We start from the raw sequence: 72,089 nt of genomic DNA, 5'->3' as shown, positions 1-72,089 counted from the left end.
GAATGCTTGATAGAGATCTTGTAGGTGTTTGTCTCTGTCTGAGGGATTGGAGCAAATGCAGTTGTATCTTAGGGCTTGGCTGTAGACAATGGATCATGTTATGTGTGCTGGATGGAAGCTGGAGGCAGGTAAGTAAGTACGTACAGTGGTCTGTAGGTTTCCGGTATAGGGTGGTGTTTATGTGACCATCACTTATTTGCACTGTAGTGTCCAGGAAATGGATCTCCTGTGTAGACTGGTCCAGGCTGAGGTTGATAGTGGGGTGGAAATTGTTGAAATCCAGGTGGAATTCTTCAGGGGCCTCCTTCCCTTGGGTCCATATGATGAAGATGTCATCAGCGTAGCATAAGTAGAGGAGGGGCATTAGGGGACGAGAGTTGAGGAAGCGTTATTCTAAGTCAGCCATAAAAATGTTGGCATACTGTGGGGCCATGCGGGTACCCATAGCAGTGCCACTGACTTGAAGGTATAAGTTGTCCCCACATCTGAAATGGTTGTGGGTGAGGACAAAGTCACAAAGCTGAATCACCAGATGTGCCATGGCATCATCAGGGATACTGTTCCTGACAGCTTGTAGTCTATCCTCATGTGGAATATTGGTGTAAAGAGCTTCTACAACCATGGTGGCCAGGATGGTGTTCTCAGGAAGATCACCAATGCATTGTAGTTTCCTCAGGAAGTCGGTGGTGTCTTGAAGATAGCTAGGAGTGCTGGTAGCATAAGGTCTGAGGAGAGAGTCCAAATAGCCAGATAATCCTGCTGTAAGAGTGCCAATGCCTGAGATGATGGGGCATCCAGGAGTTCCAGGTTTATGGATCTTGGGTAGCAGATAGAATAACCCTGGTCGGGGCTGTAGGGGTGTGTCTGTGCAGATTTGTTCCCGTGCTGTAGCAGATAGTTTCTTGAGTGGATGGTGTGGTTTCTTTTGGTACTCCTCAGTGGGATCGGAGCCTGTAGAATGTGGTGTTGGAGAGTTGTCTGGCAGCCTCCTGTTCATAATCCGACCTGTTCATGATGACTAAAGCACCTCCTTTGTCAGCCCCTTTGATTATAATGTCAGAGTTGTTTCTGAAGCTGTGAATGGCGTTGCGTTCTGTACAGCTGAGGTTCTGGGGCAAGTGATGCTGTTTGTTCACAATTTCAGCCTGTGCACGTCGGTGAAAACACTCTGTGTAGAAGTCCAGTCTGTCATTTCGACTGTCAAGAGGAGTCCACTCAGAATTCTTCTTCTTGTAGTGTTGGTAGGAAGGTTCCTGTAGGTCAGTGCACTGTTCAATAGTGTGTTGAAAACATTTCTTGATTCAAAGATGGCAAAAATAGGCTTCCAGATCACCACAGAACTGTATCATGTGCGTGGGGGTTGTGGAGCAGAAAGAGAGTCCCTGAGATAGGACAGACTCTTCTGCCAGGCTAAGTGTGTGATCAGATAGATTAACAATATTGTTAGGTGTGTTGAGGGTACCACTGTTGTAGCCCCCTGTGGCATGTAGGAGTTTAGATAGGTTACTGTCCTTTTTCCCCTGTAGAGAAGTATCCAACAGCTATTATAGCCATGTATTTCCTACCTCATGGCACTGCAGTAAAATTTTCTGCAGACTGGGATGACCAGCACTGTAGATACATTATTAAATATGAATGTATTTGTTACCATAGAATCATAGAATATCAGGGTTGGAAGGGACCTCAGGAGGTCATCTAGTCCAACCATGTTTCTGATGCTTCTTCCTAGCTGACATGATACCTCTGTGATGTAATTAAATATGACCCAATGTTCATGTCCATAAAAATGCACTCTTCACTTTAACTTATTATTTTTGATAGGCTTTCCATAAAGTGTGTAATAAGCTTTCAAGGTTATTTTATACCCTGTACCGTAGAGAATGATGATATCTCCATACCTTATTAATCATAATCACAAGACAATGCAAGCCCTCCAACAGGAAGGCACAAGAAAGGTGGCCCGACTGCTATGCATGAAGACACATGTGACCTGGGGAACAGCTTCAGGGCATGAGCATCATGAGTGGAGGTAATATGGAGGGAACTAATTATGAAAAAGTTCCACAGAATTTGACAGACATGTCTATATGTTTTTGAACCCTATAGCTATCTATAACTAGGATGAAATTCTGGCTCCTTGCTGGAATCTTTATTGCCCTGTGACTACTGCTAGTTTAAGACTAGTTCAAGTTGTGACTGGCCTAATCATACTAGACTAGTGGTAAATTAATCTCTTTTCCCCTATTTTTCAGATGCCAGCAAATTAAACAAAGTTGCTCCACTGAACACAAGAATTCACTAGGCGTCTTTTCCTTTAAACGTACCAGTTGTTCCCTGCTGGCTTTTCATTTATTTAAACCCACATGAGGGGTTGCGAGAACCTGGAGGAATTCTATGTGACCAGTGAAGCAACCAAGACCTGAAAGCTTAGGGCCTGATTCTGATCTCATTTACACTAGTGCTAATAAAGAGTCATTGTCTTGCAGTTAGAGGAGTTCCTAGCTTTAGGTGAAGTCAGAAGCAGGTTCTTTCAACTGCAAGAGCTACTTGGAAGACACCAACTCTAAGCAACAGAAGAGACAAGGTGGGTGAAGTAATATTTTTTTTTGGACCAACTTCGAATATCCGATATCTTTTATTGGACCAAGCTCACAAGTTGGTCTCTTTCACCAACATAAGTTGATCCAATAAAAGATATTACCTTTTTAATTAGTCATTACCACTAATATCCTGAGACTGACAGAGCTACAACAATACTGCATACAGCAACAGAAGAGACAGTTTATTCCCATTTATAAAGGGACAAAGCAGAGCAGAGACCACTTCGGGGAGTTGATGAACATCTTGGAAGGCTTGGAAAGGAAAGCAAAGGGAAAAAGATGTGCCAGCCTATTTCCTATTTTAAAAAGATTTGTTGTTTTTGCACTGATTCTACCTCCATGAAATTTTCCTGGCACATCAAGTTACAAACATTAAGTAAAGATAACATGATCAAGTATGACAGATGCTAAATGACTACATTTGCTACTGATTTTGCTGTTTGAAAGTTCTGTAATAATCCTAAAGCATAATGCTTATCAATTTTGTAAGCAAACACAGTACAAACTCCACGAATAGCAGTCAGATCTGATCACTACATTGTGTGCAAGACATTTTGACTATTCTTCCTTTTGTCCTGTGAGTTGCAGTTTGAACATTGTGGTATATAAAAAGAATTCTGGGGCTGGTGGTTCCTCTGTGGACATGTGGTCATGTTCCCTTTACCTAACCATCAATGGCAACCCAATCCTACCTTCCTGTTTGAACTACTGAGCAGTACTTTGATGTCATGACCTTCCAACAAGCTGCCACAACAATCTATGTTATCCCAGCTTCACAGACTTTGTTTCTGCTTGTTATTTCAGTGAAGTGTTTTCTCTCAAGCACAGTGCCAAAGGCTAGTAGGTTGTAATCAACCAAGCTCTGTGTGAGACTCTGAGAAGCATCGCATGTCACGGAAAAAGAGGAAAAGCATGAAAGAGAAAAAACAGACCTAGACACTATACTCTGTATTTTGGAGTCACAGATGAAAGCCAAGTTGGAGAAGCTCATTCCTGTCTCTGAAGCTGCTTTGGGCGATGTTATCTGGTGTACTGCTGTTGTCCTGGGGGAAAAAAAACAAACCCTCGTGCTCTGTTGTTGATTAAAGTACAGTCGCCAGCCATTTAGAGCATTCTGTGCAGAAATGAGCAATTTGCTTCATTTTCCATGCCTGTAGTAGCCATGCAATTGTATGTTGTAATTTTCAAAGAAAATATCCATGGATTTCATTCTCTGTGCTCCTGAGATGGAACTCAATAGCAAGTGCCCACATTCCATTTTTATAGCAATTTCAGCTCTGTGCTCATTTTTAATCAGGTCCATGAGTCTGGAAAGCACTTTAAAAAGGACATGCTTTAGTCCCCTTGAATTCAATATTCCATTCTTATGTATTAAAAGATGTTAACTTCATGGGGCCCCATTGGGATTTTTACTATTGATTTCAAAGGGAGTATGATTAGGATTTATTATAGGCAGAACTATTGGAAGCAACAGATTATTAAGGTTGCCTGACACTTATTATAGGACTGTGTTGTCAGTTGCTTGTAACTGCCAAACGTTAACCATATGGGCTGACATTTTAAATGGAGGTTGTCTGCCTCAGACTGAATTATTTTGGAAAATTTCTGCCAAAATTGTTACTCTGTTTCTGAGAAAAAGGCTAGGAAATACACATTGTTTTACCCATTGGAAAAAAAAAAAAAACTTCTGACAACCTTTTTTTAAAGATAGCTTTAGCGCCCCCATTCTTTGGAGCAGGGACTTGAAATTTGGCAGGATGGTGGGTAGAAGAGACTAGGGCCAGTGACTAGTGGATGGGGATGGAGAGGAACACTGAGACTGGGAATTGGATTGGGCTAGACTGGGGCAGGGAACCAGATCTGATGAGGAACAGAGTTTCAAGGGAGAACTGGGAATGGCTGGGCAAAGAGACTGGGACAAGGAGCAGGGACAGGGTGGACACTGATATTGGATAAGGAGCCAAGGGAGGGAGAGTGGGAGTGGGAGCCAGTGGGGACCCCAGAAAGGAACGGGGACTGACTGAGCAAGGAGACTAGGACTGAGAGTGGTGAGAGGAAATTCTAAAGGGAAAATTGGGACAGGGACTCCAGAGTGGGAGACTAGGACTGGCTGGGCAAGGGGAATGGAACAGGGACGAGAAGCCAGAGGACTGAAAACTGGGAGAATATATGCAAGGAGAAATGGATTGGGATGTGGAGCCTGGGGTAGGGAAGGGTCAGGACAGGGATAGGTTGGAGGAAATGGGAAAGAAGGGTCATATGTGGAGGGGAACAGAAGAGTGAACATATTCTCCTCCAGAACCTATAATGAAACCCAAAGTTCCTGAGTCTCACCATTCCTTTGCTGTCAGCAAGTATCCAGTAAACCAACTGGCAAAATGTTTCATCCCCCTCTAACACTGGTCCATGTGGAGAATGACAATCAGTTACTCCATTATCCCAAGTGGCAGAGATCAGGGTGGTGGAGCTAAAGGTTCCAACCCTTGTGATGTATCATGTTGGTGTCAATATGAGGCCGCATGATGGCATTTCCATTTTTTCAGTTTGCTTTTTTCAAAACCTAGGAAGTTACACCTTGAAAAAATACAGAGAAAGATTATTAAGGTTTCCACGTCAATCACTCAAAAGTTAGGAAAGACCAGAATTCAGGTTCCCTGTGCAATCTTAATCCATTCCCTCTTGTGCATATGTATTATGATACAATCTTTAATTACATGATCACATATCTTTTTTTGCACAGGATCTCTTGGTCATTAAGTTCAATGGATGGACCTGCTCTTGAGATGAAACAGGGTTAAGTAGTAAATGCCCTCTGCTTCATTTGTTGCTGAAGATGGAAGGTACGTAGTGAATGAGGTGGGAATTGCAGGAATTAAAAAAGGCTCATGCTTAAGGCAGTTGATTGCTGCCCTGGGGAACTAGATTTTCTCTCTGTCTCTGCCAAAGAGTTCCAGTGACGCTGGGCAAGTCACTTAAACCAATTTAGTCACAGGTAGTCACTGTGTATTAGCCTCATTTGCTGATTGCCTGATTTGCTACGCTGTGCTCTGATCTGCACAAGTGCTAAGCACTCAGGTGCGACTGAAGTCAATCAGGCTGTGCCTAATTCTGGTATTTTCTAACTTTCAAATGCTGGACATTAATAAAAAGAAAAGGAGTACTTGTGGCACCTTAGACACTAACCAATTTATTTGAGCATAAGCTTTCGTGAGCTACAGCTCACTTCATCACATGCATTCAGTGGAAAATACAGTGAGGAGATTTATATACACACAGAACATGAAAAAAAGGGTGTTACCATACACACTGTAACAAGAGTGATCACTTAAGGTGAGCTATTACCAGCGGGGGGGGGGGGGGGGGGACTTTTGTAGTGATAATTAGGTGGGCCATTTCCAGCAGTTAACAAGAACGTCTGAGGAATAGCGTTTGTGGCGCGGGGGGGGGAGGGGGGGAGAATAGTTTTACTTTGTGTATGACTCAACCACTCCCAGTCTCTATTCAAGCCTAAGTTAATTGTATCCAGTTTGTAAATTAATTCCAATTCAGCAGTCTCTCGTTGGAGTCTGTTTCTGAAGTCTTTTTGTTGTAATATTTCGACTTTTAGGTCTGTAATCGAGTGACCAGAGAGATTGAAGTGTTCTCCAACTGGTTTACATGGCTGCTACTCTGAAACCTGACCTTAATAATGTTCTTTTAATGTAGTTTTTTGTGAGTAATGTATTACATACATATGGAGCCTGATTCTGCAGACCCCATGCAGGCAAACTCTTGCACCAAAGCAAAGCACTTTAGCATTCATTTAGCTCTAAGCATGTGAGTGGTCCCATGGGTATATGGTCAATGCATCTTGGAGTGAGCCTCCTAGCCCAGGTCCATAGATTTGTTTTAGCAGGGCTTGTGCTAGCACACTAAGAATAGCTGTGTAAATGTTGCATCTTGGGCTGGAGCTTGGGCTTTAAAATCTGTGGGCTGGGGATGGGCTTGCAACCCTGAGACACAACATCTACCCAGCTATTTTAAGTCTGTGTATCCAGGCTTGGAGGCTTGCTCCCAGATGCAGTGAAGTCATACCCTCTGACTTCACTTATCACTTCATAGTCCATGGGACTGCTCACATGCTACCCTTTCTGTGGGAATTCTTATGTACTTAAAGTTAATCCCCTGTTTTGCTAGATTCTGTTTCATAACCCCAATGGAGTCAACAGCCCATTGTATGACTAACATAAGTATGGAAAATTTAGCAAACCATTCATATGCACAGACTTGTACGGACAGAGTCCATAATTTGGATACATAAAATATGACATTTTCCCCTTTGTACTGAAAATTAATGTTTTTACTAAGAGTACTTTTAAGTCATTTTAAATAAGTTCTTGGAATTTAGTTATACATCTAAAATAAGAGCTTTTGCATCATATTTTAATTACATTTCTGTGCTTAAGCTTTTTTCTTTCATTACTTTAAAGTGATTTCCACTTTTAAGATGCCTCCAAATATCCAGTTCCCTGAGCTGATGTATTGAAAGGGACAAATCTTGTTTGCTTTACTCACATGAGTATCCCATTGCAATCAATAGGACTCCTTGTTCAAGGACACTAATATTTGGCTCAAAAATTTAATAAATGTCATGTAACTGCAATAGACCACTTCATATTTAAAGAGGAAAACCATGCTAATTGTGTTTACTGTTTTTTCTTAAAATGGGATCCAAAAGTTACCATTTAAAATATGCCTGTTTCAAAAGAAATTACATATGATACAATTTTACCTTTACAGGAAAAGCATAATTCATCTGTATTTGATATTTTAAGTCTCTTTACACATGTATCCATCTCTCATATTTTTGTATAAACCTGAAAAACCCAGAAGGGAATTATTGTTATGATGCTCTCTATATACTTGCCCCTGTGGGAGACTGCACTACAGGGGGGAAAAGACTTAGAAAGATAAACATTCATTCATCTAAAATGGGAGACAATTCAGTCTAGGGGATAGGGCACTGGACTGGGACTCAGGAAATCTGGGCTAAGTTTCTGGCTTTACCACTAGCATTCTGGTGACCCTGAGCATGTCACTTCCCTCCCTGTACCTCAGTTTTCCCCAGCTGTAAAATGGGATATATGGACCTCCTTTGTAAAGTGCATTGAAAACTAAAGAGGAAAAGTGCTATAAGAGCTGGATATTATTAAATCAGACATAACACAAGTTTAGTTTATCGTTTTTAATTAAAATGACATTTCTTCTTTCCATACCCCTCCCTTTTTTGGGGGTGGGGCACATTGTAAAAAAAATGCATGTAAATATGTGTATCCCCCCCACCCTTCCAACGGGGCCAGGATTTCACTCAAATGCACACAGACAGCTCTCTTCACCGCCATTTGTACAACATGAATCTTCAATTCAGATTATGCAATATGGGGACCAATATTCTGAAAATATATCCCCTACTTGAGCCTCTGCTTAATAGAGCCAAGTCATAGTAATGAACAACAACAGTGGTAACACAGGCAGGTTTGTCTCTTGCTTTCTCTATGAAACTGTTTAAAGATGTGATCCTGCCCAGTGATAACAAGAGCTGCAAGCTCTTATTATGTTTGGTAGCAATAGCAATCTCCATTTCATTCACTTCCTTGGCATGACTCCCCAGAATCTGCCCCAGATCATGCACCACAAGTCAAAAAAATTCAAAGTTAACACTGACACAGCATGCCCAACTCACACACGGCATGTCCTGTTCAGTGTAAAGGGTGCAATAGTTAAAGGCAAGAAAACCACACATTAAAAAGAGGGACCATGTATAACTTTCACAAATTAGGAAGCACTCAGACATTGTTCCTGATAACTGTCAGTGGGGGGCATGGATCAGCATTCATGTTGCACTCTCCATCCATACCCGGTCTGGGCCAGGGAACTGAATGATCCAATGACCTGACCAAATTCTGTGATGAATCCTGGTCAAGTGCCACCTGAGGCACATTGTACATACACTAAGAAGATGACTGTCAGTAGGTAATAAAAAGGATCAGGTAATACATCCGTCTGCCACAAAGAATTAACGATCTACTGCGGAACTGTGTCACAGGAGGTCCTTCCCATGGCAGGCCATGCCAAGACACATGTGCCCTGCTCTCAAGGACTCCACAACATTCTCTCTTGATTCAATACCCACTTTGAGACCAGTTCCTTATAAAAAATATAATCCAAACAGCCCATATCTCACACCCAGTGTAAGATGTCTAGGCCCTCAACACCCCACATACCACACTCCGGTGTCTTCCATCACTCCAAGCTCTTCAGTCCTCTCCTGTCCTTTTACCAAGCCAGTCACCCCAGCCCTTCCAGCTGGAGTGCAACACTTCTCTTCCCAGCGGGAACCCCCACATTCCTCTGTGCTGGAATTCATCCTCACCAAGGGACTATCCCTCACTCCCCCTGGCCCTTTCACTCTTCCCCTGAGTTCAGCTTTCCAGCATGAAGAGGTCAGCATATAAGCCCCTCTGCTGTTCCCCTGCCTTCAGCCTCTTCTGGCTCTTGACTGCATCTCTCTGGCTTAAAAATCAGCTCAGTTGGCAACTCCCTTGGCTGCTCCCTGACCTTCAGCCAGGCAGGGAGCACTCACCTGCCCTTTTCCTGACTGACGTGGGCACCTTTGACTCATCAGATGTCTCCATCCTAGGGCCCAGGTGCCCACTTTTAAGCCCACTTGGGATCAGCTGACAAATCACAGTTGCACTACCTCTTCCCTCTTAAAGGGCCAGTACCACACTGTGACACTGCTTCCCTCTTAAGTTCTTTCCTACCCCTAGAGCAAGCCTTCCACTATACAGCCTTACTCTGGGTCTCCCACCCAAAGGAGTTCCCCCATAAATATCAACCCAGACTTTTCCTAGACCAAAACCAAGATGTTCCCTTGCAGAAATATTTAACACAGCGCATCATAGAGGGTTCCCCAAGTTCCCCCCCACAGTCCTTGAAACTAATTCTGAAGGGGACAAGTCTTTGAGTCCACCTTTGCTAGGGTAACAAAGTTCAACAAACAACTCAAATGTCCTTACAAAAAGGTCTTTGGCCACAACTTTGGGCCTTTATTCCCCACACCTTTCTCTCAGGGTCCTCCATCATCTTTTACCCCTTCTCTGGCTTCATGCCATCTCACAAGTGACTGGTAGGGGAATCCAGGCCCTCCCGCTACACCAGGTTCCAGCCCAAGGACCCTATAACTAGCAGCCACGGTCTGTTCCACAAGACTCCTTGCTGCTGCTTCCCTGGACTTATTTCTACCCAGCATGGATCAGGCTTTCACCCCTCTCTCAGGGCTGGGACTCTCAGATCTCACCCCTGGAATCCCCCAACAAAATTCCAAACCAACAAAGTTAAACAAACTCACTTCCACCCTCCTTAGGCTTGGTCTTTCGTCCCTCTCTAGTTTCCCTTGCTCTATTCCCTGTTCAAATGCCTCCCAGAGCTCTCTCCTGAAGGTCTAGTTCCTGCTCTTTTTTTCAGGGCACAGCACCAGAACCTGCTCCACCCTAGCAGCTGCTCTGTATCTCTCCTGGTTACTTGACAGACTTCTCTACTCAGGATCCCACGGCTTATTCTTCCCCTGGGCTTTTTCCTTGATCCTCCTGGTCTCCCTAATCCCAGAGAATGACTGCAGAGTTCCTCACTCTCTGTGTATACTTTCTTTCTTTCCCTACCATTTTATGGTGCAATAGCCTCCGTGTGTGAGGTTACGATGGCCACCTACTGCAGTTTTCACATAAGCAAAAATCTCTATCCTCTCACCAAGTTCTGTATTTTTAAAAAGCAAAGTAATGCTTTTTTAATGCTATCCTCCTTTGCCAGTACTCTCACCCATCCTTTCAGACCTATAGTCTCTTTCTGCTCCAAACATCCTGCCTAAACTAGCCACCCAGTTCCTTTCCCAGATGGGACTCATCTTTAATTAAGGCTGGCCCACGCTCTAAGTGGAGCCAGGTAGCATAATTAGCCTCTCACCTTAACTCTTTCAGAGCCTGTGTAGGGTACACACCCCATCACAAACTGATTGCTTTTTCATTTCATGTTTAATTTTTATTACATTCAGACAGATTCATTAACAGTACAAGCTGTTGCCTTACATACTGCAAGCCAGCGTTCGACAAAGCTGAGGGCTCCATCGGCTATCAAGAAAGTGAAATCAACAAATGGGCAGCATGGAGGGAACATTCATTACCACAGTTACAATCCCGCCCCTCCAACTAGGTCTTCATGTATCCCCATTGGAATGCATCTATGTAAGCTATAAAAGAGAGTTTCAATGTACGAGAAGTTAAAGCATAGCTGAGGTAGTATTGTAGATATACTATTCTAGGAATTAGATGAATGATTTTATTGTGTCATAATACACTGACTACAAGGAGCCTGGTTTGACAAAGCTGAAATCCTTTACTTTAATTATTTGACATTTAAACCATCTTCCTAGCAACATTTTATCATGATCTGAAGTTGGTAGATATTGTAGATAATCTGCCAGCAGTTCCCGAATCTTAAGACATCCATTTACTAGACAAATCAAGATTTCTGCTAATATTAAACTATGAAAATATCATGAGTCTGTCTCTTGTGTAGCTCAACTGGTGTTTGCTAAGAAAGAATAACAATGGCTGCCTGGGTGAGACTGCTTCTATCTTGATGCGATGGTTAGGCATGTGTGTGCAGTAGTTATAAAAGAACAATTTGCATTTTAAAAGATCAGATAAATATGCGTTAGTGTATATCAAAAATTGACTGGAAATGTGTGGGAATAAGACAGACTTTAAACACTTCTGAGTAAACACTCAACAGCAGTCAAGGGTTAGTCCTCAAAACTAACTTTTTAAAAACAATTCCCTAGGATGGGTATCATTCAGACTGGCTGATTTGTTCCTGCTCTGATATTCTTAGTATCCATCGATAGTTATTTTTAACTAGACCTTGCTTACCTTCATGATTGCCCAAACAACCGTTCCTTATTGTTCTTGTGAAATACATATTTTTAAAAGTATATACAGTATCTTAGCTTTAAATAATGTAATTTCTTCTTTTATTAATGGATCTGGGTTTTTTGCTGGTGCTCTCTCCCCTTGATATACTTATAAAATCTGTTATGCCTCCTAATTCCTGTGGGCACCATTAATTTATTGAGCTACTGAATGCCTTAGCTATAGTTACAAGAAGTCCACGTCACTGAATGGTTTTAGACTTAATTCAAAATGAAAATTTTGAAATATGAAAAATTGCAATTCATTTATATAACACACTTATCTAATGATCTGAAAAAAAAATCCCAGTATTTCCCATTTGTGGTATTAGACACCAAGGCAAAGGCCTGCCTGGCAGCCTGGCTTTATTATGTCACCCAAGCATGCATCACTTTTATTAATTATTTGTATCGGAAAGTGCCATGGGGCTATGATCCTGATCAGCACATCTTTTGCTGGGCACTATACATACATATAGTATACTGCCTTGATGAGTTTACAATCCAAGAATTGCACCTCTATGCTTTTTGTGGTCTTGGGTTTTGTTTCCTCACTGCAGCATTTACTGAAGCTGTTTTGGGAGGGAGGAGGATCTTGTCTGAGATTCAGCCCTGTCTGTTTGAGAGGGAAGTATGCAAGTCTTGTACCAGGTACATGAAACCTAAAAGCTCAGATCTCACTTTTCTCCAGCCCCAACCCCTCAAACAATTCTTCTATGACATTATCAGTGATTGGCTCCAGTTTGAAATTCTGCCTGAACTCCTCCTGTTTGAAATGCCATCTCAGTGTCTCCCTTGAGTTACCACCTGAAGGGGGGATAAACTGCTTGTTACTGGTTGATTTTTATATTTCATGGCTTCTACAGGTTGCACAGTGTGATACAGTATATAGGTACATCTAGGTTTAGAGTGATTAGTACACTAGAAATCCAAGTTCTAACATGATAATTACCTGTTTCTTCTCAACAACACTGTATAATTTGTCAAGTTAAATAAGACATATTTAGCTTACTAGGGACGAAGGCGTAAAAATCAACATGGCAGAGCCATTCCTCTAAGCAGCTCCAGAAGTTAATTGAGCCTAAAATTGCAGATGTTCTTATGCCTTCACATGCAAAAGCAATTTCTTGTTCGGGAGCGGTGTTTGTGTTTAGAGATCAACACACTTCTCCAGGGAAAAGGACTCTTTCCAAGTAACTTTATTTAATAACAGGACATTTGAAAAAATTACTTTCCACAGGCTGCTGTCAAAACATGACATTTGCACCAATAGGCTATCATCTCAGCTATGTAGCCAATTACCCAGTTCCCACCACAACAGATGGAGTGTGACAATCAGATGATGTGTCATGTGGGTCCATCTGAATTTCATTAGGTGAATCTTTTGCTGAGAGTGAAGCAAAGAATACACTGGATCATTTCTATTTAGTGTGGTCACACCCTAAATGAGATCTTTCACCTTGTTTTTGTCACTTCTCGCTGAATGTAATGGCAGTGAAAATCTCTTATACTGAACTCTGCTTGTTCTTAATTCTTTTCGTTCTGGAACGTGAGCATAGGCATGGGAACTAGGGGTGCGGGGGTTGCTGAGGCACCCCTAGATTTTGCATGGGGTCCCAGATGCCAGCCCTGTGCCCAGGGGCTCTACTCCTGGCCCCGGCCTGGGTCTCCGCACCTACCCCTAGCTGTGGCACCTGCCCCACCTGCTTAACCCCTGTTCACGTCTTCCCTGCCTTCCGGGAGCCACAGCCCTGCTCCCGGCCCCAGCCCTAGGGGCCAGTAAGTAGAGCTGACAGGTAAGGGGGGCACAGCTCAGCATCCCCACTCTAAAACTGATCCAGCACCACTGAACGTGAGTGATTTAGGGTGTCCCCATGACAGCTGGGAGTGAGTCTCCCAGCCTGGGTACTCAGACTTGTGCTAGTGGGACTCACACTAGCACGCTAAAAATATGTGTGTGGACATTGTGGCACCAGCAGAGGCACAAGCTGGCCAGCCAAGCTTGGATGCAGTGGTTAAGGTGGGTTTGGACTCAGGGGGCTCCATTGGGGCCACAGCATCCACACAGATATTTTTAGCGCACTATTGACGAGTGCCAGCCCCGATAGCATGAGTCTGTTTACCTAGGCTGTGAGGCCAACTCCCAGCTACAGTGTAGACATTAGGATTTGATCCACAGGCCTAACACAAGGCATGCATAAGAGACAATGTATTTAGACACTGTTGTCCCACTGCAGTTCTTATAATTTAAGGATGGGTGAAAGTGTGCCTATGCCTGTTACTTCAATTGAAGGAAATGATACTGGGATGGGGACCGGTTTGTTTTTGTTTTGTTTCTGATAGACTCCAAATGTAAGTCTAGATCTCTGAGGTAGCAATGGAGTAGCTTGAGGCAGGCAGATAAGTGAAAGAGACCATTTTATTTTGAATTGATTTCAGTTAAGTACAAATAATGGCACTGAGGCTTAATTAACTAATATTCGTACAGCATCAAACAATTGCTGCTCACCTTCGATCAGTCCGGGACGCCAACTTTCATTGCCTACCTGTTAGATTTTCAAAGAAGCATCTTTGTACTTCCTCCCAAGTAGGTGGGGGAGCAAAGGAAATGCTCCCCATAAACATCCACAAAGCTACCTTATTATCCACCTTCAAATCCTTCTTTAAAATCTCCTTTGCTGTGATGCCTGTGGAAAAAAATCTTGACGACGGTCATTCAGCTGTTGTGCTGAGACCATTGTCTATCATGCTGACCAATATTGTCTCATTGTTTCCAGCCTGTGTGTAGCCATCTGTTGTCTCTTGTCTTATACTTAGCTTGCAAGAACCTTGGGGGAGGGACTGTATTTTCGTTTTGTGTGTACAGCGCCTAGGTCCTAGGCACTACAGTAATACTACTAATAAATAAATATATAAATAACAAAGTGGCTTAGTGACCCACAGACGAAAGACACCATCTAAGGGCATAGATGTCTTTATTAAAAACATTAAAAGGAGCTGGGAACCTTCCAGAGTCTCTCATCAAGGCCTGATCTGTACCATCAGTAAAGCTGATCCATTTTTTTCAAAATTTGATTATTTTTTTCAACATTCAAATTTCAATGAAAACACATCACATTCCCCCAATCCTCTGCCCCTCTCCCCGTTCACAATTTTTGACCAGCTGTAACTATCACACCTGGGATTTGCTGTATAAAGTGTCCTGCTCTGCACCTAAGCCCCTTTTGTGGGAGATTATTTTAGGCATTCATCTCATTTAGATTCTTTCCAACCACTGTTGTATTGATTTCATGGGCTAAACGACTTAAAGGTGTTATTAACATTTTCACTTTTCAACACTGAAACAGTATTACAAAGCTTTTTTTAAAAAAACAAACCACCAGAGGTGCGGTTTTATTTAATTTTTTAGCAAACATTTAAAAGCACTCATTCACTCATTCTATAGGTGAAAGTTTATTCATGAAACACAAGAAAGAACAAGAAACTAAAACCAAGCATTTGTACTGAAACTGAAATTGAGTAATTATGCAAAACAAACAATTAAAACCCATGAAATTCTCTTTTCTTTTAAAGGCAAAATATCAGAGTCTCTTATTTTCACTAACAATTTTTTTTGGTTAAAAAGGAAAGGGTTAATTTTACTCTCTCAGTCCTCACATGTGAAGGGTATTCTCTTCTCCTGTTTTTTACAGCCAGATAGATACAGACAGGTGGAGGAGAGAAAGGATAGAAATGGTTGGGGAAGGTGGGGGCAAAGGCTTTTGTTGATGTTTTTGGAATCCTGGGTGGCTGGTCAGTTACAAATGGATGCTTTGGTTGGCAGGTCGACCATACCACCTGTTGCTTGGTCCCTGGTTCACATTCCAATCAGAGACATTATCTGGTTGGGTCCTTCCTCTTTAGGCAGAGCAGAGTTCTGGCTATCTCATCGTGCTGTGCTGATGCAGTGCAGTTGATTTCAGGATTCAATGAAAAACGGAGAAAGCGAGAGATAGGGTAGAATAGGGCAGGGACAAATAGTAACACAAAAGGAAAGGAGGCGGAACTGTATCTTATGTGTCTCTGTGGTCCAGGGAATTAGCTATGATGAGATGAGGCATGGATGTCATGTTGACTTTCAGGACCCATAGAGGAAAAACAGAGTTCCACAACCAAGAACAAGGACTGCTGACTTGCTGCTCAGGAAGAACGTTCTTTGGTCTGGGCTTCTCCCTCTGTCTTTGGAGTCAGGGACATGGAGATGAGATGGGATGACGCAAGAGGGGCCAAGATTTTTTGAAATCTCTTTTTAAGAATCCCAAAAAGGGCAACAACAACAACAAATGGGTGGCATAGTTTATCCCCTCGTTATTTTTGTCCACAAATTAGGCCTGTTTTGGGTCATTAATCTTTGGTTTACATCTTCTGTTTTTACCAAGCACGTTTGCAACATTGTCCTTGAACCAGATCAGTAGGCCCTTGTTGCCTGAACTAATTTAGTCTCTCTGGTTTCTTTGCACCTGTTTATAACATTCATTATTAAAAACAACCTATTTTCTACCAACTTTTGTTATGATAGGTTATTATAACATCTTAGGAACTTTCACAGATTGTTTACAGATAAGTTTGCAATTAAAGTAAATTTTTAAGGCCATTTTACACCACCACACAAGGTCTTGACACAGAGAGGCAGCCAGAAGCATGTAAGTTAAAATCAAAAGAGAAAAGAATTGAATGGGAGAGGGGAAGACGTGAACTTATATTGCCTGCAGCTTTGTGTGGTGGGGTGCATTTCAGACCCCCTTCATGTGTGGCCTTGTGGAACATTAACTAAAAAGGATGAAATGACTGCTTCCCTGATGTGTGCACCAGCCAGCAAATCAATAGCCAGCAATTTAAAAGGGCATGTGTCAATATCAAGCCCCACAGCATTGTTTTCTGATGCTTTTGACATTTGTTCTAAGTACATTTAATGGACTTCTTGCACTGGTATCATATAAACAACTTTTCTGACCCTCCACTAATCTATATAACATGAAGCTTCCTCCTAACGTCATTGTGGGGTTCGTGCATGCGTTTAAGGATATAAGATGAAGACATTCTTAGGAAATGTTTTTTAGAAGCCCCCATTGTTGCTGTAGTCTTATGGCACTAACCATTAAAGACAGCTGAGTGCTGGTTACATGGGCAGAAAGATCAAAAGGCCTAAACAGACTGTGACCTTGACCCATGTGCCTTATGACCCAGAGAGAGTATTTAAAATAAAAAAGGTAAAAGGTTCCTTAATTTATATACATAGTAGACTTGTCCCATGTCAGAGTAAACTAGATCAAAGAGAAGAGGAAATTAGATATTAAGGACCGAAAGCCAGGTTCTGCCAGCCTTACTCACTTTGGGTGAAATCCTGGCCCAATGAGAGTTTTGTCACTGACTTCAACGGGGCTAATATTATACCCTTTGAGCTGGATTTTAATTTTATAGTTAGCCCTAAGTAAGGGGTGGCATGTAGCTGTCCTACCCCAAGAGTACCCCAGAGAATTAATTATATCTCAGAGAGCCACAATTTCTCCCCTGTTCCCCCTTTGCTCTGGTGAGCAGGAACTTACTTCACCTATCTAGGCCAGGGAGTTGGGGAATTTTCCCTCTACTTGTTCTTCTCTACCTCTGTCCCACCCACTTAGGGAAAGTATCAAACATATAAGCCCTGGTTGTTTCAGCCTTGTGACTGGTTGTGACTGTTTCAGCCCTGTGTTGCAAACTAAGAAGGAATGAATATGGGAATAAATAGGCTCTTATTGTGAGTAAGGCAGTGGTCCCCAACCTTTCTTGTGGGAATTGCAAATTGCTATTCCCAGAAGACTGTGAGGGGAACATTTCTCGGCGGCATTTCGGCGGTGTGGTGTCCTGCGGGCACACAAAAATGCCCTGGCGGGCGCCAAGGCACCCACAGGCACTGCATTGGGGATCCCTGGAGTAAGGTCTGTGTCAATTTAGTCCATTAGTACCTTATTCAATGAGTACATTCACTGTTTCTATTCAAGGAATAAGGTGCATCTTGGAGTGAGTATAGTTGGCAGAATCCATCCCAGAGAAAAGAAGGTTGGTCTAGAGAATAAGGATGCCTTTGTAGCTAAGATGGTAGCACAGACTGTAAAAGATCTGATTCTGGTAGACATGTCTGAATGCCTCTGTTTATTCATAGGTTTCAAGGTCAGAAGAGACAATTTTGATCATCTAGTCTTACCTCCTGTATAACACAGGCCATAGAACTTCCACAAAATACTTCCTAGAGCAGAGGTTCTCAAACTGTGGTCCGTGGACCACCAGTGGTCCGTGAGCTCCATTCAGGTGGTTCGCGAGCTCCATTCAAGTGGTCCGAGAATAATTCCCTCTAAGATGCGCACCTTGGCAGCCGCAAACAAGAGAATGAAGGGCCACCCACCTAATTAGTGGCACTGCACAGGTGTGACTCCACTAATTAGGTGCCTGGACCCTGGAGAACACATACATGTAAGGTGAAGTGGTGGCCTTGGGGGGAATAGAGGGTAGGTGGGAGAGGGCAGTGGGGTGAGAAGAGGGTGTGGAGAGAATTGGGATGTGCAGGGCTGTGGCGTCCAGAGAAAGAGGCGACTTTCACCAGCTCCAGGGCTGTGGCTGCTGGGGAGAGACGGCCCTCCTACCCAGCCCAGCTAGGGGGCTACCATGGCAGGGGAGACCCTCCTCTTTCTCAGCCCCAGCTTGGGGGCTGCCGTGGCGGGGGAGAGAGGGCACATCCATTGCATTAGAAAGATAAGATTACTGTTATTAAAATATGAGTTGTGTGCTTTTATTTGTAGACCAAAAAACATTAATTGTTAAGGTTTTTTTATATAATGCTTTTATCCAAAGTGCTTTACAGTAGTTAGCTAACGCTACAAACAACATTTGGAAAAATCATTAAGTGGTCCACCGAGACCCTCAGTAATTTTCAAGTGGTCCGTGAAAAAAAAAGTTTGAGAACCGCTGTCCTGGAGGATATCTTTTAGAAAAACATCCAATCTTGATTTTAAAAAATTGTCATTAACGAAGAATCCTCCACGAACCTTGGTAAATTATTCCAGTTGTTAATTACTCTCACTATTAAAAACGTATACCCTATTTCCAATCTGAATTTGTCGAGCTTCAATTTCCAGCCACCGAATCATGTTATACCTTTCTCTGCTTGATTGAAGAGCCCATTATTAAATATTTGTTCCTCAAACAAATATTTACAGATGGTGATCAAGTCACCCCATAATCTTCTTTTTGTTAAACTAAATAAATTGAGCTCTTTGAGTCTACCACTATAAAGCATGTTTTTTCATCTTTTAATCATTCTCAAAGATCTTCTCTGAACCATCACTAATTTATCAACATCCTTCTTGAGTTGTGGGTGCCTGAACTGGTGACAGTATTCTGGAAGTGGGCGCTTCAGTGCCAAATGGAGAGTTAAAATAATCCCTGTACTCCTACTCGAGATTCCCCTGTTTATGCATCCCAGGATCTCACTAGTTCTTTTGGCCACACCGTCAGATGGGAGTTCATGTTCAGCTGATTATCTACCCTGACCCCAAAATCTTTCTCAGAGTCACAGCTTCCCAGGCTAGAGTACACCATCTTGTAAGTATGGCCTGCATTCTTTTTTCCCCAGATGTACACATTTACATTGTGCCATATTAAAATGCACATTGTCTGCTTGCACCAAGTTTACCAATGATCCAGATAGCGCTGAATAGGTGATCTGGTCTCTTCATTATTTTACCACTCCCCCAAATTTTGGGTCATCTGCAAACTTAATAAGTGATGATTTTGTTTTCTTCTAGGTCATTGATAAAAACGTGAAATAGCCTAGGGCTAAGTGCAGAGGGGCACCCCCCACCTTGGAATACACCCAGTCAATGAAGATTCTCTGTTAACAGTTCTATTCTGACACCTATCCATTAACCAGTTATCCATTTAATGTGTGCCATTATATTGTTCTAATTATTTAAATCAAAATAGCCAGTGGTATCAAGTCAAACACCTCACTGCAGTCCAAGTACATTACATCAACAGTATCACACTTGTAATCTCATAAAAAAAGGCTATCAAGCTAGTTTGGCAGGATTTACTTTCCATAGACCCAGGTTGATTTGCATTCATTACATTACCCTCCTTTAATTCTTTATTACTCAAGTCCTGTATCTACTGCTGTATTATCTTATCCAGGATTGGTGTCAGGCTGACAGGCCTATAATTACCCAGGTCATCCTGTTTACCCTTTTCCAAAATTGGCCCAACATTAGCTTTCTTCCCACCTGTAAAATAGGGATGATAATACTTCCTTTGGCTATTTAGATGGTAAACTCCTTAGGGCAGGGAATGTATTTATTTTTACAGCACCCAGTACAACAGAGCTTTGATCTTCCATGGCACCCAAATGAAACCACTCTTGGCTGAGCACTCTGAAACAAAGCTGTCATCCCAGCAAAGGTGGGATTGGTTGACCTACATGATGATTGAAGTAGGGGTAGGGAAATGCCCTCCCACAGCAAACTTTAAGGTATTTTCCCATTCAGACAATTTTAGTCTGGTCCATCTTTCTCCCAAATATCCTTCAGAAGCTCACTAGGGGTTACTGTGGCCTAAGGCTGCAATAACCCTGTGCTTGATCATGAAACGGGGAGGGTTTTTGGCATAAGCTCCATTCCCCCTCATCCGCTTCATTCAATCTACAACATGAGTTAGTATACACTGGGCCTGACCATCCTCAAAATCATTCCTAGTTGGCCAGAAGGCAACTTAATATCATTTGGTCTGACCTTCTGTGTAACATAGCCATAGAATTTCACTAATAATTCCTGCAGTGGAGCACATCATTCTTCCCTACTACATAAGTGAACGCTGTCAAGCGCACTAACTTGTGGTTGAATTGAATCATAAAGACAACCAGTGTCAATTTAAGGTCTCCAAGCAAAGATGATATCACTTTCCCTTGCCAACCTGATCCATGAGAAGATTAACTTCAATGTTAAATAGTTGTATCTGACTCCCAATTTGACTCAAAACAAATCTGGAAATACAGTGATGTTGGATGTTATCCAAAAACCTGAATTCACTTGTGCTCAGGAAATGGATCAAATTTTCAAGAATTCTCCATTCCATTTGTGTGTATTCCTTTGTTTTGCTTTCCTTTTCTAACCATGTTTTAGGAATATGAATGTTATGATTTGGTTTGGTTTTGCTTTCCTTTTATCCTTCCTCCTTTTAATTCATTCCATTTTTTTACTCATCCCACAGTTAGGCTCCTACTCTCTCTCTTCCTTTCCCAGAATGAAGTCTAGGGATAGGGGTGGGCTGCAAAGCCTGAGCTTTAGCCCAAGCAGCAACTTCAAAGCACTATCCACACAACTATTTTTGGAGCCTTGGTGTGAGCTCTTCTAGCCTGAGTCTGCCAGCCGGGCTTGAAAGACTCACTTCCAGGAACTGTGACATACACTTAAGAACCAGAAGGTCTGTGACCAGCTAGCCCTGTTTGAAACCCAGCTGGGAGGGGTCAGGTAGTCCTTATAAAAGATTGAGAGTTCATCTGAAGGCTGGGTCCTGTGACTGGACCTGTAGAAGAGAAAGACAGACACACAGAATCAAAGTCTTCTGGGCTCTGTGGCCTGTGTTGGTCAGTGGAACAGCTTTGGTTTGTGTTACTTTGGAATTTTTTTTGTTTTAATTAATAAACTATTCCCTGAAGGAAGGGACTGAAAGAGGTTTGGGTGTGGTCAGGTGTTAGTCCTTTCAGGGCTGGGACGACATTGAAATCAGTGGAAGTTGCATAGAGCCCCAGACATATAGGGGCCCCAGCCCCAGACTGATAACTATCTGAAGTAAAGAAAAGAGAATTGGAATCAAATTAGAGGTGGGTGAACAGCGCAGATAAAATTCATGTTCACATGATCTAGATCAGTTGAAAGGACTGAACATTGTAGATTCTATTTAGAAGAATTTGTCTGTCACCACAATCTAATACCAGTTCAGAAGAGTCCATGCTTCTCCAGGGCTTGTATGATAAGATAATGCTGGCTTCATGAGAAAAAAACTGGCTAAGATGTCTATCTAGAGCTCTGAATACAGTAGAACCTCAGAGTTATGAACACCTCAGGAATGGAAGTTGTTCGTAAGTCTGAAATGTTCATAACTGTGAACAAAAAGTTATGGTTGATCTTTCAAAAGTTTACAACTGAACATTGACTTACTACAGCTTTGAAACTTTGCTATGCAGAAGAAAAATGATGCTTTCCTTTTATTTTTTTAGTAGTTTAAGTTTAACAATACTGTACTATATTTGCCTTTTTTTCCCCTTGCTGCCACCTGATTGTGTACTTCCAGTTCTAAATGAGCTGTGTGGTTGACTGGTCAGTTCGTAACTCTGGTGTTCGTAACTCCGAAGTCCTATTGTATATGGAGGAAGGGCCAGCCATTTCCTCAGGCAGGTAGCTGTCTTCTGACATCTACGGTCTAGAATTGAGCTGCAGACATTGTGTGGGCTCAGATGTACACCTTAATGTAATGTCTTCATGTAATATTCTGCATTGTGGGGCATTTCAATTTTATTTTCACAAAATTTTACAGTTAGAAAACAAAAAGTGAACTTCTGATCCAAGATGGCTTTGCATCTGATCCTTCTGAATGAAAACAATCAGAGTCAAAATGACTCTGGATTTTTACCTAGGTAGTGATGCAAGGCTATTTTGTCCTAGAGGACTTAATTATTTTACTGGAGATAAGCAAGTGAGTATCAGGATAATTATTATTATTTTTTACTAAGGGATTGCTTAATTTCCAAAAGAAAAAATCTCCAGAAATGGAAGTCAGTGAAGGGGATAAACATTATAAGCCAAATTTTCAAATGCTCAAGGAACAGGTGAGTCAGGCCAAATGTATATGTATGGGTTACACAAGCAGAAGCCTGCATTTACATGCACAATGACTAGATTTTCACACCCATACATGGAATTCAGCAGGTCTAGCACATACATTTTGCATTTTGTGAAGCTCATCAACTGCATAAGCCTTTGGAAAATGGACTTGCACTCAGTTTTAAGTGTTAATTTAATTTTAATTAATTTTAAGTGTTTTTGTTAATATAAAAATCCAACTAAATTGGAAGGTATAAAAATCTGAATTCTAGTCAGGTTTTCTAGAGCTTATTTTTATTCTGATACATTAGCTTTCCGTTCTGTAAAATTGTGACTTTCATACATATTTGCTAAACAGATGTAGTGTGAGATTTAAGTACATAACTCTCAACTCATCAAAATACTTAAGCACCTGCTTAAACTTAAACATGTGCTTTTTATTTCCTTAATTGGAATAGTTTCCTGGATCAGACCTTAAAGTCTGTAGAGCTGATCTAGTTCCCATTGAAGTTAATAGCCAATCTCCCACAGACTTCAATGGGGCAGGACTGAATCATATGAGGCTGATTTTTCAGAGATATTGTGCCCCCAACAACTCAAGTTGAAGACAGTCAGCATCTGGGGGGCTTAGCATCTCTGAAAACTCATGTCCGGTGTGAAAGCAAAGGCATTAGTTAGAACAATAGTTCTTCTTCTTCACTGGAGCTGGTCAATTTTTTTTTAAATGGAACAATTTTCTGACAAACAATGCCCTTTTCACAAAACTGAAATTTTCAGTGAGAAGATCTCAGTTTTGACAAAACAAACACCCACAGCCCCACTTCCCATCAGGGTCTCTGGCTGCCTGCCTTGAAGGCTCTTGTCAATTTTACTTTCTGTCAGTGAAATTGACAAAAGCTTTCCTAGTGGGCTGTTCCTGACCTCCCCACAAGTTCTGAGAACGCAGAGGCAGCGAGTTGGCAGAGTTGGAAGGAAGGCGGAGAGTCTGAGAATTGCCTGTCTATGCTTCTTTGCCCTGGAGCTTAGGTGGGGAGGCTGGGAGTCAGAGCAGCCAGGCTGCAGGCTGTTGTCAATGTCACTTGTGAATTTGACAAGACCTTCCCTGCAGGAACTAGGAAGCCAAAAAAGTCACTTTTGGATTGCCTGTAACTGACATTTATCTTGAAGACCCTTCCTGCAAAATATGTCACATTTTTGACATTTTGTCCTGGTTCGGGATGAAATTATTTTCAAAAACATGAATTTTTGGGGGGGTCAGGGGGATCAGGGATTTCCGTTTTCCAGCTCTCTACTTTCTATGTTAATATGATGGTCCAATGTGGACAACATGACATACATTGGAGACAGATAATTTATGCTGAATAAAGTTAATGAAATATTACTGAGTAAAGAATATCACTCTGCTGTGACATTGCATTCCATATGTTTTATGAAAATATGCTTGTGAATATGATGTAACTGGAATATGCTTTATGCAAAAGATCTCTTGTAAGGTATTGTTACAAATCTCATAATCTACTGAGTGTGTTCATCCTATTTGTTTGCATGCATTATTTCTATGTCTGGAGTTAGGAGAATAAGATATAATCTTGTATTACTGATGTAGACATATTAAGTGGAAGCCATTAAGGGTGCTTCAGAGTCAATGAACTGTAAATGGCTCTGTTTACTTGCAAACCTTCCTGTGTACCTGTGGGCTAGCCCAGGGAGAATGGAGGCTGGGGTCTCACAGGACATGTGACCATGTCACATGATACTGGAATCCATCTAAATCCTTGTACTTTTCCACTGATGAGACGGGGGGTGGGGACAAGCACAGACAAAAGATTCCAGCCATGTGCCAAACCTATAAAGGGCGTGGAGCAGGACAAAAGTGGCTGCCAGTCATGAGAAAACCCCTGATTACCACCTGGAACAAGGATTGTACCAGGGGAAAGGATTGGGCCCAGACTAGGAAGTCTAGTCTGTGAAAGAAGCTTATAGGAACATCTTTGAGGGAGAGATATTACCTGTAATAAGTTTCTTCATGTATTAGGCTTAGACTTGAGTGTTTTTGCTTTATATTGCTTGGTGACTTACTTTGTTCTATCTATTATTATTTGAAACCACTTAAATCCTACTTTTTATACTTAATAAAATCACTTTTGTTTATTAATAAACACAGAGTGATTAATTTCCAGTTAAGGAAATACCTGTGCATCTCTCTCTATCAGTGTTATAGAGGGCGGACAATTTATGAATTTACCCTGTATAAGCTTTATACAAAGTGAAACAGATTTATTTGGGATTTGGATCCCATTGGGAACTGGGTGTCTGGGTGCTGGAGAATGGTAACCTGCTGAGCTGTTTTCAGTTAAGTCTGCAGCTGGGTCTGTGTTAACCTGGGTCTGTGTTGCAGCGGGCTAGCATGTCTGACTCGACAAGGCAGGGTTCTGGAGTCCCAAGGTGGCAGGGGGGATTATTTTTGGAATTGGAAATCAGAGGTAATTTCAGCAGATCAGGTGACAGTCCTAAGGGGATCTCTGTGACCAAACCCATCACATATGCTTTTTGCCATACAATATACCATTTGAATTTCAATCATCAATAATGCCACCATGGATGCTCCAGTAGTCTGCTTCATTAAAGAGTGGAAATGTAAAAAAAATCAAAAATGATGCCTTTGGGAAAAGTGGTAGCTTATATGTGTTGTCAGCCTCAAGCCTCAGAATGAAGGTTCAACTCAGAACTTTAACCTATTTGCTAGACTCAGATGCACTGCATTAGGGCCCATAAATACATGCACATATTTCACACAAGACATTTCCCCCATCCCTCCACTTTATGCACTCAGATTGGAGGATCAAATTTGGCCCTTAGTTTTGAAGTGAAAATTTGTTGGGTATTGCAGAATATAGACAATCATGCAATAATTCTGCAATTACACTGTAATTATTGACCATGTAAATGAATGGCAAATACTGTACACTTCTACATAATCAAGTGATAATTATGTTCTTTTATTTGTCTTCTAAATGAAAGAGTCGTCAAGAGCCTGAAACAGGTAATTAAATTTTTACTTATCTGGTTCTATCAAAATTTGTAAAATTACACATTAATCATGCAGAAACATGAAATTATATCCAGGATACACTGGGAAAATAACAGAGGTTATATAGGTTATTTTATATATGCAAGAGTGAATTCTTCAGTGAAGCCCTTGCGAGTTTGCAGACCAAATTCTCATCTGGTGTAAATCAGTGCCTCTTCACTGACTTCAGCTACACCATTTTATAACAGCTGAGGTTCTTGTCCTGGATACATATCCGAATCCAAATTATTCCAACTCAAAATAGCAGTGGTGCAGGCCCACTCATCTGGCTATTCTTCCCTATCCTCAACAGATAACTATCTGCCATCAAAATAACACTTCTCCCTTCCTCCTCCTGAATCCAGTGTCCTGACTTTCCCTATATTGTACTCAGATTCATACCCTTTTATTCTTTGGTGCAGAGATTTTTTTCCCCTCAGTCTGAGCTGTTGCACCATCATGCAGCACTTCTTTGTGCTTCCCTTATTCAAGCATTGCTCACCCAATGGAACTGCATGAGTCATAAAATCAGAGTTCAAGGGCCAGAGAAACATGACTTGAGAGACAGGAAATGAACATAAGGGGTTAATATTTTGCAGTTCCCAAGGGAAGGCAAAAATCTTAGCCAATCTAGGAGAAAGACAATTTCCTGTGGAACTCATGGCCAGGGGATGTTGTGAAGGCCAAAACTATAACTGGATTCAAAAAAGAATTAGATAAGTTCATGGAGGATAGGTCCATCAATAGCGCTTAGCCAAGATGGTCAGGGATGTAACCCCATGCTCCGAGTGTCCCTAGGCCTCTGGCAGCCAGAAACTGGGACTGGATGACTGGGGCTGGTTCACTTGATAATTGCTCTGTTCTGATCATTCCCTCTGAAGCATCGGGCATTAGCCACTGTTGGAAGACAGCCTACTGAGCTAGATGGACCATTCATCTGACCCAATATGGCCGTTTTTATGTTCTATTAATTGAGTAGGGAAAGAAGACAAAAGGATAAAATTGGGAAAGTGTTTTTTTCCCCCAAAATACCTTGATGGTGTGCTAAGTTTGAATTAATAAGGGATTTAGCGACAGGCGGGAGCTAAAACAGCACTGAGCATGTACTGTATTGCATTTCTTATTTAAGCCTATCTAAGGAATTCAGGTTTGATTCAGACAGTGAGGCTAAGCTTCAAACCATTGTGGATTATTTTTTAAATAAACATTGTATCCAGCCTTGGTTTTCTTGTTTTGTTTTTTTCTCAATAGAAAGCAATATCCTTCAAATCTACACATTACAAGGGATGGGTGCACAATCAAGCATGCAGTGTGGGTGAAATTCACCTCTTTGTGAAGGGCCAGCACAAGGTCTGTGGATCACATAAAGAGAGCTAGGCAAAATTGTTTTTATACTAATTGTCTGTTCAATGGAAAATGTAGTTTTGGTCAATCTGCAGATTTGACATATATGGTTTGAGCAACTCACAAAGCAATCAGCAGTAGCTGGTGTTGGTGGCAGCAAAGGCAGTGAAGCTGCTGGTGTCTCTTTCCCTCATTTTAACCTTCTAGGAGGGCACTCACCTGGGATGTGGGAAACCCAAGTTTGAATCCCTACTCCGGAGCAGAGCTGAAATGGACTCTTCCGATTCACTGAAAATTCTGGAAATTTTCAGATTTAGTTCAATCCAAACCTAATTCTTCATATTATTATTTTTGGAATTGCCACCTAATTTAAAAATCAATTACTCACCCAGCTCTGCAAAAAAAAAACCCTATTTTGATGAAGGGCATATGTGGGAATTAAGTGGCCCAAAGACATTGTGCTGGCCTTCTGCACAGGAAAGAATTTCAATCGGAAAAGACAGGCTAGAAACTGTATTTATAAAAACTGCTGACACATTAGACAAAATCTCTAACTGCACAAGAACTCATGAAATACATTAGCCTGCCCTCAACATTCAAAGCTCTGAACTGAGAAGTGCATGCAACGTACATGACACACAGAGTACAAAAGATGCTGAGTTGTGTTAATAAATTATTAAAAAGTTAAGATATCTTGTTTGCTGTAAATCTGAGTTTCCATCAGAACGCATGTATCTGAGCTCCACATGTTACACTTGAAGCATCCCAAGCATTCTATATAGTGTTGAGTGATAAAATATATTAAGTCAGCCAAGACAGATACCTGCAAACACAAACCCTCTTCATAAAGTCCAGAGTTCACAAGTCTTTAAAAAACAAACAGTTTGTGGTGTTCAGGAAATGTTGCTCTCCAAAGTCATATTTACAATCTTATCACCATAGTTTTCTAGTCATTTTGAAAACCAGATGACTGGCAGACACTTGAGGGTGATGGGAGGACCCTAATGAACACCAAAGTATAGGAAAGGAAAAGAACGTAGTTGAAATTCTTTTAGATTTATGCCATCTAAATGTCATCTTTTCATTCATCATTTAAGACTTAAGTCCAGGATCTGAGTGAACTTTGTGTTGCTTAGCTAGCACTGTACATAGTTCCCCTTAAATACATTTAGTCAGATTTCAGGGTAAATTTTCAAACATTCCTAAGTGACTTAGGGGCCAGATCCTCAAAAGTATTAGGCATCTAACTCCCACCAATTTCAATGGTAGTTAGGTCCTAAATACCTGTGAAGATCTAGTCTCCAGAAGCCTAAGAGCTTGTCTACCACAGGGAGTTATTCCAATACACCTATTCCTAATTAATTATTCCTTATTAACTCCATGTATGGAAGCTCTCATTCTGGAATGAGAAATTCCAAACTTGGTGTTAAATCAGGAACAATTCTCTTTAAATTCTCATTTACCCTATTCCAGATTAGCTTTTGACTCCAAATCTTGCTGAAAGTCAATGTGACTGAGATTGCTAGAGTATGTCTACACTGCAATTAAACACCCACAGCTGGCCCATGTCAGCTGATTTGTGTTCAAGGGGCTTAGGCTAAGGGGCTGTTTAATTAATTGTGGGGTATATGTTTGGGCTCCAGCCCAAGCCCAAACCTGAATGTCTAAATTACAATTAAACAGCCCCTTAGCTGACATGGGCCAGCCATTGGGTTTTAATTGCAGTGTAGACATAAATCTATGTACCTAAGTCACTTCTGAAAATGGTACTTAAGTGCTTTTGAAAATTTTACCCTTTGTGATCTGTGGTAATGAAATTTAAATATACAACGTAAAAAGTATTTGCTTTTTATATCTGCTCTACAGTATCATAAAACTACATTTTAACCAATTATGTGCCTTATCCTACACCCTGTTACTCCAGTTGAATAAAGCTAGTGTAATGGAGCAGAGAATCAAGTTGTCTGTCTAAGTTGGTCTATCCCTTATGTCCACATTCCTAAAAGATTAGTCAGATGTAGAGATGGACCCAGAGAGATTAGGGGGTTTCAGATCGGGAATTTTGGTTCAGGCCAATCTCCCATCAGAATACTTTTGTCTCAATGAAGCTCAGTCTTACAAAACACTAAGCACTCAGGCCCCAATCCAGCAAAATACTTTAGCATGTGTGTAACTGGAAGCACATGGGATTATTTACATGCTAAAGTATGTGTGTCAGTTTGAGCCCATGTGTAGTCCCCTGTGTTCACAGTTACACACATGCTAAAGTGCTTTGTTGGATTGGGGCCAGAGTGGTCAACACCTTCAGGTCCGAGATGATACGGGCATGTCTATACCACAGCGTCGCAGCCTGAATAGACAGATTGCTGTAGTGGGGCTCAAGCTAACGCACTAAAAACAGTGGATATCGATGTTTGGGCTGCAGATGGGGCTCTCAAGCCTAGGGGGTCGGGCAGGCTTTAGAGCCTGGGCTGCAGCCCGAGCTGCAACATCCACACTACTGTTTTTGGCGAGCTAGCTCAAGCCCTACTAGTACAAGTCTGTCTACCCAGGCTGGGAGGCTCACTTCCAGCTGCAGTGTAGACATACCCTATGATAACAAGAGTATTAAAAGGATAAATATCCCCCAAAGACGGTTATTTTTATATTGCTCTTTGTCATGTTCACAATAGTCTCCAGCTATGTTGACAACAGTATCATGTCTCCTAAAGCCGTTTCAGAGTCCTGACTATGAGTCGAGCTGATTCCAGTGTCAGAGTCCGTATCATTTATGTCTAAATTAGTCACTTTACGAACAAAGTCTGGCACTGCGACACACTTGCTGGTAACCTCGCTGCCTTTGGCTTGCTCTTTGCTAGCTGGACATCTGGATTCAGTTTTGTCTTTGATATGCAGTGAATTAAATTCTTCTGCAAGGAGTTCATATTCTTTTTCCTTCTTTTGCAGCAGCAAGTCCCTGTAGGTAAGCTCTTTCTGAATGCAGCTCAAGTGAGAGTGGATTCTCAAGCCATCTTTCGTACTTTTTTCCAACTCATATGTGACACTTTCTAAATTTGAGGATTCTAGTTGGCCATTTAAAGCCTCTGCCATGCATTTACCGTCTCCATTTGTTTCAGTGCATACACCTTTTACCTCTTTTTCAATTTCAGCACAGAGCTTTTCAATTAATAGTTTGTGATGTTTCAGTCCTTCTTCCATCTGCAAAATTCCATCACTTTTGCTCAAGTATTCATGCATCTGATGTTGACCATGTGGCACATTTGTTTGTTGCTCAGCATCATTTGGAGTGGCCGTTAAATAAGAATCCTGCACATAATTTTCTCCATCATTTTCTACCTGAACTAGGTGGAATTTGGCTTCACATTTTTCAATTTCCATATCCAATTCCTTCATTCGGTTTACTTGCTGATGAATGGTATGATCTTGGGAAATGATCAGATGAATCAATGTCTCCATATTGTCTCGGTCTTGCAGAGTATTGTCCTGTTTAAGTTTGGCCAGTTTCCGGAAAGTCTTTCTAACAATCCTCTTTTGCTTATCCACTGGCAACATCTTCATGTAATTCACTGGGCTGAGCTCCCATTGTCTTCCTATGTTTTGTACTATCTTTGCTTCCGCTGTCCTCCACAATGGAAATGAGAGGAAAGCATCTGACTTCACCAGAACAAAGTGCAAATTGGGTTGCTCTTCTCCCCAGGCCTTCCAAAGTCTCAGCATTTTTGTCAGTGGGGGAAGGACCCGCTCAGAGCCTCTCCATTTTTCTATGATACAATAATCACTAGGTTGTCCAAAAAGAAACCTTTTTTCTCCAAATGTAGCTTCATGTTCCTCTAGTAGAGCTTGGATCACTTCAGCACAGGTTGTGCGCTTTGTCAGTCCGCACACAATCTTCTCCTCCTGGCACACCCAAACCACTATCTCCCTTTCATCAGAAGCCATGTTCTTGTCTGGAGATCTAGAATAAGGAAACATCAAATATGAGTTATGTCAGTGGCATGCAGTGTGTGAATCAAAATGACAATCCATTTATTCTTGATATAAACTGCCAAATGGTGGGTAAAATTCCCATACCTTTAACAAAAATATATAAAAACCCTAAAATGTAAATTAAGAGAACACCGGCCTTGCCTGCCTCTCTCTCACTGGACCAAAAGGAAAAAAATACCAACCTACCTGAATTTTAGCCAAACTACAAATCCAAATCTCTTTTTTCAGATTCTTATATATTAATTTTAAAACCCTGGCCCACCCCTTTCTCTGAACTCCTGGGTGAAATTCACTTAAAGAGCAGAAGTATAGATTCATATAAAGTGCTATTCTAATTGTATTATGCTCCCAGATGAATCAAGGAATACTGGGAATCTTAGAAGAAAGTCTTTTCTCACAAGATAGCAGTATAATTTATAAATAATACACGTTCAGAAGCTTGGGGTAAACGTCCAGATTTTTTTGAATGAATCACTGAATCACCAAGAATCATCTGAACCCTACAGGAGATAAAATAATAAGAAATATTGTGATGCTGAGACAAATCTGGTATGGTGCAGTTCCTTTGCCCCACATCATCATAGCATTGCCAACTCTCATGAATTTTATTGAAAGTCTTGGTGATATACAGTGTTTTTTCTTAAAGCCCTAGATCCTGTATTCAAATGATTATGGGAAAATCTCAGCTTTCATTAAAAAAATAAAATAATAAATCTAGCTCTTGTGGTTGTGGAGAAAAGCATCAAAATGTGACCTGAGTTAATGTTAAGGGGTCCAAAACCAAAAAGCAAATAAAAAGAACCCCAAGCTTATTTAAAACAGAAAAACCCAACTCCCCCCCACCAATGTTTTAATAAACAGGATGTAACACTAATGAATCCAGATTAGGCTCTAATCCTGCCCCCCCAAAAAGAAAACCCCACCAAAAACCCCACTCATAATTTTTACACCCATTTTGTGATTTTTGAGGGAGTGACTTATGATTTCCAACTGCTTGAGGTCGATAATACTCTACATCACCAGCAGATTTGTGGCATCTCCGAAGGATTACACCCATTGATGCTGAGCTGTCATAGAGGCATCTACAGCTCCACTCCTCCCTGCTGCCAGTGCAGGCGATGCGGTGAAGAGGAATGGCCAGAACACGGCTCCATTGAGCAGATGTCCAGGATTAATTTCCTTAAACTGCTTCAGTGTATATCTGAGGAGTGGCCCCAGAGAGTGGGAAGAGAGCTCTCATGCAGCCTGGCCACACCCCAGGACCTGGCCCATTGTTTAGCTCTTGATACATCCTCTGAGCACAATACATTATGGTGAATCTCTGTAGATTCAAATGAACAAGCTTTAATCCACTTCCATGCAGAAAGCTTGAAAAATGCAGGGATAATGGAAATGTGGTCGACGTAGAAAGTATTTGATTCTACAATAGTTAGCATCTGAGACTGAGTCACAGTGTTTTTCTAGGCTCATTTGCCATAGCAGGATTAGCGCCTAATCTGGATTCATTAGTGTTACATCCTGCTTATTAAAACATTCCTGCTAGTTTCATTTTTTAAATTATTACCCTGTTTGGGAGATTAAATGTAATCCAAAAACTTGAATTGTGATTGACTCAGCTCTGTATGGAGACAAGATTCCTCAAGAGACTGGGGTTAGTAACGGACTACTAATATAACATAGAGTAAATATTTTATTACTGTTATATAGTACACGAGAACTCAGTTCAAATACAGTGTTACTTTTCTCTTGGGACATTCCTGTGTAAAATTCATACTTCGCTAAATAAGTCACAGGTTCTTATTCCAACAGGCCCCGTTTAAAAGGTCAGTGATTTACTGTAATTAATTTAAGCAAATCAGAGTTTCCAACAGATTACTGAAGCACATAGTGGGCAGTAAAAATCCCAGATAGCAAAGATCAAAAAACACAACACAACAGGAAAACATTAGATCAATTGACATTACTGCTGAATGTGTCACAAGCCACAAAGTCAATATCTGTCATATTTTAGTAAATTTACACAGCACAGGATATCATAAAAATGTTTTTACTTGTTGACAGATTAGTAGTTAAATGACACTAACAGGAATAGACTATTGCAATAGAGTTCGGCTACAATGGTCAACAAACAATGTTTGCTTTAAGCTACGGTATGCGCAAAGTAAAATGCAGAATGGAATATCGAGTTACTGTAGAAGCTAGGGGTCAAGTAAAGGTTATACAAATGAATATAATCGTTATCAAATGTACCTGATAGTTGCTCAAATAACGACACCAGCTGCTAATAAAGAAATAAGTGAAAGAGAAATCAAATGTAATTTATCAGTCTATGATTTTCAAAGTGGAAAAAAGCTGATAGACAAAGAAAAATGAAATAAGTGCAAACACATATAGGTGTAAGAAACAATATACTGCTATCTGGCTGAGGTAATTGCTTTACAGGATCTGCCTCTCTGTTTCTTATAACACCACATCGGTTATCAGTAATGCACAGTAGATCATCACCCTCCTCATTTAGTTGCACTTATAGAATCATAGAAACATAGGGCTGGAAGGGACCTCAAGAGGTGATGTAGTTCATCCAACTGCTCTGAGGCAGGACTAAATAAACCTAAATCATGTCTTACAGATGTTTATCTAATCTGTTCCTAAACACCTCCAGTGATAGCGATTCACAATCTCCCTCGGAAGCCTATTACAGAGCTTAACTATCCTTAGAGCTAGAAAATTTTTCCTAATATCTAACCTGCATGTCCTTCTTCTCTATGTCCACTGGAGGTAGGACAACATTTGATCACAGTCGTCTTTGTAACATCCAATAACATATTTGGAGACTTACCAGGTTCCCCCTCAGTCTTCTTTTCTCAACACAAAACATGCCCCTTCTTTCAACCTTTCCTCAGAAGTCAGGTTTTCTAAACCTTTTATCCTTTTGCTTGTTCTTCTCTGGACTCTCTCCAGTTGTCCCCCCTCCCTTTTTTTTTTAAATTAAGTGTAACACCCAAAACTGGACATAGTACTCTGGCTGACACCTCCCCAGTGCTGAGTAGAGACACGCAATGGTCCTCTGAATACATCCCAGGGGAATATTAGCCTTTTTGCAACTGTGTCATATTGTTGGCTCATATTCAGTTTGTGATCCACTGTAACTCCCAGTACTTCTGGCAATACTTTCTGCAGTACTACTGCCTCATCTGTTATTCCCCAGTTTGTTATAATAGTTCTTGCTTCTTTCGCCATTCTCCTTAGACTTTTATGCAAACTCTTTGGGACAGGTATTCTTTTCATTCTTAATTTTGTTACAGTAAAATGTTATCTTTGTCCTCTCCGGTACACTGGCAGTATATGCCAGATTATATAAACTAAGCAAATGCTCTTCTTCTCCTCCTCCTTCTCCTTCTCCCTACCTCCAATTACTTTAAAGCCTACCTAGCAAGTCTTGGCAGGTGTGAACCTATGAGGTTAGCAAAACTTCAAGTAACCTTAAAATGTCTGTAAATACAATGTACCAATAGACACTTAAAACTATACCCTGCCATCAGTTTTTACACAGAACTCCTACTGGCTTCAGCAGAAGATCAACAAGCAGACTGATGGAAAGACACTGCTGACTTTAGAAAATCCCAATAGAACCCCAAAAGGCAACATAGAAAACTGTGACTAGCTATTCTGCCTGAGAAAATAAAACACTGAGAATGTAAAATAAGGTCTCCTTGGATTATATATAATTTCCGTTCTGTTTTTCAAGCATCCCATCCAGTCATGTTTAACTGTAAGCTCTCTGGGCCTGTGACTGTCTGCTTGTTCTGCTTATACAGTGCCTAGCATAGTGGGGTCCTAGTCCATGACTGCGGTGCCTATGTGCTACTGCAATACAAATACATACATAAAATAGCCACAGTAATAATAATAGTACCACCTTTTAAATAAAAGTGGGGGAGGGGGAAGAGAAAGAAGAAAAATTCATAGGCTTGGATACAATTCTTGCATCAGAACTATATTGTAGATTGCTGAATGGTTTAATATGATGGGTTTAGTTACAATGTGCATTTGTATCATTTGTTTTTCATTAGATTCACTGTATTATTTCTGCTTTCAAGTTTTAATCAAAGATGAATTCATGAGTCACATCTCACCTTGTAGTATCATACAAATATTTTATTTATATATACAGATATTTATACACATACACACACACACGCACCTCTTTTTTGTGGCTATTTTTGTTTTCAGTAGAGTGTGCTGATACAGTCTAGCACATCATATTGGTCTTTCAGGAAAAAAAATTATAACACTCTTTAATTGTAATTAATCCAATTAATACCAAACAAGACTGCTATGAACCTGGCTTCTTCTTGTCAGTCCCAGCATAACGTAATTATTAAAGAGGCTCAGTCATTTTAATATCAAAAAAGTATTTAATATTAGGAATGGCCTCTCATTACATCATGCTTTGCTTCACAAGTAGGATTCTTTCCACTGAACATTTAGGGAGAGAGTCTGCTTTGTATTTTTCCAAACTCTTTGTGCCACTCAGGAAGCTCAAGGGGGCCAGAATCTGGCAATAGCTGGTCATCAGAAAATTCCCCTAATGGAGGGGAACTACCGACTGCAGACAGCCCTAGCACCAGTGTCAGCTACCGTGCAATTGCCCTTGCAGAGGAGAAAATTTTCCAATTTGGGATGAAAACAAATGTCAAAATCTCAATTATTGTTGTAGAATGGAAATTCCATTTGTTGGCCAGCACTAGAAAATATGTATGGAGCTACACGACCACATCAGAGACCATCAGGAAAAGCAGATCAACAAACATTTTAGCATTGATTCTGCTTTAATTTGATCTTCAGGGGTTTGCAAAGAGACAACCTTATGGTGCCCTATGCTGAAGTCCTCATTCGAGTGAAATTCCCACTGAACTCAATTCAATGGGATTTTTGCCAGCATAAGAATTAAATGATACGACTATAAGGGATGGATGTCGTATGGAAACCCAGGTCCAACTCTCCCATACATTGGAGACCAATTGGATTTCTGGTTCTTTGGGCAAGTTCAGATCTGAAGTTCACAGCTCTGAATCAGATCCCTGAACATGAATATTTCTAAAGCTCTGGAAGGGTTTGATCTGTATCTGAATTTTGCAGCTTAGTATTACCGCAAAAAGAAAGAGAAAAAGTTTCCGGTTTTGGCTTAGTAACTTCTTTCACTGTACACTGCACCGGGGCGATGGAAGGTCCCCAAAAGTGTGTGTGTAGGGGGGGAATGGTGTGCAGCTGAACTGTGGCCCCACCTCGTTGTGCCAACCCTTCCTCCGCACTCGAGGCCCTGCCCTTGCACTACCCATTGCCCACGAGGCCCCACCTTCATACTGCCCATTCCCCCTAGGCCCTACACTCATGCTGCCCCTTTTCCCCAAGTCGCCACCCCCATGCCACCTCTTCCCCCCAAAACCCCGCCTCCCACTCGCTCCTCTCCACTCCCTCCCTCATTGCTCATATTTACGGCTGGTAAAAAGTGGAGGGGCCATAGCCCCCCCGTTCCAGTGCCCCCGATACTGCAATGTATGGTTACTATTATTGTTAGACTTGTTTTTCTACAACTGTATTATTGAATAATTTCTTTGTATGAGTGTTGTCCTGAGGTTGGTTTGTTTGAACTTCGGCATCTTCCTGGTTAAGTCTTATTTGAATCTTAAAGAGCAAACACTAGAAATTCCTGCAGCGACTGTCCAGATAGTAAACCTAACACAGAATGAATCTCTTAAAGGTCAAATTTGCTTTTTTCAAACCATCCTCATTCAATCTGGCTATATATTCAAGTTTAAATCCAGCTCTTGGACATTTGCTCTAAAGCACTTTGAGCCAAATCTTGTGCCAGGGTGCAGCCTGCCTGGATTATGTGCTGGGGGATGTCCTTAGGGCACAAGGGAGAAACGTTTTGTCCCCCACATCCAGGCTGTGAAGCAATAACTGGAATTACTCTGTTACTCCTCAGGCTCCAGGAGGCTCTACTCACCCCACTGCCCAACTCCATAGAAAAAAGTTGCTGAATCTACATAACCTCAGAAACACTGGCCTCACCCCCACTCCTCTCCAGCCAATTTTATGTCCACCAGGGCACATTTCACCTCTGTGGGGTACAAGGGGGGTAGACTCTGCACATGGGGTGCCAGAATCCTGCCCCTTCTTCCCTCCTGCATCACACTGCAGTCAGGGCACTTAATGGCCACACAGATGGAGTGGGGCAGGATTTTACCATTATCATTTATGAACACCACAGCAGACTTCAAAGGATTGTCAGGCTCATCCTGGAAGAAAAAGGAAGATTACCCAGGTACTTTTCAACAGTAGCTCTCGGAGCGCTTTACAAAGGAGGTCAACATCATTATCATCATTTCACAGATGGGAAAATGATGCACAGAGAAGCTAAGTGACTTGGCAAAGGCCACCCAGGAAGTCTGTGGCAGAGCAGCAAACCCAAGACTAGTGCTCTAACCGCGGGACCATCCTTCCTCTCCTGGACACAACAGACCTCAAGCCAGTTTGAAAGCAAATGAGAAACAGTCATAAATTAGTTCAAAAATACATAACAGAGACTTACCCTGACCAATTGGTTTTATCTTCAGTTGATATGGTTATATAAGTAGAGAGCCACCATTTCATAAGTTTAAGATATGTTATTGAAAACAAAAGAAAGCATTAGGTACATGGCAAGCTCTGTAATATTTTGTTTATTAAGAGAAGGCTTTTAAAATTTAAGTATTTCAGGAACATTATAATAATGAGTTAAAAGAGAGCCTATTTTAGCTAGCTGAATGTAACATACAATAATGATCTGAAATGATAGCAAACAGCTTTAATGCAAGAATGAAACTTAAAAGTCTTGTCTGTTAATATTCTTCCGAAATATCTGGTCACCCTATCACCAATGTAGCTGTAAAATACAATGGCCTGAGTATGGGAATGTAAGTAAACTATATTGTTAATGAACAGATAAAACATTACATCACAAAATACATTAAGACCACAAAAGTCTTGTCTTTGGCTGATGGACAAATGTGTTCTAGAGGGGGGGAAATGCATATGGTAAACATGTCCGTCACAGAATTGTACCTGACTGGGTGTCCAACATTAATAAAGATAACAGTGGCAAACCATGAACCTGATCCTTCTATCCTCCTTTTCTCGCCTACCCCGGCACAGTATGGGTAAGGGTGGCTGAATCGGGTCCCATATTTTCAGTGAAACAAACAAAAGGAAACAGAAGTCGCTTACGAAAACAAACTATGAGCCAAAAAAAGAAAAGAAAAGAAAGAAAACAAATCCACAGTCAAATGGAACTAAAAATGGGATCCTTTATAAGTGCAGGGCATGCTTTGCTAGATAGATGGGTGGCAGAGGTTACACTAGGGAAAATGCAAACTACAGAAATTGTAAGGCTAAAAGGTATACATATTTGGAGGCATCAGACTGATAAGAACAAACAGGTAATAGTTATTGTAAAAGGCAGTGGCAGATTTAGAGTGAGTGGGGCCTTGTGTGCAGGTTCATTTTTGCCCCCCCAGGCTCTGGGAGGGAGTTTGGGTGCTCGGTGAGGGCTCTGGGCTGGGGATTGAGGCGTGGGAGGGGGTGAGGGGTGCAGGCTCTGGGAGGAAGTTTGGGTGTGGGCTTTGGGCTGGGGCAGGGGTTGGGGTGTGGTAGGCATCAGGGGGGCAGTGCTTACCTTGTGCGGCACAGATCCCAAAGTGACCACCACACCCCTCTCACAGTGGCTCCTACGCAGGGGGGAAGGGGGGGGGGCAGGGGAGTCCTCTGCATGCTGCTCCCGCAGCTCCCATTGGCCGCAGTTCCCAGCGCTCGGGGCGGGGGCAATGAGCCGAGACATACACCCCCAGGGGCCACAGAAATATGCCGGCTGCTTCCAGGAGTGGTGCGGCATGGAGGAAGGGAGGCAGCGTGAGTGGGGAGCCGCCTTTGCCCTGCTGCTGGCACATCTCTGCGCACCCTTTCGGGGGAAGCGGGTCTCCATGTGCTGCCTGGGGTGGGGGCGGAGCCGCCTCCCCCCTGCCGGGGCACACAGAGACATGCCAGCACCCAGCCGCTTCCAGGAGCAGCGTGGGGCCACTGGCCATGGAATGCAGGCAGCCTGCCTGCCTGAGCCCTGCTGCGCCACTGGACGGGACTCAGAAGCAGACTGAGCAGATGAGTTTTGTCTTGCATTTTGGGGTCCCCGCTGTCATTGGGGGCCCCGTGCCACCGCACTCTTTGTTTCATGGTAAATCCGCCTCTGGCAAGAGGAACTCTCCACTCTAGAAATACTTTTGGAAGACTCTCACTGAAAGACTCACTGAAAAGTGAGAGTGAGGGTGTAATGATGACACAGCAATTGCATGGTTGTCAGCACTTCAATGGTGGCTATTACTTTACAAATCTCCATTGCTAATTCTTCACCTCTTTATCTGCCTTGACTGTGAAATGATTTACAGTATGCTTTCCACCACCCTCAGGGTACACACTCTCTATAACTTGTATCCACACCTTAAATCTGCCTGTCTGTCAGACAAACCAACAAGGTGGGTGAGATTATATCTTTTATTGCACCTACTTCTGTTGGTGAGAGAAACAAGTATTCAAACTGCACAGACTTACACTGCATCAACTATCCTGTCAGACAAAGCATCATTGTCCATTATATATTTAAAGGCTTCTGGCTACCAGTCCAAAAATGTCTGGAAGGAAACTTCTGAGAGTAACCATGAGCAACTTTGCTGAGAAGGCACAATGCCAAGGCAGATAAGCTGCATCAGTGCTTTACTGTGGTAGGCTGGCACAGGGTAGGTTTTGAGAACAAAGAGGGAGCCAAGATCATGGTTTGTAGAAGTGCTTTACAACAGGAGCAAAAGTAACATTAGCAACTTGATCCTCCGGAAAAAAAATTCTTTGATGTGGATAATGACTGCTCTTGGAGAACCAGTACTGGCAGCAGGCGAGGCAGGAGCTCCCTAGTTGAAACCAACACTGAGGAATCTAGTTACAGTCATTTGCAGCAGTATGATAGGTGTGGGAACATTTTCTAATTGTTCAGTGTTAGTGTACTGTTGTAGCAACCAGGCAAGGTACTAACAAACTTCAACAGGACTTTATTTGTAAAGTGGAAACCTCTTTACCAAGCTGCTGCTGCTGCACCCTCGGTAGCTCTCACTCCGCCTCCTCAAACCCCTCCCCCCCCGCCTTCCTGTTTCCTGTCCTTTCAGACTCCCAACAGCCAGTGCTCCCAGTTCTAATAATTACAAGCAACATCTAACCACCACATGCACAACACACAAAGTTTAGCCATCACAGCTTGGCAGACTGTCCCTTTCAGCATGGCAGCAGGTATGTTTGGTAGCCTGTTTCCACTCATCAGCAAATGAAACTTTGCTGCCCAAAGTACCATTGCAAAAATTTACCCATGTAAAGGACCAGCACAAGATCTATGCAAAACTTAAGTCTTGTGCTGGTATGCCTTGTTTACAAAATGAGGCTGAAATTATTTTTCCCCAGACATCTTCCTTATAAATAGCGGAAGGAGACGAGTTTATAACTCATGTCCGATACGGGGCCTAAACACCACAATGAGGTGATCAATATTATAAGGGGAGCTGGTAATTCCCCATACTTAGGTTGCCTAGCATTTTCCATTATAAAAGATTCTTGTGACAGCAGGCCTTTGAAATTAAGCAGCAGGGAAGCCCTCAGACTACACAAGTGCCTTTTCTTTGTCCCATGACATTCTGTTCTGCTTCTGCTGGGATATAACCTAGTAAAACCTACCACTTCCTTTCTCTGGTGTGTGTCCCTCTGGAAAATCTTGGTAGCCTGCCAAAAGAGTAACCAAACACAGAACATGTTAAGGTTCAGCTCATTCCACTGCCAAAGCAGCAGCACAAACTGTATGGGGAGCTGATAGAACCGTGGTAGTGGTGGAGGAAGAGAGATGAACTGAGCACCCCCCTATCGGGACATGGCCCTACTGGCCCATGGCCCCCTCTGCGGATAACAAATGGGGCAGTAGCTGAGCTGGGCTCTTCCCACCCCAGTGAACACTCCTTACTCCAAGCACATGACCCCAGCAACTGATTACCTACTCACTACATTAACAGAACATTATTTAGTTTGCAAAGTCAAGAACTTAAAAGTTAGGAAACTTTTTCCTGACAGTTGCCTTCAGAGTCCTAAATCTGCCCCAATGAATACGTGTTATATGTCTTTAGTTACATGCTATTTTTTCCAGAGGGACCCTACCACAAGGCAACTATGGAAAATGATTGTATTAGTAACTATAAAGCTGGTGTTTCCTAACCTTCAAATGATTGATTTTGCATCTTTAATGTTCTTTTGACCCAGTTCTGTTGTATGTAATAGATAGCTCATGCGGTACTTAGGAGCACTGGTGGAGTAAGAACAGCAGAGCAAGTCTTCTATGAGTTTCACTTTGTCTATATATTACATTATTTTAACAGCCAGTGAACCATCCGGTTTTGAAATTACACCATATAATCTCCTCTGTCTCTCTTGCTTTCATTAAAGTACATTGAAATTGTGATCCCCAAAAGGAATTTTTATCAAGGCCTCATTTGCAATCAAATTCTTTTTCCTTTTCTAATCCATTTCATTTCTCTTTGGAACTTTCTGAATGAAATGGGTTCCATTACTTACAACTAGTATTTGATGAGCCAGAAGGGGAAAAAAGAAACCCAAGATGGAGTGCACGCTCATGAATATCTTTCGACTTAATACCTACGCTGAGTATTAGATACACAAAAGAAACCTGAACCAATTTAAATCAGAAACTTTGAATAGCATGCACAAGTATATATACTCAAAACTACCAAAATGGAGCCATTGTAATGCTAGCATGTCTACTCCAGCTGTGTAATAGTAGTGGGTCTGTAGCAACTTGTGGTTAACCACTTTGACCTTCAGAGAGGCTGAGTATTGAGACAAAGAGCCATGGTAATAAAACAATTAGGTCACAAATTTTGAATATTTGACATTAATTTTGAGTAGAAAAATCTTCCTATCTATCTTAGGGCTTGTCTACACTGGCACTTTACAGCGCTGCAACTTTCTTGCTCAGGGGTGTGAAAAAACACCCCCCTGAGCACAGCAACTTTCAGCGCTGTAAAGGGCCAGTACAGACAGTGCACCTGCCCTCCCAGTGCTGGGAGCTGCGCCCCTCGTGGAGGTGGGTTTTTTAGAGCGCTGGGAGAGCTCTCTCCCAGCGCTCTGCCACGACCGCTCAAGCCACGTTCAAGTGCCGCCGTGGCAGCACTTTAACATTGCCAGTGAAGACGAGCGCTTAGGTATGGAGATGGCACCCATTAGGATAGTGTCTGAGTGCCTCACAATCACTAATGCTTTCTCCTCACAACACCCTTATGATCTAAGGAAGTGCTATTATCTGGATTTTACAGATGGGGAATTGAGACGCAGGGAGGCTTAGTGAATTGCCCCAGGTCATAAAAGAAGTCTGTGGCATAGCAGGTATTTGAACTCATATCTCCCAAGTTCTAACTACCCCCCTACTTCCTTCTATTTTTCCTATTCATCCTAGGAGAGAATGGCTAGTGAAAAAAAAAAGGACACATTTTGGTTAACTTTGATAGTACATGAACAGTGCATATCATTTCATTAAAATGAAAAATTAAGTGTTTAGTAGTTAATTAAGAGATAGATATCACTGACAGTTACAAGAAACACTACCAATCTGTCAGCTTTGAAAGGCACTTGCTAGGTATGTATTTTGTAAATTACAGCCAATTCTTTAAAACACCTTAAGCAAACTGAAAACTAATTATTGTGATATATTTAGTTCACAGTAAGTCTGGCTGAGTTAACATTTAAAACACATATTTGATGTCTCAACATTTTGGAATATACAAATGTCTTTGCACCAGAGCAGTTAAGGATCCTTTTAACCCAGGCAGTTAGGTTCCTATACAATTCAAATGCACAAAGGGAGAATAAAAAGACAGTTTACTTTAACAAGACACTTTATCAGTTGAATGAGTATGGTAGCGGCAGCTAATTCGGCCCCTTAGTGAATATGCATTATGATACAGACTTTAATTACATGATCACATGGTATTTATGCCTCACAGTAACCCAACCTCATTCAGGGCACTTGACAGACAGCGCTCACTTAATAAGCAACTGTGACGTTGCACTCCATATGTTTATGGAAATATGCTTATGAGTGTAAATATAATGTAACTTGAATATGCTTTATGCAAAAGGTGTCTTGTAAGGTATCATTACAAAGCTTATAATCTACTGAGTGTGTTCATCCTATTTGTATGAATGTATCATTCTTGTATCTGAAGCTAGAAATACGAAGTATTACTCTGAAGTCCTATTGTAACTAGGCAAAGTGTGGACCATTAATGGTGGCTTGGAATCTTCATAGCTCCCATTAACTAGGACAACTGGTTGTGAATGACTCTGTTTACTTGCAAACCTTCCTGGGTATGTGCAGGTCAGCCCTGAAAGAATGGAGAATGAGGTCTTACAGTGACATGTGATTGAGTCACCTGGTACTGGAATCCATCTTAAACCTGGTGATTTTCCATTTAGAAGAAGGGGTGGGGACCCAGAGACACAAAAGATTCCCACCTTGTGCCAAAGCTATAAAAGGGGGCGGAACAAAACAAAGGGGGCTGCCAGTCATGAGAAATCCCCTAGTTACCACCTGAGCTGGAACAAGGACTGTACCAGGGGAAAGGATTGGGCCCAGATTAGGAAGGAGTCTAGTCTGTGAAAGAAGCTTATTGGAACATCTCTGAGGGTGAGATTTACCTGTATTCAGTTTCTTAAATGTATTAGCATTAGACTTGCATTTTTTGTTTTATTTTGCTTGGTAACTTACTTTGTTCTGTCTGTTATTATTTAAAACCACATAAATCCTACTTTTTATACTTAATAAAATCACTTTTATTAATTAACTCAGAGTAAGTGATTAATACCAGGGGGAGCAAACAGCTGTGCATATCTCTATATCAGTGTTATAGAGGGCGGACAATTTATGAGTTTACCCTGTATAAGCTTTATACAGAGTAAAACGGATTTATTTGGGATTTGGATCCCACTGGGAGCTGGGTGTCTGGGTGCTGGAGATAGGTGACTGGCTGACCAGTTTTTGGTTAAAGTTCGCAGCTTTGGGGGCACGGAAAAGACCTGGGTCTGTGTTCCAGCAGACTAGCGTGTCTGGCTCAACAAGGCAGGGTTCTGGAGTCCCAAGCTGCCAGTGGAAAATGGGCTCAGAGCTAATTCCAGCATGTCAGGTGGCAGTCCCAAGGGGCTTTCTGTGACCAAACCCGTCACAGCAACTATTCAATAATTATTGATCTATGTATGGCCTGACACCTTATATACCAGACGTTATTAAAACCCTGCTCTGAAGACAGAAACATTACTTTCCTCATGGGCTTTTCTGTGGCGCTCATCACCATAGAATCTGAGTGCTTCACACACAATGAATTTAGCTTTATCAAACCGCTGTGAGGTGAAGGAGTGGTATTATATTCCTTTTACAGATCGGGAGCCGAGGTACAGACAGGTTAAGGTAAAAAGCATCCACTAATTTTTGGGGCCAAAGTTGAGACATCTAGGACTTGATTTTTCAGAGTACTTAGCATTATATAGCATTTAATATGTTTGAAGCAACCATTGATGTCAATTGTAGCTGTGAGTGCTCAGCATTTCTGCAAATCAGACCCCAGGGTCACAAGTCAGGCACACACAAAATGAGAAACACACCGTTAGTGATGCCTCTGAAAATTCTGGTTTAAGTGACTTGCCCAGCATCATATAGGTGGTAGAGGCAGAGATAGAATCCAATCCCCAATGGCACCATCCAACTGCCTTAACCATAGGACCATCCTCTCTCTTCCTGCAATCTTCTGCCTCATCTAACAATAAATGAGGCAAGAGGCCTGCAGACAACAACCTCCTTTGCTATACAAAACTGAAGAGGAATGCAGAAGGCTCCAGAGGTCCATTCTCTGCATTGAATGAAGCAAGGGTCCTGGGGAAAAAGTATAATGTGATCATGTAATTAAAGCCTAAATTATACTGCATATGCATTGGGGGGAATTAATTAAGTCTGCACAATTTGCTTGACTTTGCTTTTTAAAAAAACCTAGGAAATGACACACAGCCTACATTAAAAGAATGTGATTAAGGTTGCAAACTGAAAAAAAAAAACAGAAATTGACATATATGTGAATCATCAGCAGGTTGGAACCTTTCAGATCCACCACACAGACCTCTGCCTCTTGAGCTACCAGAGTAACAGAAAGCAGGTTGTCATCCTCTCTGTGGACCAGCACTAGAAGGGAATGAGTCACACACTTTTCCAATACATCTTTGTTAAGAGCAGAGGAATTGTGAGACTCAAGAATCTTGGGTTTCATTCCAGGCTCTGGATGGGAGTGTGCACTAGGGGGTACAGACTCTTCTAGTCCATCCCCTCCCACAGATTTCTGTCTCAGACTTATCTATTCTCCACACCTGGATCTTTATCCCAGTCCCACTCTCAACTCCTCAGGTTTCTTCTCCTCCCAGTCTCAGTCTCCTTGCCCATCCAGTCTGAGGCTATGTCTACACGTGGACGTGGGGATCTGATATATTTGTGCTAGCTCTCTTTGAGATAGTGTAACACCGACAGACCCCAGTCATCGGCGGGCAGAATCGAACCTGGAACCTCTGGAGCTAAATGCATGAGCTACTACTGTATGAGCTAAAAGCCATATGGCTGTTAGCCAAGGCTGTAGAGCAGACTCATTAATTCTCTCTCTCTAAGTGGTCTTGGTGCCACTAGATGGGACAGAGCACCACACCCCGGTGGTGTGTGGGTTACATTAGCATGCTCAATATAACAGTATAGCCACAGTAGCAGGGGTAGTGGTGACCTATGGAATAGACTAGCCGCCGTAAGTACAAACCAACTGGATCCCAAGAGTATGTACTCCGGGCAGCTAACTCATGCCACTATGGCTACACCACTATTTTTAGCACACTGGTTTGACGAGAGTTTATACAAACGGCACACCTCGAGCTCCAAATGTAGACATAGCCTAAGTTTCCTGGTCCAGGCTTGCAGTTCAAATCCCAAACCCCACACTCCCAGTGCCTCTCCATCCCCACACCATCCTAGCCTGCTTGCCCACCCAACCAGTCTCAATTTCTCCCTCCCAGCTACTCACCTGTCTCTTCCCCACACTGGACCCCAATATTAGTCTTCCTTCGTGAGATCCTTATCAAATCTCAGTTTCCTCTCCACCTTCTCCTCTCCCCATTTCCCTCCTCTGTGGTTCCTTGTCCCAGTCTTTTTGCCCAGTCCCAGTTCTCAACAGCACCTCCCACTCCCTCCCTGCAACCCTGTTCTCCCCCACACTGGTTCCTAGTCCCACTATATCCAGTCAATTTCAGTCTCCAATCTGCCCACTGGAGCTGCTCATCTGATTTGAGTGTTCCTGGCTTTCAGTCCCACACCATTTCTCTCACTGACTCAGTTTATTTGCCCAACTAGTCCCAACCTTCCCTTCCCCCGGCTTCCAGTCCCAGACTCTCCATACAAACAATCCCAGTCCCCCTCGCATCCTCCTTGCTCCCAGTCTTAATCTTCTTGCCCAGCCAGTCCCAGCTTCAATCCATTCCCAGTGACTCCTCAGCCCAATCTCTTCCTTTCCCAGCTTTTATCCCTTCTACATTCGAATTGAACAGCTTCCTTCTCTACAGTGCCTGGAGGACAGGAGAGAGAGGGTCCCAGTTCCAGTGCCTGGCCTCACACTGGCCCAAAGAAGCTGGAAGCATACTGGGAAAGTCTGGCCTTGCTCCTGTAATAATGGGCTGGAGGGAGCATGCTCAGTTGCTCTGTGAGGATGGCACGTGTCGTCCAGTCGCATGTAGGAGCTGTGATGGGATGGAGCATGCGCTGTCATTCTGTGAGGATGGAACATGCTCAATCTTGTCAGCACTAGGAGCTGTAAGGTCATGGACCGTGCTCAATGAGGACAGACTCTTCAGAGATTTTAGTTGCTAAAAATCAATGAAGTCTCTACTGAGCATGTGTAAACTACAATTTTTCAGAAGTCTTATAACTTGGCCAGATTTGGGTAGACTGTCAAGAGGATGGCAAAATGCCCATCCCTGACACAAACACCATCCTGGGCCAAATTTAAGTCCCTACTCCAAAGCATGGGGGAGCTAGAGCTATACAGAGAAGAGGTAATCAGAAAATTTTAACATGGGCAAAACAATGTATTTTTTTCTAGCCTTGTTCTCAGAAATGGCTGAACTATTTTGGGTTGTCATTTAAAAGTTTTATCCTGAGGCAGGTACTCAACATGGAAAATTTAAATGGTTACATTAGCAGGCTTGGCAAAGTTATAAACAACTGAAATGCACCTGGAAGCACTGAGCAACTTTAACAAACAGTGTTACCAGCCCCATTTACAATGAATACACGAACACACATATGTACGTCCAGTTCTCATATTTAGAGATACCCTCCACAAGTGTAAATCATAGCTTCATTGCTGAAGACATGGCTCGTGTGGGTAGCTGAGGGATCTGGCCCAAGATACATACACAAGCACCTGTGTTGGCAATTTGTATTACACACCCACACCAATATATGAAATACCCTTTTAAAAACTCCCTCCAGCACCAAACAATGTTGATATTTTCCATTTTCCCAGTGGTTCTGAGAAGAGTTGAAGTTAACATGGCTGTTTTGATTTACTGATAATGACTTATTTAAATAGCATCATATCATGATGCTTCATGCAACTATTATTATGAAGATATCAGTCCAGCTCTAGTAATGTTATGATGCTGCTGTTGACACACCAGATTAGTGGTCCCCAAACTTTTTACCTTGTGTCCCTCCTTGCCTCTGTCTGTGCTCCTCCCATCCCGAGATCTGCGGTCAGGAGATGGGAGTGAGGCCATAGTCAGGGCTGAGACTGGAGCTGTGGCTGGAACCATGGATGGAGCAGGGCCGTGGTCAGGGCTGGGAAGCCAGCCTGGGACTGCAGCCAGGCCAGGAACCAGGGGCCAAGGCCGGGACTGCGGCTGGGGCCTGGAGTGGAACCAGGGCCGGGAGTGGAACTGGGCCTGGGACATGGGCCGAGGCTGGGGGCAAGGCTGAAGCTGGGGCTGGGAGTGGATCGGTAGCCTGGCTGGGGCTGGGAGCAGAGCTGGGGGCAGAGCGAGACTGGGTGGTGCTCTCTCCCTGCCCCCTTTGGAGGCTAACCCAGATTCCACCATGCCCCTCTGAACATTACTTCTAGAGGGGGGCACCCGACAGTTTAGGGACCACTGTACTAGAGGGAGCCCCTGATTTCTTGCCATTAGTTCAGTGATTAAAAAATTATTTAAGCTGTGATTATTATTAAGTTACACTTTTGGCCTCCAAATATTGATGGTAGCCCTTTATAGAAGTATCAGCTCCAAGTATAAGAGCAGAATCCATAATAAAAGATTTAGATACAAGATCACGTAACTATTGCATTAAAGATAGCAACATAGATCAAACGTTTCAATACCCGATCGTTGAACATTTCATCTTCTATTTGCTTACCAAATTCAGGTGTTTAATTTTTCGTATTGAACACATTAACAAGGCACCTATTGAGCAATAATGAAAGTAAAGATCAGCCAGCTTAATAAAGCACATTCCAGAACTAAATGTTATAGTACAGGTGTGACTCTGAATTGTACACTTTGGGGTACTAGTAAGTAGTGCAGGTGTTATAACAAATTCCTTCTCTCCTATAATAAGTCCTGATTCAAAGTCCATTGAAGTCTCTCAGAATTTTACATTGACTTCTACAGGCTTTGAATAAGGCCCTTAAAATCAACCCCTTAAGAAACACACAAGTAGCTATGCTCCAAGTAGTTCAATTTCAAAGAAAGTCTATTTACAAGGGCATGGCAGTGGTCTACTCTAGATGAGCCTGAGACATGAATTACTGTAGTGAAATAAGCGTCTGATAAAATTAGGCATAATTTTTGCATTATTTGGAATTAAGCCCCTATTCTGAGATGACAACCAAATTCCACAATAGTCTCTCAAGTAGCAGCCATATTCCCTGTATAGTGGGCATGCACAAACTGCCAAAAAGCTTCTCAAAACACTTCTCTAGCAACATGAGTATCACTTCAATCTTGCAGAGTATTAACCAACTGTCATCCAAAGAGAAATGCTGTCTAAACACTCAAATAGCCAAGAAATAGTCCATGATGGATTGATGGGAAAGGAAGCAGCACTGAATATCTTCAGTATATTGAGGAAAACCCACATTATGGCTCTTCAGCAGCTCCATAGGGAATGGCCTGTTTCAGTGCCACAAGAATGCCTAATGCCTGTCTAAAAGTTGTACAATAAACCCAATCCTCGTTCAAGAGCTCCCTCTAAAAGTGAGATTGGTGAGGAACTAGCCAGTATGTCCATATCACGAGAAGTTATAGAGGCTCTGTGTCTATAAAAGTTGGGAGTGTCCTGCCCTCCCAAAGTAAGACATTAGCTATCTCCATTAAGACTTGACTTGGGACCTCCCCACAGGCCTCCACCAATCAGGAATTAAATGGGTGAAACCCAAATGTAGCTGAGCTCAGCTAGGATCTCCTAGAACTTGGAAAGAGTAACAACCTGAAATTTATCTAAGAGTAGCTGGGAGTTTGCCTAATTCTTTGACGTTTTATAACAGTATTGTCAACCATCTGCTCATCTATGAAGAATTCACACTAAGATTGCTAAAATTTGTTAGAGTGCAACCATTCTCATCAATATTAACTGGATCGTGGACAGCTTCAGACAATTTCCTTTGGTTAGTTCTTTCCCCTCAGAATAAAGGAGGCCAGAGAAGACACTGGGTATAAAAAGATTCTGAACAGTAGGGCTAGAAGCTAATTTTCCTTCACCAATGGCTGTGTCCTGCCTAAATGCTTCATGTAAGCATATCATTTAACCAATAAGTTCTATAAGAATGTCACTGATATACCAGCTCATCAATAGTGGTGGAACAAAAATAAATATATATAGTAAGGCTATATCTCTCTCTCTATAGATAGAGATATAAAAATCATAAGACTGACAACATAGCAAGTATGACAGGTATCACAATTTCCCACAATATCTTTGGGAGAACTTATTGCATTAAGTTTGTATCATTTTGGGCCAAGGAGTGTATGTAATTCCCTGGGGAGGGTATCCACAGCCCCTTCAGGAACTAAGAAGAGTGGAAGATGATTTGGCAAATTCACTGGTAACACCTACAGAGAGGTACCACCTCATGGAGATGCTTGTGTTCAATCTGGATTCTCTAGAGACCAGTAGACATAGAAAGGACTTTTGGATAAATAGCCTGAGTTTAAACTGACCAGGGGCCTTCATTCTGATCCAGCATGGAGGGTCCCAATCCTTAAGGAAGGGTTAGGAGGACTGACACCAACAAGAGCCATTGTGGACGTAAGCTTATTAGCATGCATGTTCTTTTATTGTTTTTAGTATGTTCTCTCTGTCTGCTTTCATTTTAAGAATGTATGTTTGCTTAGAAAGAGCTGTGTGGTAAATTAACTGTGACAATTGTGCTGTTTACAGCCTCTGAGGAAGGAAGCAAAGCAGGCCCACTGAGGAATCTGCCTTCCTTGGAAATTCACAGTGTAGGTGGCAGGGAACCTGGAAATACCATGCAAACCTGGAAATATGCCAGTCAGAGGGAGAGACACGTGTCTCTGTCCAAGAGAGGTGACGGCTGGGAACCGGAAAGCGTGAGCCTTTGGCTGGATTGTAGAGGGGAAATACATGGGCAGTTGCCCTGGACTGTGACAGTGAGTACAAAAACTTTGCCAATCTTCTTCTGTGACTGGTAAGCGCTGATGCTGGACCATCAAAGTTTCCCCTTTGAAAAGCATTTTACTGCTTCAATATTCAACTGCGTAAGATGATGGTCTGACTGTGGAAAAAAAAAAATAAAGGTCCAGAATTCTAGTTCAGTCCCAAAACAAGGTCAAACATACAACTACTCTTTGCCTGCTCCTCGTAATAACTTAAAAAACATGCATGGTAACTTTAACATCTGTGAACTCACAAGTAAATGAAGATGACCTCTGCCGCATAAGGAGATTGAAGTCTCCCAGTACCAAAGCCTGGGAGACTACTCCAAAGTCAGCAGGTCTCAAATTTCTGTTACGAATTTGGGGTTGACCATTGTAGTGAGGTGTTTGGTATGACAAGATTTTAATAGTGAAACTGCCCTGACTGCTGCAAGAAATGACCTTATGCTGCAAGTAGCTTAGTTGTCAGCATGCAGAAAGCCTGTTGACACATATTGTCCAATAGCGGATTCTACTTCTTCAAAACAACAAAGCAACATTTCAGCACATCAGCCTACAAATAATAAAGCCCACAGAAACAAGAACAACCAAAAACCAATATGCCATGACCCCTTACTTACAAATTATTACTAAGCCACACTTTAATCAGTAAACAGAATCTGATCACTTCCTTTGGTAAATGAGGCATGAAATTAACTGTCAAATCAGTGTCTCACACATAGTTTTGAATACTTTTGAACTTTAAAGTGCTTACATATGTGGAAACTACCACTAAACCAAAATATTTGTATGTTGGACTTGGATGAGGCTGGCAAAAAGCAAAATAAGGCCTCAGTCCTACAACTTGTTCCACATGGATGAAGGGATCTTTCTGCACAGGTTCAGGGCCTAAGAGCAGATCCTGCAAAACTTTACTCACATGAGTAAGCCTGACTCATATGCACAATTCCACTGAGGTCATTGAACCTGTAAAGATTAAAAGAAAGTAGACATATTGATAGACCAAGTTTTCACATAATTATCTCACAGCAAACTGATTATTCCATTTTTCAAACCTTGATTTTATGCCTGACCAAGAGGTATGTTACATTTTTCCTTATTTAATGCAACCCTTACGTCAATTTTATTTTCTTAAAAAGAAGTAAAATAAATATATTATACCTGTCAAGGAAGGCAATGACATTTTCTCTCTGATTGGGACATCCATAACTCAATTATTTTAAACATGAGTGAGTGAGAGTATATAGGTGTAGAGAATAGGGACCTCAAGCAAAAGCAGGTTCCAGACTCTGAACCCCAAAACAGATCTGTAGTAAATTAATATATTACATAGCTACCCACTCATGGCAATGTCCCATCTCTGTAAAAATGAATCTTGTTTCTAACATTATTCTATTCTTAACAATGTAGCTGACTACTTCAAGTGTGACACAGACAATGATGGTATGGATATCAATCCTACCTAAGGTTACAAGTTGGTAGTCTCAACTTCCTACCCAAGATAAGTAAACTCCAAAGATAATGCCTCTCATCAATCCAAATCCCACATGTATGACAAAGGGTAGGTCTACACTACAGCTGGAGGTGCAATTTCCAGCTCAGGTAGACATAGCTTTGATTGAACTAGCCTGCTAACAGCAGCAGTGTAGCCGTGGAGGCACCTTGGTCTAGCCCCCGGGTACAGTAGAGTCTGAGACCGTCTGTAAGGAGCTCTGGTAGCTAGCCCACACCACCACCTGCACTGCTATTTTTAGCATGCTAACCTATTCACAGCTAGCACATGTATGTCACTTTGAGCTGGGAATTACATTTACAGCTGCCACGTAGATTTACCCAAAGACTCCACATGAAGGGGCATAAAAAAATTATTCGTGCAGCCACATTAAAATGCAGTAGGGTTCATCCCCTGACTGTAAGTAATGCTGTCTGTAATCCCAGTTAAATTATTCTTGACTTCTGACTTTCAACAATAAAATGAGTTGACCCTGAATTTGTGTAGTGCATAAGTAACAAATGAAAGTCATCTCTGGAAATGAGGGGCATTTGAGAGGTATATCAAAGAGCACAGTGGAAAAAGAACCTTTCAGTCCGACAGCTGGGGTGCTTTCTCTGTGCCCCCAGAGTATAAGGGGTTTAGTTTTATTATGTCAGGAAGTCATTAATGCAGAGATTTGTGATTGAAAATTAAGGCCTTACATGTTTATTTGAACACAGCTGGCCCTGAGCTCATCTTTCCTCTGTACATTCACCTCATACAACTGCCATTCAATCTATTCGAGCCATGTGGCAATTTTAATGATTTCCTTTTGAGTGATTTCACAGCCCTTCCCCCACTCCCAGTTTTAATGTCTTGTGGAACTTCAGAAGACTGAAAACTTCTCAGTGAAGAAGATGAAAAATCAAAACAGCCAGCTGCGAATTCTCACGTGTGTGTTTTGGGATGTCCTATAGGCAGCATGGTGCAGGGGACTGAGCACAAGGCTCAGCACAAGGAATGCTGAGATTCTAGATTCCCCCTCTCCTCCTGGGTGGCTTTCACTCTTTGCAGTTCTATAGATGACACGTGGTTTAGTTATGCCCCTCTGAGGCAGGCACATGGCACAACCCTCAATTTACAGGGAGGGACTGTGAAGCTCAGGGTATGTCTACACTATGAAATTAGGTCGAATTTATAGAAGTCGGTTTTTTAGAAATCGGTTTTATATATTCGAGTGTGTGTGTCCCCACAGAAAATGCTCTAAGTGCATTAATTCGGTGGAGTGCTTCCACAGTACCGAGGCTAGAGTCAACTTCCGAAGCATTGCACTGTGGGTAGCTATCCCACAGTTCCTGCAGTCTCAGCTGCCCATTGGAATTCTGGGTTGAGATCCCAATGCCTGATGGGGCTACAACATTGTTTCGGGTGGTTCTGGGTACATATCATCAGGCCCCTGTTCCCTCTTTCCCTCCGTGAAAGCAAGGGCAGACAATCGTTTCGCGCCTTTTTTCCTGAGTTACCTGTGCAGACGCCATACCACGGCAAGCATGGAGACTGCTCAGCTCACTGTCACCGTATGTCTCCTGGGTGCTGGCAGACGTGGTACTGCATTGCTACACAGCAGCATCAACCCATTGCCTTGTGGCAGCAGACGGTACAGTATGACTGGTAGCCGTCATCGTCATGTCCGAGGTGCTCCTGGCCACGTCGGCCAGCAGCGCCTGGGCAGATATGGCGCAGGGACTAAATTTGGAGTGACTTGACCAGGTCATTCTCTTTAGTCCTGCAGTCAGTCCTATTGAACCATCTTATGGTGAGCAGGCAGGTGATACGGATTGCTAGCAGTCCTATTGTACCATCTTCTGCTGGGCAGGCAAGAGATGAGGATGGCTAGCAGTCCTACTGCATCGTCTTCTGCCGAGCAGCCATGAGATGTCGATGGCTTGCAGTCCTTCTGCACCGTCTGCTGCCAGCCAAAGATGTAAAAGATAGATGGAGTGGATCAAAACAAGAAATAGACCAGATTTGTTTTGTACTCATTTGCTTCCCCCCCTCCCCCGTCTAGGGGACTCATTCCTTTAGGTCACACTGCAGTCACTCACAGAGAAGGTGCAGCGAGGTAAATCTAGCCATGTATCAATCAGAGGCCAGACCAACCTGCTTGTTCCAATAAGAACAATTACTTAGGTGCACCATTTCTTATTGGAACCCTCCGTGAAGTCCTGCCTGAAATACTCATTGATGTAAAGCCACCCCCTTTGTTGATTTTAATTCCCTGTAAGCCAACCCTGTAAGCCATGTCATCAGTCGCCCCTCCCTCCGTCAGAGCAACGGCAGACAATCGTTCCGCGCCTTTTTTCTGTGTGGACGCCATACCACGGCAAGCATGGAGCCCGCTCTGATCACTTTGGCAATTAGGAGCACATTAAACACCACACACATTATCCAGCAGTATATGCAGCACCAGAACCTGGCAGAGCAATACCGGGCAAGGAGGCGACGTCAGCGCGGTCACATGAGTGATCAGGAGATGGACACAGATTTCTCTGAAAGCATGGGCCCTGCCAATGCATGCATCATGGTGCTAATGGGGCAGGTTCATGCTGTGGAACGCCGATTCTGGGCTTGGGAAACAAGCACAGACTGGTGGGATCGCATAGTGTTGCAGGTCTGGGACGATTCCCAGTGGCTGTGAAACTTCCGCATGCGTAAGGGCACTTTCACGAAACTTTGTGACTTGCTTTCCCCTGCCCTGAAGCGCATGAATACCAAGATGAGAGCAGCCCTCACAGTTGAGAAGCGAGTGGCGATAGCCCTGTGGAAGCTTGCAAGGCCAGACAGCTACCGGTCAGTTGGGAATCAATTTGGAGTGGGCAAATCTACTGTGGGGGCTGCTGTGATGCAAGTAGCCCACGCAATCAAAGATCTGCTGATATCAAGGGTAGTGACCCTGGGAAATGTGCAGGTCATAGTGGATGGCTTTGCTGCAATGGGATTCCCTAACTGTGGTGGGGCCATAGACGGAACCCATATCCCTATCTTGGCACCGGAGCACCAAGCCGGCGAGTACATAAACCACAAGGGGTACTTTTTAATAGTGCGGCAAGCTCTGGTGGATCACAAGGGACGTTTCACCAACATCAGTGTGGGATGGCTGGGAAAGGTACATGACGCTCACATCTTCAGGAACTCTGGTCTGTTTCAAAAGCTGCAGGAAGGGACTTTATTCCCAGACCAGAAAATAACTGTTGGGGATGTTGAAATGCCTATAGTTATCCTTGGGGACCCAGCCTACCCCTTAATGCCATGGCTCATGAAGCTGTACACAGGCAGCCTGGACAGTAGTCAGGAGCTGTTCAACTACAGGCTGAGCAAGTGCAGAATGGTGGTAGAATGTGCATTTGGACGTTTAAAGGCGCGCTGGCGCAGTTTACTGACTCGCTTAGACCTCAGCGAAACCAGTATTCCCACTGTTATTACTGCTTGCTGTGCACTCCACAATATCTGTGAGAGTAAGGGGGAAGACGTTTATGGCGGGGTAGGAGGTTGAGGCAAATCGCCTGGCTGCTGGTTACGCGCAGCCAGACACCAGGGTGGTTAGAAGAGCACAGGAGGGCGCGGTACGCATCAGAGAAGCTTTGAAAACCAGTTTCATGACTGGCCAGGCTAAGGTGTGAAAGTTCTCTTTGTTTCTCCTTGATGAAACCCCCCGCCCCTTGGTTCACTCTACTTCCCTGTAAGCTAACCACCCTCCCCTCCTCCCTTCGATCACCGCTTGCAAAGGCAATAAAGTCATTGTTGCTTCACATTCATGCATTCTTTATTCATTCACCACACAAATAGGGGGATGGCTACCAAGGTAGCCCAGGAGGGGTGGTGGAGGAGGGAAGGAAAATGCCACACAGCACTTTAAAAGTTTACAACTTTAAAATTTATTGAATGCCAGCCTTCTGTTTTTTGGGCAATCCTCTGTGGTGGAGTGGCTGGTTGGCCAGAGGCCCCCCCACCGCATTCTTGGGCATCTGGGTGTGGAGTCTATGGAACTTGCGGAGGAGGGCGGTTGGTTACACAGGGGCTGTAGTGGCAGTCTGTGCTCCAGCTGCTTTTGCTGCAGCTCAACCATACACTGGAGCATACTGGTTTGATCCTCCAGCAGCCTCAGCATTGAATCCTGCCTCCTCTCATCACGCTGCCGCCACATTTGAGCTTCAGCTCTGTCTTCAGCCCGCCACTTACTCTCTTCAGCCCGCCACTTACTCTCTTCAGCCCGCCACCTCTCCTCCCAGTCATTTCGTGCTTTCCTGCACTCTGACATTATTTGCCTCCACGCATTCGTCTGTGCTCTGTCAGTGTGGAAGGACAGCATGAGCTCAGAGAACATTTCATCACGAGTGCGTTTTTTTTTCTTTCTAATCTTCACTAGCCTCTGGGAAGGAGAAGATCATGTGATCATTGAAACACATGCAGCTGGTGGAGAAAAAAAAAGGGACAGCGGTCTTTAAAAAGACACATTTTATAAAACACTGGCTACACTCTTTCAGGGTAAACCTTGCTGTTAACATTACATACATAGCACATGTGCTTTCGTTACAAGGTCGCATTTTGCCTCCCCCCACTGCGTGGCTACCCCCTCAACCCTCCCCCCTCCCCATGACTAACAGCAGGGAACATTTCTGTTCAGCCACAGGCAAACAGCCCAGCAGGAATGGACACCTCTGAGTGTCCCCTGAAGAAAAGCACCCTATTTCAACCAGGTGACCATGAATGATATCTCACTCTCCTGAGGATAACACAGAGAGATAAAGAACGGATGTTGTTTAAACGCCAGCAAACATACACTGCAATGCTTTGTTGTACAATGATTCCTGAGTACATGTTACTGGTCTGGAGTGGTAAAGTGTCCTACCATGGAGGACGCAATAAGGCTGCCCTCCCCAGAAACCTTTTGCAAAGGCTTTGGGAGTACATCCAGGAGAGCCGCGAATGCCAGGGCAAATTAATCCTTTCACAGGCTTGCTTTTAAACCATGTATAGTATTTTAAAAGGTACACTCACCGGAGGTCCCTTCTCCACCTGCCGGGTCCAGGAGGCAGCCTTGGGTGGGTTCGGGGGGTACTGGCTCCAGGTCCAGGGTGAGAAACAGTTCCTGGCTGTCGGGAAAACCGGTTTCTCCGCTTGCTTGCTGTGAGCTATCTACAACCTCATCATCATCATCATCTTCTTCGTCCCCAAAACCTGCTTCCGTGTTGCCTCCATCTCCATTGAAGGAGTCAAACAACACGGCTGGGGTAGTGGTGGCTGAACCCCCTAAAATGGCATGCAGCTCATCATAGAAGTGGCATGTTTGGGGCTCTGACCCGGAGCGGCCGTTCGCCTCTCTGGTTTTCTGGTAGGCTTGCCTCAGCTCCTTAAGTTTAACGCGGCACAGCTTTGGGTCCCTGTTATGTCCTCTGTCCTTCATGCCCTGGGAGATTTTGACAAAGGTTTTGGCATTTCAAAAACTGGAACGGAGTTCTGATAGCACGGATTCCTCTCCCCATACAGCGATCAGATCCCGTACCTCCCGTTCAGTCCATGCTGGAGCTCTTTTGCGATTCTGGGACTCCATCATGGTCACCTCTGCTGATGAGCTCTGCATGGTCACCTGCAGCTTGCCACGATGGCCAAACAGGAAATGAGATTCAAAAGTTTGCATTTCTTTTCCTGTCTACCTGGCCAGTGCATCTGAGTTGAGATTGCTGTCCAGAACGGTCACAATGGAGCACTCTGGGATAGCTCCTGGAGGCCAATACCATCGAATTGTGTCCACAGTACCCCAAATTCGACCCGGCAAGGCCGATTTAAGCGCTAATTCACTTGTCAGGGGTGGAATACGGAAATCGATTTTAAGAGCCCTTTAAGTCGAAATAAAGGGCTTCATCGTGTGGACGGGTGCAGGTTTACATCGATTTAACGCTGCTAAATTCAACCTAAAGTCCTAGTGTAGACCAGGGCTCAGAGAGATTATCAACTGCTGAAGGTCACAAAGCAAGTCAGTGACATTACCAGGAGTAAAACTCAAGTCTCCTTTCTCCACATCCCATTATTTAAGTAGCAATGCCCTGTAGACAAGTCAAGCCAAGATATTCAAAAGTGACTGGTGATTGTGGGCACCCAACTGGAGACACTCTGATGGGGCCTAGTTTTCAGAAGTTGTGCGGCATTTTCTGAAAACCAGTCCCCTTTAAACAGTCTCAGATTGGGCGCCCAAAAAGTTGAGCAGCCAAAATCACTAGTCATTTCTGAATATTTCTTGGCCTTAACTTCTACATCTCACATACACAAAAGTAGAAAGTATTGGGTGAAAATTCTCCAATGCTTTACAAGTGCAGGAATTCTGCAGTTTTCCAGAAGATGAAAGGCAAATGTCATCAGCAACATTTTTGTGACAAGTATTTTGCCCAACCTGTGACAGTCTTTTCTCATCAGAGACATAGGACTGGAATAGCAGGGACAAACAAGGTCAGAAAGGAGGTGGGCTGACAGGGATTCAGAGAATGCTGTACAGCATTTGTCTGTATTGCAGCTGCTTACCTACTTGAGACTTACATGTTATTGTTTTTTTAAAACTATACATACTCCAATACAAGACTTGTCTGTTTTGTCCACCTGTTGCATTCTGTCTAATACTGACAGACTTCAACAAAGGCCCCTAGATTGTAAAATTTCTGTGGCAAGGATGGTCTTCTTTATTATGTGCCTATTCAGGATCTAGCACTATGGGGCCCTGATCATTCATTCATTCATTGATTCCTAGGAACTACCTTAATAACAACAAAAATAGTGACAACAGTCCAGCCATTTGAACATGTGACTGGGAACCAGAAAGTCCTACACTCCAGTACCGATACTAACTTGCTGTGTGGTCTATGGCAAATCACTTTACCTTTTGCCTCATCAGTGAAGTATCAATATGAATTAGTACTCACCTCCTTCCCATACAAGGATGTTTGAAGAATTAATAAATGTTTGTACAGCATTTATTATTTAATGTTTGCAGGTTATTTTAAAATAATAACGTTTGTAAAGTACTTCCATCTGTTTTGCATATTTTATTATTATTCAACATATAAATCCAAAGAAAACAAACTAAGAATGTTGGAGCTTGGGCAAAAGGGTCTGAGGATACGTTTTCAGACCATTCTATGAGATTTAGCCCTGTCACTAATGTGACTTTTATGGAGGATACAGAGTTAAAATCCATCCCGCCACTGAAAATCTACTTCTCTATACTGAAGTCATTCCATGTTCAGCAGCACAGTTGATCCCCTTTTCCCATTCATACACATGAAATCTTAATTTCTCACCAGTGCAATAAAAATAATTTTATCAACAAGATTGGTCTTTTGTTCCATTGAAAACATTTTTCTTCATCCGCAGTGTTTTCTCACCCCCACTGAACATTATACTGGTCTTTCAGATTCGTTTCAACTTTGCTTAAGTATTGTTCTTCCTCCAGATGGTGTAGTATTACACACAAGTCTATTAGTCATTCCATTTACTCCACTGCAATTTCAGTCTACTCTCCCAGAACAGTAGATAATTAACTCTTTAGAAATAAAGCTAGTGTTTTGCCAGACATATAGCTCTTCCTGAAAGTGAAGCAAGCAGCCATGTACAGGGATCACTACAAAATATTTGCAACCAGATTGGTTCTTGCGACAAAGCAGACAAGTTGGACCAGAAAATAAATTATAACATGTGAGCTTGGGGCCAAAAAGAAGATCCTTTCTCTGATGGCAGAGCAACATCATTAATATTAATTTGTATTACCATAATGCCTAGGAGCCTGGTCCTGGATCAGAACCTCATTATACTAGACACTGTACAAACACAAAACAAAAAGACAGCCCCTGCCTCAAAGAACTTGCATGTAGTCATGGACAACACTAACTTGGAAAATATACTATGTCACCACCCTGAATATCTTCCCATTTCTAAAACTGAACCTGAATTCAATTTTAGGCTCTGAATAAGCCCCCAAACACACACTCCAGAGTCCAGGTGGGATTGGAACAAGAGGTGCCAAAATGGCACAAGATAGTCTGCTCTCATGGTAACCCCATCCAAGAAGGGAAGTGTCAGACATTGTGTATATGTTCTCATGAGACTTCCAGCCCAGTTTATATGAGGTTGCGATAATTCAGATCAGCATTGGAACTGAGTTCTTAGCCAATCCAAACCCAAATGCTGAGCATTTCGAGTGTCCCTTCACCAAGGCTTAGTATGTACTGCATCACACTGACTTATAGACCTGGGGAAAATATAAGCAGTTGGTATCAGGATCTGAACAGGTTCAGTGTGAAGCCAGTAGAGGAGAGGCAGTGGGGATCTAGAGTCAGTGCCAAATGGGTATTGCTTAAACTAAGTCTTTGACCTAACTGGCTATCCTGCCCCGCAGTGAGTCCTCGGGGGCTAGTTGGGTATTAATTGGGAAGGGCCATTCAGTAGGGACTGCATGCTTGGCTTGCCTCCATTCCCACATCAGAGCCCAATGCTGAACAGCCGATCATCGCTCAGGGCAAAGAGAACAGGCTAAATCTGATCAGCAGAGTGGCTTTGCCTGCATGAACTCAGTGGCTACCGGTGCAGGGCTAAGAAATGAGCAATAGACATGGAAATGTTCATGAAGCAAGAGCAAAAGCAATAAATATAAATAACGGATTTGTAATAGTAATGCCCAATCAGCAAGCAACAGTGTGTGTATGTAAATAAAACACACAAATGGTTGTAGCAAACTTAAGGCCATTATGGCTGAGTTATGCAGACAGCTCCAAAGATATTGCTCTGGCTGTTTGCGCCTGGCAATATAGATTGGCACTTGCAGGAGATCTGCATGAGGGCGAGGGACCCTCACCTCCATGCCTGGTCTAAAAATAAACAATTTGTGAAATTAGATGGCATGCTAGATCTATGAGGTAGTTGAGTTTGCTCTGAAAAATCAAGGGGACCGGCCTCAATGAATGAGAAAATATGACTGAATCTTTCTTGGTATGAGGTGGGCAAGGAATTCTGGAATGATGGATGTGGTAGTGACAGAGCCAGCAATTTTCAAAAGTACCTACGTGACTTACGAGCCTAAGGCTCAGTTTCAAAAGTCATTTAAGGCCAGATATTAAAGGCATTTAGGCGCCTAATTCATTCAAGGTGATTTAAACATCTAGACGCTATTGAAAATTCTCCTAGGTACCTATCTTCATCTTTTAAAATATGGCCCATAGGCACTTAGGAGACTTAGTCTCATTGAAAATCACTTGGGCTAAGATTCCTAAGTTATGTAGATGCTTTTGGAAATTGTAGCCTACGCTAGCTCTGCCCAGATGCACTGTATATCCTGCCCTAACCACCAGATAACACTGCCTCCCAATGTCAAGCTTGAATGGCACTTTCAGTTCAGTGTAAGGTTTGAAATAAGCTGGCAAAGATGGCAGAACCCATTTACCAGCTCTACGAGTTAACCTTGAATTCTCAAGTACAAATCTGTTCTAAGAGAGAAGTTTAGACATATACACTTAGGTTCCACTGTTTGAAAATGCAGTTAGGGAAGTTTTTAAAAGAACCACTTCTCTCCCCTACCCCAACCCTTATTATACATGGACAGGACTTCTACATCCCCTCCTCCTCTCCCTCATCTTCCATTAAAACACCACCTCTGTACCAGTCAGAATTGATATGCCATTTTCAGAGAGAAACTGGAAGAAAAAGAAAAGCTTGTCTCAAGTTTTTGGAGATTCCCCTCAGCTTTTCATTGTAATTCACACTAAAACGCTTTCTATATTGACCTTCATTCTGCAAAAAAATGGACATAATTAGCATAAGGAGTGTATTTAAAATCAGAAAGAGATTCACAGCTGAATGAAAGGGAGGGGTATTTCTGGGTATATGTATTTATTCAGCTAATTGATTTCAATATAATACAATTTTTTTTAAGTATAAGGAAAATACAGTAATTTTATATACATTTAGTTTGGTCTAAAATAATATATCAACCTTTCCAGAAGGTCGAAATTCCCTTATGAAAAATACTAACTATAGTCCTGTTCCCATACACTTTTGTGGGCAGTATCCCATGCTATTAGTGATTCTAAAATAATATACTATTGTTAATGAAGGCCCAAGCTGATGGAGTGATTTGCTTTCATTAATTTGTGGAATTAATAATTCACTAAAATGTATGCACAATCTCAGTATAAATCTTTGGCATAACTGTGCATGGAAACAATGAACAAAAAAGAAAAAAAATCCATAAACTTACTTCAGATAAAGTTAGGAAACCACAAATACAGTCACATTTTGGGCCCAATCCTGCCCACTAGGAAGGGATCAGCATCACTATGAACGAAATTCCAAATGCAGGAGAACATGAAGTAAAGAGAACCACAGAGGCTTTCACAGCCGGCGTTTTAGTGACCGAGTTATGCATGGCATTAGCTAGATTTGTAGAGTCATTCGCAACTCCAGACTGAAATAGCATGTGCTCTCCATGAAAACTTGCACTTAAGACTTTAGTGCCATATTAGCACTTAAAATAATTACATAATTCCATACCGTGCAAGCTTAGTTCCCCTTCCAGTCTATGCAGATGGCATGTAGAAGCAAGTCTGATTCGGGGGGGGCGCCAAAATCAACCTGTATGCTTAGAACTCGCAGGAGCGAACCTGAGCTGATCAGAAACAGTTTTCTTAGCAAAAAGAGGGTCCCAAATTCAGGGCGCGGGAGAGGGACACTAAAAGCCGCTCAATTCTCCACGTACCAGATTCGAGTCACCATGCTACCCCCCGTCCCCACCGCAAACTTACAGTTAAAGGGACGTGTTAAGAAACGGGAGGGATCCTTGGAAGTTTTCAGGACCCAGTTCCTACATCCAGGCAAACTTCGGAAAAAGCTGGTGCGGGGGGAAGTGGGGGGAGGAGGGAGACCGATATCCCCACAGCAGAGCCTGAAAGTCGATGCAGCAACACACCGCTTTCAATTAACCAACTCAACTCCCACTGGTTCTGAACTTCCAGCAGCAAGAAGCAAGCCCTGGTGCGAGAGAGGGGCCGGATACTTTTTTTTTCAGCCTTGATAAGGGGCGCTGTAACCCTGGCTGCAATGAGCTACCACCACGCATGGCAGCGTTAACATCCGGATTTCAATCATTCCTTTGCACTCCTATTAATCTGCAGCCTGCTACAAACGAGGTGCCCGAGATTTTAAACCACCTGGCTGGCCTGGGAGCACCGAGGGCCCCCAAGGCTAGGGAATCTGTTAAATTAGAGCTTGCCCTTCCTATTGAAAGTGTTGGCCGGGATTTAAACTAGGCATCGGGTGTGAAATATGCACAGATCGGAGTAAGGAGACGCAGCCCTTCTTGCACACGCGGATCAATAGCCCTCCAACACGTTAAACTGACTCACGAGCCCTTAGGAAAGTTTCTAAGTCACAGTTTCGGGGGGGTGTCAACTTTTCCCAGCAACGTGCACTCCCCCGAGAAGTTACGTGACTGCAAAACGACACATCAAGTGCCCCAGCGCGACCACACACTCCCTCTTTACCTGCTTTTGTGCCTGGTCTTTAATAGATTCCTTCCAAAGGGAGCCATAGCCACTCCAGCGGCCGAAGCACGACATCAACGCGTCCAAAACCAAGGCTGGGGTGTTCTTCCCCCCGCTCACCTCCTCCAGCTTGTTAGTAGTCACCGAGCGTAGCGATGAGCTGGAAGTTGTGCAATTCGCTAACTCTGAACTACTGGTTTGTTGTTGTTGCTGCACCTTTGGAGTCCTGCCCAGCTGCAATCTTCAAGGAGGCGTTTATGAGCAGGAAAAGGGAAAAAAAAAAAACAGCAACCCACTTTCTATTGTGATGTGAAGTTATTTGCAGAACTTGCTAAACTTTCAGCCTTGCCAGCCGCCAAGGCACCAATCAGCAAAGGGAAAAGGCGATTTGACTCCAAGAGGGAGCGAGGCAAGAACGAACAACAGAAGGATTCAAACTTTCTCCACCAAGGTCCAGCCACTTAAGGTCAAGTCGAGCAGCTAAACACCAGCCTTAATGAAGGGCAGACAGTAGTTGTTCCACCAGTTCTAGTGCATAATAATAACCTGCCTTACAAATCAACCTGTAGCTGCTTCTCATTTCAGGGTGACAAAGTAGGTCACAGCTACCTCGCTGGCCCCTCTGTACTTTTAGGTAAACATTGGATACTTTGCTAGGTGCATATAAACCTTTAGAGACTTTGATCTGCAAACCTCACTCAGCAGCCACCTGTGGCTTCATAGCACTTCCCAAGAGGGCCTGCATTTCAAAAGTGCTGAGAACCCCCAATTTTAGCTGAAACCAGTGAGAACTGTAGGTGCTCAGCACCTTTGAAAATCGGGCCATAAAAGGGGGCTGTTAGGAAGGGAGAGTGGCCAGAAGAATAGAAAGGGACAATGCAATACCGCAGTGACACTCCAACATAGTGTAGCTTTTTGGCTGACTTTGTTAAAGGGGAAATAAGCATGTGTTAAAGTTGTTTGTTCCAAAAACCTGGGCACTAATGCGTAAAGAGGATTAGTAATAAAGTTGTGAAAGGGGAAACATGGGTCCCATTGACTTCAATGGGCTTTGGCTGGGGATTACAGTGCAGAAAGGCAAACCCATTAAAGCAGAAAGCAGTATAAATAGGGAACTGATGGTGGAGGGTACTGGAGGCAGGGGAGAATGAACCTTTGCCCTGTAGCTTGTACAGTTATTTGCACCATTACTGAGTAGGTGTAAAATGTTTCCATTCTGAGTTCATTGCATTTTACACTCACTTCATAGTACTGCAAAGGACTATACCAAGCTGTAGGTGTAGTGGTTAATCAGGCATCCTGAATTTAGCCCTGTCCCACCTCTGCTGGTGTCTGTATTAAACAAGAGGAGTAATCAGGTAGAGTGATGGGTTTATCTAGAAGGGGCTTTGTCATTTTTGACATTGGAATAAAATATTCCCTTTCCCTACGAAGAGATAGTCACATCAGCCTGCAATAAACAAAGCTAGAGCCCATTCCATGGGTTACCTATTACTGGCAGCCCTGGGAATGCCCCACATACTTTCAGTTCAATCCCAGGTCTGTAAACTCCCTGAGCTGTGACTACAAAGAGAGGAACTGGAGTCACAGCTTGTTTGGGTGGGTTAAATTAACACACACACACAGAGGAAAAAAATCCCTCAGATTCCTGAGGCTGCTGCCAAGAGAGGTTTCATGAAGCAGGATCTACTCTGGGTATTATGTGCCTGATCCAAAACCCACTGAAATCAATGGGAGTCTTTCCACTGACTTTGGGTCCGGGCTGATATGCCGTAGGTGGGGATTTCCTCACCTTTAAATGGTGACAAATATTTTCCAAATCCCCTGAGATGTTTGCAGGACAGTCTTGGCACAGAACTACTATTCCACTGCTGAGAATTTCTCAGAGTAAAATAGATATTAAAATAAAGGGTTTTTCCCTCCCTCTTTCCCTTGTTGGCAAAGGTAACATTAAATAACTTTATCTGCTGTATATTGCAATGTGAAGCATTCTAATATTGCTCACTTACTTTTCTCCTCATTACAAAGATAAATGGGAATTGGGAAACATCTATAGCTGTTCTTACACTTCCAAATTAATCAGCAGTCACCTCACAGTATCAATTGATTGTAACTACTAAAGTATGGTGTGATGTAGTGGCCTGCTTGTTCCTTTTTTACCTGCAATTGCCAGATAAACTTAATCAAATGGATGGGCCTCGGGAAACTTAATGCTGTTATGCAAATAAATCACAAAGCAGATTTTAAAATAAATCTTCAGGGTAAATTTTATATACCCACACTTCATTGTGAAAACCTCTAAAGTTTCCATTTTCATTTTAATGGCATGAATTTGAGAAAAGACTCCTGCAATAACAACTGTACATTTCCATCCAAGTTTGAAATAACAGACCTTACCCTTTGCACACTTTCTGAAATGAGATTGAAAATATTTGTCTAGTTTACTTTAAGAGGAGGCAAGTAAGAGGGGTCATGATAGGTATACAAAGTACCAGATGAGATGGGAGTTTCAACTGACTATTTCTAAAGTGCAAGAAGAGGAAACATACAATGAAACTGAAAGGAAACAAATTTCAAACTGATAAAAAAAAATAGTTTTCTCACACAATGTACAATTAACCCATGGAACTCATTGTCACAAGATATCACTGAAGACAAAATGCTTAGCAAGATTTTTTTTTTTAAATAGAAATTTATATCAACAAAAATAATACCTATCGGGGATTCTCACAAGAAAATTTTTGGTGGCCTCAGAGTGTAGCCACCAACTCTTGCTAGTGGCCTCTCTGACAGTTTTTCTTAAAATACTTAATTATCTTTAGGAAAAAACAAATAAATATGCACATATACATGTCCAAATCATTGTAATTTATTTATGTAGAGTTTTTTGCAGACTTAATAATAAAAATAATGGACAGTTGTCTCTATTCTTTACTGCACCTAAACAGACTAGAAACACAAATAAGGTGCTTTGTATGTTTTGCTTTTTTTGTTATTTTTTTTTTAGACTTGCTAGCTAGTAAGTCTGCTACTGTGAAAAGTGATATTTGTATATTTGTTAATATCACTTTTCACAGCAGACTTACTCATCCCCAGCAAGCTGGGGGACAAACAAAATGCTGGATGGGGAGGTGGGTTAGGAGGCAGGAGAGCCAGGGGTGATGGGGGACTAGAGGAGGCAGTGGTGGTCGAGTGATGGAGGAAGGTGGGAGTGAGGGGCTGGAGCCTGGGGTCCGGCTGTACAGCTGGGGTTGGAGGAGGCAGCAGGGGCCGGGGCGGCGTGGGGAGGGGTGATCCTGCGGCCGGAGTCTGAAGTCCTGCTTCCTGTGGTCCAGGGACACGCAGCTCCCATTGGCCGGGAACGATGAACTGGGAGCCACGAACTGGGAGCCACTGGCGGCCATGCTTGCGGATGGTCAATGTAAACAAACTGTCTCATGGCCCACCAGCGGATTATCCTGACAGGCAGCGTGTGGCCCGCGGGCCGCAGGTTGCCCACCACTGGCTTAGGATATTAAAGGTAAAAAATTCAAAAGCACCCAAATCATTTAGGAGCCTCTTGTGGAACATTAATGGGACTTAGGCCTGGTCTACACTACAATAAAAAACTTTTCAACTGCTCCTGTACTTCATCACCTTTCTGTCATCAAATGCATGAGATAGAATCATAGGATATCAGGGTTGGAAGGGACCTCAGGAGGTCATCTAGTCCAACCTCCTGCTCAAAGCAGGACCAATCCCCAATTTTTGCCCCATCTCTAAATGGCCCCCTCAAGGATTCAACTCACAACCCTGGATTTAGCAGACCAATGCTCAAACCACTGAGCTATCCCTCAAAACTGATGCTAGTGTTAATTACTTTTCAGAGTAGTAGCTCATTCTAAAGCCCAATTACTGATGAATAAACTGCTTTTTATGAATAACGCAGCAATAAGTAATTTGAACAGACCATCTCATCATCTGTTTTCATTAGCGCAGCCACTTATTGTCATTTCAATATCGGTATAACTATGTTGCTCAGAGTGTGAAAAATCCACACCCCTGAGCAACGGAGTTATACCAACCTAATCCCCAGTGTAGACAGTGCTATGCCGATCGAAGAGCTTCTCCCTTTGTATCAACCCTAGCAGAGGTTGATTAAATTACACTTAAGGAAGAAGAGTATTTGTGGCACCTTAGAGGCTAACACATTTATTTGAGCATAAGCTTTTGTGGACTAAAACCCACTTCATTGGATGCATGCAGTGGAAAATACAGTAGGAAGATATATATATACACAGAGAACCAAACACCTACAAGATCTCTATCAAGCGTTCTTACAACTACAATACCCACCTGCTGAAGTGAAGAAACAGATTGACAGAGCCAGAAGAGTACCCAGAAGTTACCTACTACAGGCCCAACAAAGAAAGTAGCAGAACGCCACTAGCCATCACCTTCAGCGCCCAACTAAAACCTCTCCAGCACATCAAGATCTACAAGCTATTCTGAAGGATGATCCCTCACTCTCACCAAACTTGGGAGACAGGCCCGTCCTTGCTTACAAACAGCCCCCCAACCTGAAGCAAATACTCACCAGCGACCACACACCCACAACAAAAACACTAACCCAGGAACTTATCCTTGCAACAAAGCGCGTTGCCAACTCTGTCCACATATCTATTCAGGGGACACCATCATAGGACCTAATCACATCAGCCACACTATCAGAGGCTCGTTCACCTGCACATCTACCAATGTGATATGTGCCAGCAATGCCCCTCTGCCATGTACATTGGCCAAACCAGACAGTCTCTATGTAAAAGAATAAATGGATACAAATCAGACATCAAGAATTATAACATTCAAAAACCAGTTGGAGAACATGTCAACCTCCCTGGTCGCTCGATTACACACCTAAAAGTCACAATACTACCACATAAAAACTTCAAAAACAGACTCCAAGGAGAAACTGCTGAATTGGAATTAATTTGCAAGCTGGACACCATTAAATTAGGCTTGAATAAAGACTGGGAGTGGATGGGTCATTACACAAAGTAAAACTATTTCCCCATGCTTATTTTCCCCCCTACTGTTACTCACAGCTTCTTGTTGGAAATGGGCCATCCTGATTATCAATACAAAAGGTTTTTTTTTTTTCCTCCTGCTGATAATAGCTCACCTTAACTGATCGCTCTCATTATAGTGGGTATGGCAACACCCATTTTTTCATGTTCTCTGTGTATACATGTATCTTCCTACTCTATTTTCCAATGCATGCATCTGATGAACTGGGTTTTAGTCCATGAAAGCTGAAGCTCAAATAAATTTGTTAGTCTCTAAGGTGTCACAAGTACGCCTCGTTCTTTTTGCTGATACAGACTAACACGGCTACCACTCTCAAACCTAAGGAAGAAGCTCCCCTATTGGTTTAGTGGTGTCTTCATTGAAGCACTCTAGCGGCACAGCTGCACCACTACAGTGTTTTAAGTGTAGACCTGCCCTTAGTTTTGGGGTATATTTTCAAAAGCGTCTTAGGGCATGGCTACATTTGCAGATGTAGAGCGCTTTGAGTTAAACCCACCTTCGGAGAGCGCAGTAGGGAAGGCGCTGCAGTCTGTCCACAATGACAGCTGCAAGCACACTGGCGTGGCCACATTTGCGGCACTTGCAGTGGCATTGGGAGTGGTGCATAATGGGCAGCCATCCCGCAGAGCACCTCTTCCCATTCTGGTGCTGTGGCTTGTGGGAAGGAGGAGGGGAATGCGGGGCAGTTTGGGTCCTGTCCCAATGCCCCGTGATGCATCGGTTTGCATCCCAGCAATCCCTCTGCTTCCATCCACGTTTGGCACCATCTTTCAACGTTTTTTGTACTGCGCGCTCCATCTTCCCTTTCAGTCTGCAGGAATGGAGCCCGAACTGCTGAGGAGGATGCTGATGAGTCTTTCCAACACGTCAAGTTTGGCAGTCGAGTTATTCCTTATGATCCAAAGTGACAGTGAGGGCTCCGATGATGATATTGACTGGAGTAACACATATGTCACGAGTTTGCTCGTGGCATTCACGGACATGCTCACCACGGTGGGACGCTGCTTTTGGGCTCGGGAAACAAGCACTGAGTGGTGGGATCACATCGTCTTGCAAGTCTGGGATGACGAGCAGTGGCTGCAGAACTTTCGGAGGAGAAAAGCCACTTTCATGGGACTGTGTGAGGCGCTCGCCCCCACCTTGCGGAGCAAGGACACGAAATTGAGAGCTGCCCCGATGGTGGAGAGCTGCCCTGGCGCTCCTCATTCTGCTGGCAGATCCTCCTTTCACTGTCCCGCCACTCCTGCACTTTTTGATTTTCATTACTGCATTACTTCATGCAACATGTCTTCCTTGCTTCTACATGGCCTCTTTCTGATTCTTTGGAGTCTTTCGGCCGGTGATAACACGGACGGCTGAGATCTCAAGGTTGCATCTGTAAAGGCAAAATGCAACACTTAACATTTGGCAGCATTGTTCACACCAGGCAGAGCAATGATTCCCCCGTACTTAAGGGGAAGCACAGTCTACACAATAGCATAATTTGCCCAGCCCAAAGCGAGCGCATATAACCCACGGGAGCAAAAAAATGATGAGTAAGCACAGGGTCAGGCGTGACTGATTGTTTCATGGCTGTCCTGTCCTCTGGGTTTCTATGCCTTGGGGAGAGCCAACAGCAGCAGGGGGCCCCTATACTGAACACTGTCCCCACATTTTCCACAGGAGTTCGTCCTGGAAGATATCTCGCTGCTGAGGGTGACCTGGGAAGCAAGGGAGGGTCTTCTACTACAATGCGGCTTCCACCCTGGCCCATATGCAGCTTGCTTGTGTGCAGCAATGGTTCCCCCACCCCTCACGGCACAGTGGCGTGGAGAAGTTAGCTTTACTGGGACAAGGACCACAGTGGCTCTCCCGAGAAACCTGCGCAAGCGCATTGCCCAAGTTCTGGATGAGACCTTTGAAGTGATCACTGAGGCCGATTACCACGATGTGAGAGAGCACCCCAATGCCCTATTCTGCATCTAGACATGCGTGCAGCCCTAACCCTCCTCACCCCAATAGCCTGCACCCCAACTTCCTTCCCAAAATAAAAGCCACTTACCAGGAACCTCCTCTGGTTTTTGTCCTTCCCCGAGCACCGGCTGCCATGACTGGCTACCTTCCTCCTGGTCTGAGAACAGCTCCTGGCTGCGTGCATCTGGGAATTCCAGGCTGTCTTCCTCCGCCTCAGCACCCTCGCTCCCACTTTGCTGCTCCTACTCCTCCTCCTGTCTTGTTGAGTTGGGCTCTGAGGTGTCCATGGTGGTACTCGGAGTGGAGGTGGGGTCGCCCCCAAATATGGCTTCCAGCTCTTTGTAGAAACAGCAGGTAGCAGGGGCAGTACCGGAGCGGCTGTTTGCATCATGGACTTTGTGGTAGGCATTCCGCAGCTCCTTCACTTTACTCCTGCACTGCATCCCGGTCATGGCCCCTTTCCATTATGTCCCTTGATATCTGCCCAAAGGTATCGTAATTCCTACGGCTGGAGCGCAGCTGGGACTGGACAGCTTCCTCCCCCCAAACACTGATGAGGTCCAGCACCTCGCCACTGTGCCATACTGGGGCTTGCCTGGTGCGTGGAGGCATGGTCACCTGGAAAGATGCCCTGAGAGCACTCCACGCCTGGCTGAGCAAACAGGAAGGGGATTTTCAAAATTCCCAGAGAATTTAAAGGGCAGGTCTGACAGTTGGTCACCTGAGGCAGGGCAGTAGAGTTCAAAGTGATGACCAGAGTGGCTAGAACAGGCATTGTGGGACACTTCTGGAGGCCAATCAGAGGGCACTAACAGACCAGGTGCACACTGGCGCCATGGCGCTCCAGCCAGGGTGCACAAAACGTTATTCCACTCGCCAAGGTGGAGTACCAGGAGCGCTCTAGCCGCAGAGTCAGAGTGCTCTACGTGCCTTGCCAGTGTGGATGGGTAGTGAGCTAGTGCACCCGGGGCTCTTTCAATTAGCTGTAACTCTCAAGTGTAGCCAAGCCCTAAGTCACCAGAGCCTAACTAGACTAGACAAATCACTAGCAAATATGCTGCAGGGATCAATCCTTCACTGTCAAGAAGATGGACTAGATATGACCTATTGAGTCTTGTCAATCTCTAATTATGTGTCTGAGTTGTATGTGGTGCTACATAATTTGCTTTATCCTCTTCTTAAGGCCAGATGTTCCATCTGAGAAATCCACTTGCCAGGTATTATGAGAGACAGAAATGCCC

General features: G+C 43.0%; 1 protein-coding gene across 1 annotated transcript; it reads right to left on the bottom strand.

The window, feature by feature from the left end:
• Positions 1-25,475: 25,475 nt before the first annotated feature.
• RASSF9 (Ras association domain family member 9) lies at positions 25,476-64,529 on the bottom strand. The gene is made up of 2 exons (XM_007065057.4): positions 63,829-64,529; positions 25,476-30,862 (listed from the first exon to the last, which is right to left on the bottom strand). The coding sequence occupies exons 1-2, from the start codon at positions 63,873-63,875 to the stop codon at positions 29,587-29,589; spliced, it is 1,323 nt and encodes a 440-aa protein (XP_007065119.3). The 5' UTR covers positions 63,876-64,529; the 3' UTR covers positions 25,476-29,586.
• Positions 64,530-72,089: the final 7,560 nt, after the last annotated feature.

The sequence above is a fragment of the Chelonia mydas genome, chromosome 1, assembly GCF_015237465.2.
Source record: "Chelonia mydas isolate rCheMyd1 chromosome 1, rCheMyd1.pri.v2, whole genome shotgun sequence".
NCBI classification, from domain to species: domain Eukaryota; kingdom Metazoa; phylum Chordata; order Testudines; family Cheloniidae; genus Chelonia; species Chelonia mydas.
This window is presented reverse-complemented; position numbering and strand designations above follow the sequence as displayed.

What these genes read in the sequence shown, in the direction of transcription:
- RASSF9 (XM_007065057.4), bottom strand. Translation starts at nt 63,875, where the DNA reads ATGGCTCCCTTTGGAAGGAATCTATTAAAGACCAGGCACAAAAGCAG. An exon ending in AAGACCAGGCACAAAAGCAG is followed by an intron (nt 30,863 to 63,828) that starts GTAAAGAGGGAG and finishes TCCTTATTCTAG; the next exon opens with ATCTCCAGACAAGAACATGG.